The following is a 72089-nucleotide window of genomic DNA, read 5'->3' as shown; positions in this document are numbered from 1 at the left end:
GATTTGATTGGTCTACCTGATCTTTGCGTAGCCTGGACACCAAAATCAGTTAATTCTAGACTTGAAAACAGATCTAAAATGAAGCAAAAAAAAAAAAAAAAAAAAAAAAAAAAAAAAAAAAACGCCTACTCTTGGCTGTCCAGGCAGTTCATTGTCAAAGTACGTAGCAATATGAAACTGCAGCAACTGTGCAAATTCAGAGATGATATGTGCAGGCGCACCATTCCTCTCTTGTCTTCTCAGATTATCGTTATGACGAATGATCATAGCTAATTGATGGGTCAAATCATCCTACAAGTAATTGCAAATTAAAATCCATTATTGAACTATATAGCCAACACAGGGAGAATACCCGTACATGTCTCGCCAAATCTTATTATTTTACCATGCAGAAAATGAAAACAAAAGCAGACACTTGCCTCACTCCTAGAAGAGGTATCCATCATCACAGATGGTCTCACAGGAGGTGGAGGAATAGGAAGAACTTGAAGAATCATCCAATCAGGGCGAGCATATCTTGGACTGAAACCCATCAACTGACAGTCTTCATCACTTATTCTCTTAAGAACACTAAGCACCTGAACATTTTAAAATTATAAGAACTGCTTTAAATAATATTGCATAAAAGACAAAGCTAGAAAGATATTTGCAAAAATGACACCAACCTTTTCAGCAGTAAGCTGCTGCTTTCTCTCAGCAGGCTCAGGAAGCTGTTCCTGCTCATCACTTTTCTTCTTAGTATTCTTGTACTCAGCAATAATTTTCATACCTTCAATAGTGAAGGTTGGCTGTTGCGCACCACAGCCACCACGACTCTTCTTGGCAGGCTCTTCATCATCCTGATCTTGTACATCCATTGAATCACCTCCTTCACATTTTCTTTTGTTTTTACAGGCCTCCAATATTTTCTTCAACCGGTTTTTGGGATTTCTAATTTTCAATGCTTGCTTAAATTTGTGGTCTTCCTGCAATAATGAATAAAGCAGCAACAAACCCATCAGTGGCAATTCAAACTTGAACTTGTAGGAAAACTGATAGCAACGCGATGGTTGATGAAACATGTGTATATTAACCTCCTAGAAGGCAAATAACTTCTTTAAAAAAGAATGCACAACACTAGCTCATACAAGGTTTATAGAGGTAATTAATTTCAAGTCATTGTTGCTTCTTTATGAGGCAAACACTGCCTATCAAGTCGTGAGGAGGATCCTATTATTTGTCAGTGCCTCTTTGTTCAGAGACTCAAAGATTCAATTCTTAATAGTCATATATCCTGTCCTACTCATTGGCAGAAAGCAGTGAGGTGCTTAGACACCTCCTAAAAGACACCTCCTAAAAGTCCTAGCCTAAAACATAGAAGTGGCAATTGAATCCTTTTACTTGTATGACTTTAGGTTAGGAACCTTTGAGTCAGGTATGACGTGTCAACTCTATTCAAGGGATGACTAATTTCCTTCTTTAAGGGCAACTTAAAATGTCTCGCAATCTTAAAAATAGGCTTATTCCTTTAAATTACCATAAATTAAAATAACAAATTTAATTTAAGTCTAAGTTAATGCTTCATAGAGCTATATCTAAAATACAGCTAGCATGATTACATACGAAGTACATAATTGGGAGTAGCCTTGTAAAATCATAGTAACACAAGGTATAATTGAAGTTATATTGACTCTAAATAACCTATGCACATCCGTTCTCTATCCTCCTACAGTGAAATTTGATCTGTAATTCTAAGCCTTAAGACAAAGTTCAGCACTAACAATCACAATCACTAAGAAGCAAATTTTCCGTTTACATTTACAACAAAAGCAATCAAAATGTTCGAATTACTTTAGATAAGCTACTAATTTCAAATCAAGGATTGTTTCACATATCATGACATAAAGCACATAACTACATCAGCTCAATTGACATCTACAATCATACATTGCCAGGGAAATAACCCATGCAAGCATGTAATGTCTGGCAATCTTAAAAAACGGCTTAGTCTTTTAGATTAGACTAAATTAATATAAGAAATTTGATTTTCGTCTAAGTTAAAGCATCTTAGAATCATAAAGCTATATATAAAATACAGCAACCATGATTAAATCATATGTAATTAGTGTAGCCTCATAAAATCATAGAACACAAGGTATAATTGAAGTTAAACTGACACTAAATAACCTATATTCATTCATTCTCTTTCCTCCTATAGTGATATTTGATCTATTATTTCAACCTCGACGAAGTTCACAACTAACAATTAGTCAATGCTTCAAACACGGTCACTAAGAAGCAAATTACATCAGATAAGCTACTAATTTCGAAGCAAGGATTGTTTCACATATTATGACATAAAGTACATTACTACATCAGCTCAATTGACATCTAAAATTTTACATTGCCGGGGAAATTGCCAACGCGAGAGCAAATCAAATAAAGAGTTCACCTCATCGGCAAGAATCTTGGAGCAATTGTAGCAAACACAACGCATAATACTAAGTACAGTCTTCAAAAACCCGATATGAAACATCGGCTTAGCAAGCTCAAGATGTCCAAAATGACCAGGACATTCTGCCATATTAGCTGTACATGTATCACACTTCAACTTCCGATCAATCGTCCCAAGCCTCATATCACTCAAACCCCCCGGTTTCGGCTTCCCTCTCTCCGTCGTCTCACTAAACTCCACTTGCACCACTGACATTTGCCGCTGCACATTACAAAACCTCAATCAATCAATCAAACAAACACCACAATTTCACAAATCCGATCAATCAAAACAAAAACTAGGGTTTCCAAAATCGAAAGAAAAGCAAGAAGATTACAATTTCATCCGGACTCAGAATTCCGAACTGAATCAAATGAACTTTCGTAACCTCTGCTGGTGAATACGGAAATCTAGTATCCATCTTTGCAGATAGTCAATTAATCAATAAAATTTCACTCAAAACAAAATTAGGGTTTCGAAATTGATGAACTTATAATCAAATTTTTTTCCAAATTGAAATTGAAGATGTTCTTCTGCAGTGTAGTAAGTGAGTTAGTTCGAAGATTTTTGTCTTTTTTTTTTTTTCTTTTTTTGTTTTTTGGATTAAGGAGGGAGAAATGGAGAATTTGTGGATCTCTCCGTAACCAATTCTCTCTCTGCGGCGGAAGAGAAGAGAATGAGAAAATAGGTAGATTTGGAGACCCAAGGGGTTTATTTATAGACGAAGAGCCGGATGTTTCGGGTTGTGAATTGACGACAGTGCCCTTGTGAAGATAGGTTCAGAAAAGGGTTGTGTGGTTTTATGACAAGATTGTCCTTGTGTTAGACCGACTTTCTTGGTTTTGTGCCATTTAGGCCCGTTAATGTTACGATTTTTAGTTGGTGAGCCTAATACTTAAGGTTTGAGCCCAGATTAAGCTCTACTTTCTCCGTTTTACAATGATGTTTCTGTTTGGAATCTTTGACTTTTTAAAAATAAGAGAGAATTTTCTAAATTTCTCTCAATCTATAAGAACAAATATAGTCATGTAGAATCTCAATCTGTAAGAACAAATATAGTCATGTGAAATCTAGTTTGATTCGTCTTGATGAGTCATTATTAATATCTGACTTTTATAATTTTTGATAATGTAATATTAAATATATTTGCGGTCAAGGATAGGTAAAAATTTGCATCGATTTACATAAACAGAAATATCATTATAAAACGGACGGAGTAATATTTATTTCACCATTTATTTATTTATTTATTTAACTTAAGGTAAGCAAGTAACTCTAACATTTTATGAAATCAAGTCAAGCTATGCTAAAATGAGAAAAAGGGCTTGTATAAGCATATTCATTAGACATGCTTGTATCCCTTCAAGCCACTAAATGAACTATAGAGTTAAAAGTCCCAGTTAACATGAGAAAATGTACAAATTTCAAAAGCCTAAGTATTCCTTATAATGTCTCCTAAAATGAGACGAGTTGGAGAAGTCTTGTAGCTAGTGAACAGTGCACTTGACCCATAATCACATTAACTACATAGCACTCACCCTGTAACATTCTACACCCCAAACATTGTTCCAGCGAAAAGGGTATATGTGTAGCCCGACATAGACAAGACTTTCTATTGGCTGAAGAAGTTGGCCCACATGAATAGTTTTAAAATTTCGTTTTGAAAATTTTGCAAATGAAAAAAATTTGAATCTAATCGAATTTAATTGTACTTTTTTTGCTGTGAATGATGTTGAGTAATTGTGAGAAGACACTATGAATGATGTTTAGGATTTGCAAGAAGACACAATAGACGACCGACGAGGGTGGCTTTAAAGTGAGGGCCGACGACGGTGGCTTGAAGGTGAGGGGTGACATAGTGGCTTTAAGGTGAGTAAGGTGGTTGAGAGGAAAGGAAGGGCAAACTGTCGACATAATCAGCGAGCGATGTGGTTTAGAGTATGAAACGATGGTCGGGCTAAATCAGAGAGTAATGTGGTGGTGTCGGAAACAATGGAGGGTGAAATCAAAGTCAAACTACGGGTTATGAGTCAGCGTAAGAGACGACGGAAACCATTTGTATTGTTGTAGGATTGAATTAGTTTTGAAAATATTTTGTAATTGATCATATGTGTTAATCTAGGTATCAAAACTTATTGTTTTGGTATTATATTTATTATATTAGTATGAAAAATGAATGTTTTATAGACAAATTAAAATTTATATCAGATTCTTTGTTACGGTATAGTATGGACAGAAATATGACAAAATGTTTTAATTATGAAAACAATGTTTGTTGTTGATTTTTTTTCCCGAAATTTGTAGTTCTGGTTACATCATATGTGATTTTCAACTTGAAAATTTTGAATTCTAAATTTGAAATGAATTGTACTTTTTGCGGTGAATGATATTGGAGGATTTGCGAAAAGAGATTATGGAGGGCTGACGACGGTGGCATTAAGGCGAGGGTCTACGACTGTGGCTTTAAGGTAAGTAAGGTGGCTGAGAGGGAAGGAAGAGCCGATGGTCAACGTAATGAGAGATTGATATGGTTCACAAGTAGTTTCATCTACACTTCTATGTGGGTCAAGCATAGACATTCACTAAAATGATTTTTAATTGGTTGAGCAAGTGGATCCCAATAAATTTGCTTATAATTTTCTGAATTTTAAACTTGAAATTCAAACCTCCCATTAAAAAGATAAGAAAAGAAGTTCAAATCTAAAAATATACTACAAAAAATCGGTGAGAATGGGGTTGGATTTGAGAGTGGTTATTAGAATAGACATCATCGTGGTGCTGTGATAAGCAGGCTGCCAGCAAATTCGACAATCGTGGGATACTAGTATAGTAGTATAACGAAGGCGAAGACGAGGTTGTTTTTGGCTTGAATACAACTCTGCAATGCGATTCCTAGTTCAATTGAGATAGAAAGTGATAGTCTACGTACAAGTGATTAAAATGCTCCATTCAAGACAATGTGAGGGGTCGTATCTGAGAACCATTATCAGAGAAGTTTTAACTCTTGCAAATAGCTTTGATACTTTGATAATACTACGTTTTAGTTTTAATTATGTGTTCAGGGAGGCTAATGAGGCATCTCATGTGATGGCTCACCTTAGTCCTTTAGTTCAGGGAGGCTAATGAGGCATCTCATGCGTGTTAGCTTCCCTAGCATTTACAAAATTCAAAATCTATATCATAACAAAAATTGTATGATTTAATATTAGATTCCTATGATTCAATTTGGTTTTCATGCATGGTTGAAGCCCATTAATTAATTTTGGTAAAAATAATTTGAATAGAAATAGGGCATGTTCTGTTCACCTTATTTCCAGGTCTAATAAGTTCATATAAGTTAAGATAAGTCTAGTTCAGGATAAACAACTTTTAATATGAGTTATCTAAGTTCAAATTACAACTAAAATAATTTTTAATAAATTCAGATAATTTCTGATAAGTTCAAAAAAGTTCAGTTAAGTTCTAATAAGTTTAGAATAGTGAAAATTAGGTGAATTGAACACAAATTTTTTTAAAATTTTTTATTTTTATAGGTGTGTATTTTAGGAATTGAGAAACTTTGAAATGTTTTATATTATCAGCTAATGTCAACAAATGTAGTTCAATGATATGGTCGGTATCAGACAAAAGGTGTTCAAGTTGTACGTGAGCTGTAGTTTGATTTGTCTCTTGAGGAATTCCATTTAAAACCTCGAAATAATCCTTGAAACATGATTATGTGTTGTAGAAGTGTGTGTGTGTTTTTTTTTCACACTCGGTAACAAATTCGTTAAGATGAATACTCGTCCAAATTATAAAAATTATAATTCTAGCTCTGAAATTAATCTCAACATTCTTTGTTACGATATCCATACTCTAATACTCTACCATACTAAGATTATAATTAATGTGTTTGATACGTAAATAACTAATATGATACCAAAATAAATAAAATGACACCCATATCACTAAAATTAATACTTAGATAAGTATTTTTCTAGTTGCTACAAGCATAATAACTAGTAAATACTTTATACTTCTACATATAAATACGAAGTATACAGCAATATCATTTTGAAAGGATTAATCTGCCAATCATCAACCATATGTCCATATATAATCATTCTTAAAAATTACTATTCTATATTCATTCTTTATACATCTCCATACACCTACAAGTGAAATTAATCACCAAAAACTACTTCAAGAACTACATTAAACTCACAATTCCAAGGTGCGGAAGAACTAATAATTCCTCTAAAACAAGTGAATTAAGCTAACTTGAAGGTTATTTAAGAATTTGTCATTCGCTTTTGCCTCAAAGTCATTCCTTCTTCCATAGTCTTACTACTGTAGTTTGAGAAAACCAAACATTCTCTTTTACAAATTACAGCTTACATGAATTCTGGTTGCAAAGCTTTGATTAATAATTTTTCATTACATGAGTATTGACTGCTTGTTTATAATTAATAACTAAGTATGCCTTATTATAATTAACTACTCATTGTAATCAATTTTCATGAAACTAAAGGCGCCAATGATCGATTCTCGCGAAAATTTTCCCACTTACTTATACTTAGGCGGTAAAATACCAAAAGTTTCCCCCTCAATTTTTCCCTCCTATTTTTTCAATGAGTCATGTGTTGTCAGTTTGGTATTAGTTGTCTATATAGGGTCCACATAGACTATGTCTATGTGTATCATCTCCCTCCTTGTATGCCCATCCATCAACTCACTTACACACATATCCATGTCATAGACACACACCCTTGTATGCTCATCCATCAACTCACTTACATATATCTCCATGTCATTCACAATCCACTAAAGTACTTGAGTGTACTCCTTCCGTTGTTAAATACTTGCTCTATTTCTTTATGCATGGAGTATTAGGAGAAATTGAAGAAAATAATAAAATATGGAGGTAGTTAGGTTGGTAGAAGAATTAAAAATTGTTAAAAAACAAAACTAGTGGAGAGTATTGAGGAGAGAGAATATAAGATTAATAAAACGTGATTTCTGTTGGGTCCATTTGTTGAGACAAATGAATTAATTATTGTAAAAACTTTCCAAGGAAATAGAGCAAGTATTTAAAAATATCCGCATAAGGGAAGTGGAGCAAGTATTTAAAAACGGAGGGAATATAACCTTATCATTTGACACAATCTAGGGATCCCTCAAAACCATTATGTCCCTCGGTCCCTCCCATCATTGACTCTCCATGCCAAGCCATCCCTTATAATATAGATTTTGCACCCCCAAACTTCTCAAAGAGAAACTTGGGTCATGTCCCTTATTTGCCTTTAAAATACCCCGACCTTTTAAAGTATCGAGCCTTCAAAATAACATGGATTATAGTACCGTTATTCTTGAGAAGTCGCCATGAGTGTTTCGCTAAGAGAGCATTACAAAAGCACTTCAAATCACATAAACCCATACCACCTTTTGCCTTCAAAAGGCATAATTTTTCACAACATTGCCAATTGAGCATTCATACATCCTCCCTAGAACCCCACCAAAATCTCTTCAGTGTAGAATATGAATTTTATCAACTAATCCTACCAAGATTTTTAAAAACTTATCATATAGGTGGGAATTACTTGTGCCACTGATTTGATAAGGTCTCTTTTCCCAATCTTGGAGAGTAATTTTTCATTTCACCTATTCAACTTCTTCCAAATTCTCTACTTCAGGTAAGCAAACATGTAATCCCCATGATTTTGTAATTATAATAATTATATTTTATTATTAATTATATGATTATTTTACTATAATTTTATAAATATTTCAAAAATAATAAATTAATTTTAAGCTATTTAGCAATTACTAACTATTGACAATAATCAATCTACCCATACAAATTAAGAGCCTAGTCCAAGTTAACTCAAAGCCCAACTTTACCCCTTATTCCTAAACTTTGGTACATATTTGGGCCTAAACAAATTATCCTAATTGCATTTGGATTAGGAAACCCCACAAACCCACTTCTTATTATTTATACCCACTTAAACTTTTTCCCCTTCTCCAAAATCTCTCTCTTTTTTTTTTTTTTTTTTTTTTTTTTTTTGACTAATAGAACAAAGAACTAAACAAACACGGAAAGACAAACTAAAAAGACCAAAACAGGAAATGCCGACGCCTCGCCCGAACTGCTAACCAGTGAGCAGGAGCAACCCAAAACCTAGGAACCTTCTGCAACCTGCAAGCCTGGAAATTATCCAAAACCTGCCTAATATCTTGAAGCAACCAGCAACAGTCTATAGTATCAGATCCCAAACCACACAGACATGTAAACAAAGAAGAACAGTCAGTGTAGACGGAAATACTCAAAAAAAACCCTTGCCAATGCAGCCCGGAGAGCCGAAAGACAAGCTTGCAATTCCGCTTGGAAGGCAGAAGAAGTCCGACACGCACGAGCACCCCCACCCAGAACCATGTATGAACTGAAATCGCGAAGGATCCAACCAGCTCCAGCTGTATTATCCGACTTATCCCAAGCCCCATCAAAAATTAAGCAGACTCCTAGGGACGATTGAGCACTGCCTTTAAGCCAGGCAGAAGAAGAGATCACCCGGTGAAGGGAAGGAGAACGCTGATGAGACGAAGACCAGGAAGAGAAGGAGACTGCCTGTTTACTACTCTGGAACCAATCCTCAGTTAACACAGAGATGGAAGCCGGAGAAAAAACAGCATTACGAAAGACCAGATTATTGCGAGTTAACCAAACTGCCCAAAGGGACGAGATGAAAAAGAGGAGAGAATCCGAATTCCCAGTGGCAGCTAAATCTGAAACCCGTTCCGTAACCCATTGAACAAAAGGAGAAGCAGGCCGAGACGGAACAAAGCCTGGAGGGGCATCAATGACAAACGAACTCGTGAAAGAACAATCACGAAACAAATGTGCCGTAGTTTCGGGTAACTGACGACAGAAGACACAAAGAGGGGAAACGGGAACTCCTCTAATAGCAAGAGTATCAAATAAAGGAAGAGCCCCATGAAGTAACTTCCAAATAAAAATCTTGAACTTCGGGGGAATCGACAGCCCCCAGAAACACCTCCACCACCCTGCTGAAGCCGGTGTGCTAGGAATAGAGGCCAAAAAACGTTGGACCAACATTGCATAAGCCGACTTGGTCGAGAAATGCCCATCCCGACTAAATTTCCAGTAAACGAAATCGTCCATCGGACGCTGAGGGCGCTCCAAAGAAAGGATCCTGAGCGCAGAAGAGCTATCAAAAAACCGATGAATCCTAGAAGGATCCCACGCGTAGGTACGCAGATTAATGATGGAAGAAACATGAGTCAGAGGATCCGACTCAAAAAAACTGTCTCTGAAGTGCACCGGCCCCCCAGGGACCCAATCATCTTCAAGCAGGCGGACCTGCAAACCATTACCCACCTTCCAAGCTAAACCAGCAATCAAACTGGACATCCCAACGGAGAGACTACGACAACCCCAAGAAGCTCGAGGAACATGACCCGCAGTTAGAGAAAAGAGCGTAGGGTACTTGGCAGAGATAACCCGAGAAGCAAGTAACTGAGGGTTCTGCCGAAGGCGCCAACACTGACGAGCCAACAAAGCCGAGTTAAAATGTTCCATACTACGAAGGCCTAGGCCGCCAAAGCCCTTGAGAAATAAAAATCTCAATCTTACGTACAAAAGAAAACCCCCAACATTTTTCCCCCTTTGCTTCTCTGCTTTCACGATCAAACAGAAGAAAAAAAAAAAGAATTGAAGCAGCCTCGCAGCCACCAACGTCCGACGCACTACCACCGGCAACTCCTTGATGCCGTCGCCGTCCACCGCCCAACCAGCCACCGTTTGCTTCTCTCTCTCTCTCTCTCTCTATTTCCTTCTTTCCTTCTCTTTTGAATAAATTTATTCCAAGCTTTAATCTCTATTTAATTTTGGTTTTTGAATTGTTATTATTATTGTTTAATAGTGTTTAATCACTCTAAAAGACTAAATTTTTATGAGTTATATTATGTTTACACCATTGAATAAATTTTCAGATTTGTATAATTAAGAAAATAAGGGTTTAAAACTTGATTTGACATGGTTTTAGGGCTTAATACGTGTTAATCAAGTTACTTGATCATATTATGTTTAAATTGTGTTAAAGTTCAATTATTTTGGTTATAAATAAATTTTCAGATTTCCTAAACTTTTAATTTTGGGTTTTATTTGTTGTAATTTCATATTTTCATGACTCTAATCCCTACAAATAGTTGTTGGGGTTATTTTGTGAGTATAAAACATTGAATTTTGAAGATTAGTTTTGAGAATAAATTTTCAGATTTTAGATTATTGTTTTTTAAGCCTCTAAATGCATTGAATTGGTCGATGTAAAAAATAAATAAATAAATAAATGCATTGAATTGGTGAGCTTTGGTGTTTAAAGCCTACTAACTTAATATATAATGTAGGTAGTTTCAAAGATTACTATAATTTTGAGATTTCATGTGTAAAATAAATTTTCAGATTTTTATAAAACTTTAAACTTGCTGTAATTTCATGTATACGAGTGTATTTTAAGGTTTTTATGAAGAAAATTGAAAGAACTATATAAGCCTTTAATTTTAATTAAAGGGAAGGTTTTAAAGTGTTGTTTAATTGGATTTTGAAGGTTTAAAAGTAAGTTAGTATTGCTGTAAATTTGGTTGTTTGAGTATTGATTGAAACCTTATTGTTTGGTTTAGGAGAGGTCTTTATAGGAGGTGAATTCTAGTTGGTTAAGTGGCCATCCAATTCGTTTACTCAAGGTACGTACGAGTTACGAAACCTTGCCTTTAAATTAGAAGCATATTTAGGAATGAAACGAGAACTTAGTATCATGTATAGAGAAGACTGGGAATAATTGTTTGATTATACATTGTGATTTCCGAATGATGTGCACTATTTTACTTGGCAAATATTATTTATGCATTAACTTTGCAAGGTGCGATTAGAGGCAAAGGTATGTAAGTATGTGGAATGATTTATTTATTACTCATTCATGATTATTGAAATAGGATGAGTAAAGGAAGAATTCAAGTCTTGTAAGACGAGGTTAAGGTTTTGGGATGCCTTATGCACTCAAGGTGTTTATACACCGAGGTAGTTAATGGAATAAATAATAAAAATTGCTTGTTACTAATAAATCAAGAAATGAAATTGGAAACTTGTTTACTTGATTGAAATGATATTAGATTGATTGTATTGTTTGCATATGAGTCATCACCAAGTCTAAACTTGTAAATCACGTAAAATGCAAGATGGATGAGCAATAAAACTCTGGATTGGTGCACATCTGGAGTAATGACAATCAGAGGTTGGGGTACATGGGGTATTAGCCGTGTACTTTTCTCGAGGCCATCTGATCTACGAGTCTCTTATTTCAAATATTTTTGTAAAAACTAGGAGTTAGGTGAGATCTCATACTAACTACGGTCACAGAGTCGCGCCCGTGGTCGTTGGATGTTTATTGATGTTTCCGAAAGGAGACATGGGGTTTTCTTTATTGATGTTCCAAATGGAGCATGGGTTGGACAACCTTGTCTATTGCTTAATCCAATGAATAAATTGAAATGAGTTAGCTACTATTAACTAGTGAAGTCTTAATAAAATTGATAATTGAGTCGTGTGTTGAGTCTATAACTTAATGATGCATGATGATTGATTATTAGTAGCATATCATGGAATTCTTATTCTGTTTTGCAGCTTGTATGTACTCTGATTGCGTGCTTTTGTGTGTGTCTTTCTTTGGTCATGGCCTTTGCCTTTCAATGACCCTGTGATGATCCAATTTTTACACTTGTAATATTGGGGAGCAGATTAACCACAGGTTCTTACACATGCAGCATCCGCATCAGGGTTGTGGGATTTTGAGTGGAGAGTTGGTTAATGTTCGCAGTTTATTTTCTTTTGCAAGTTTGAATTTATTCTAACTCGGTTTATTTCTACACTACTTCTTCTGATTAGAATTTATTTGAACTCTAGTTTTATTTACTTACTACTTTTGATGGGTTTTGAATAAGGGCCTTAATGGTTCCAACTTGTAGCATTTAATTTGGTTATTGGTTTTGAAACTTATTTATAACTGATTTAGTTTTTCTGCTGCTAATACTTTGATAAAGCCTTAACGTTTTAACACGTGGCGGTAACATGCCAATGGTTCTCCTCTATTTTTATTTAAAGTAAGTGGTTTGGAAAAGGGAGAATTATTGGGGTGTTACAAAACACAACTTTCTTTGCGTTTCCGATAATCGTCGGTAAACCCAAATATTTCTCATGTCTATCCACCTCTCGCACCCTAAAGTTTCAAGTATCTCTGTTCTTTGACTAACAGGTACACATTTGCTTAAAGTTACCTTTGTCTTATCAAAAGTAAATTCTAGTCTAATGCTCATTCATAAGTCCAGATCATATCAACAACGGTTGAATATTCCTCCAACGTATTAGTTTTAGGCTTTTAGCAAGTAATATTGTTATCATCAACAAAAAATAAATGTGATACTCTAAGCTAAGGGCACCACTAAATCTTTATTTTGATCCCACTCACTTTTTTTCTCCAAAGTACATGTGATAATAGAAAACAGACACTTGCAAGACAATCCACGATGCGACTCATCCACCACCTCGCAAAATCGAGTTTTTGGATCACCAAGCCTTCCGTAGAAAAAAAATCATTTAACTCTTTCATAAGCTTTAATCATATCCAAGTACTATATATCTTTCCCCTCTTTGTTTTTCTTTTCATGGCATGAAATTTTCTTAAAGCGATGTTGTCTGTTTTAAGTCGATTCAAAACAAAAAAAAAATAAATTGATTACTAATATAATATCACGTGAAAATGGCTTCAGTTTATTAGCCATAGTTTTCGATACAATCCTATGTAAAAAAATAAAATTAAATTCATTTCAGTAAAAATCATTAACTTAGAAGAAACAATACAGTAGAGACTAGATAAAAAAATACATTTTAATAAAAATAATTCAAGGTTAGTAAAAATAATTTCAACTTTTTTTTTCTACGGAAAAGATAATTTTTTTACAGAAAAAATAATTTCAATTCAGTTTAGTACGAATTATAAATAAAAAATAGGTTTTTCTATATAGTAACCCCCTTTTTTTTTCACTTTTCTACGTTGTGCCCCAACATATATTACTTCTATTAACTAATTACTAAAACAGAAATCTGCTGACATCATCCTCTCTCTCAAATGTATATGTGTCACTTTCTCATGAAAATTTTTCCCGCCAAATGCACTTTATAGTTTGTTTTGTTTGTTTGTCTTTTTTTTTTTTTTTTTTTTTTTTTGAGGAATTGATTTTTTTTTATTTTATTTTTTTATTTTTAATCATTTTCATTTCAATAAATAAATAAATAAATAAATTTTATTTTTGGTTGGAATAAATAAATTGATATCTAAATTGGCTTTCATTTTTATAATTTGTTACTCTTGTAATTTATGATGATAGTCGCATACCTTTTATTATTTAACTTATAAGTATATACAAGAAAATAAATAATAGCAATAAGCTATTTCATTTCAATAATTTTTATAATCCTTGCATCGCACGGGTCTAATCTAGTTCTACACTGTAACCCCAATATATTTTTTGTTTCCATACGGTAACCTTGCCGTTAAAAAAATCCGTTAGTGGGGCCCACTCTCCATTATTAATATTTTTTTTATCGATTTGCGCGTTGAAAAATATTCCTTCACTACTACAAAAATGGCCAAAGAGACCCAAATTAAGAGACCGCTTAAGTGCATAACAGGTCTCTTATAGAGGAGAGACCGATTATCTTGGATGACAGGTCTCTCGAAATATCAAAGAGACCCGTCATTAAAGAAAATAGGTCTCTTGGGATTTTTTTAAAAAATCGAGGAATATAGAGAGACCCGTCATTTTAGATGACAGGTCTCACGTAATAACCAAGAAACCGGTCAATTATAATAACCGGTCTCTTGAATGTTTTTTTTTTAAATGTGAGAAATTAGAGAGACCCGTTATTCTAAATAACAGGTCTCTCGAATTTATTTTCCCATATACACGTAGGCAGCCACAAGCCCATTAATTAAGTCCCAAACCCTAGCTAGAACTTTTTCACTTTCTCACTTTGTCCTCCGCCGCTCTTCACCCTCCTCATTTCATTTCTGATTTTCTTTCTCTCTCTTCTCATCTCGATCCATCTTCCTCATTTTTCTGGTTTCTCAAACGAATCTCGCACAAAATAAAATGAAATTTACATCATTTACTTCTTTCTCAATCTTCACTCTATTGTTTCAAAATTTCAAGATCTATATTGCCAAGGTGAGTTTTGTATTATTTTTCGTTATTAAGTGTTAATCTTCACCTTTTTCGGTTTTTCTTGATGAAAAATCTAAATTTCTTATAATTATTGCCTTTTAACATCCTTTTTTTATTGTTAAAAAACAATAATTTGTTCGAATTTTTGTTTAGCCATGAAAGTAGATTGTTTGTTTACTTATAAATGTTTTTGTTTCAAAACCTATTTTCGCCAATTTATTATGATATTTTCATTTAAAAACACCTTTCTTAGTCAGATCTAGTAATTTTCGTCTTTATTAATTTTGCATTTGATTTTCTGTTTTTGTTTCCATTTTCAATTTCGATTTTAGCGCTTTAGATTTAAGTTCTGGTATTTTTTTATTCCTTTGAGAATTTCTTGACGAATTGTTCTTTATTAGGCTGTCTTTGATATTAGTATATTTTTCTTGCTTTGATTTTGTGTTCAATATCAATTTAAACTAATTCTCGTATTTCGTTAGTTAAATTGAACAATTTCTCATATTTTTTTTTATTGTAAACTAATTTTATTTTATATCTCGTTTTAAAATGTTTGTTTTTTCATTTTCAATCTGTTCCTTATTATGTTTTATTTTCAGGATAATAATATTTGCGTTTGTATTTGTGGTTGTAGGTAACGATCTCTCAATTTTCAAGTTTGAACTGAAGAAATCTGCAATAGAAGATCTGGGAATTTTATAGTCATCATTTCCGGAAAATTTTATTTTTATTTGTGTGTTGAATTTTCATTCATATCTGTAAACTGTACATAATTTTTAGAGTGTATGAAATACAAGAATTATTTTTTTACTTCTGATTTAATAATGGAATAAATAAATAAAATTAAATCAGTTATTATTGATGTTAATATCGATGAATTGTACGAGTAATTATAAAAAAAAATATTTTTTTTATTGAAAATGAGACCAAAGAGACCCGTTGAGTTGAAAAGCGGTCTCACTTTTCTCAAGAAAGAGACTGCTTATTTAAGACATGCGGTCTCAGTTTTTTTAAAACAGAGACCGCTTTTCTTATAAAGGCAGTCTCAATTTCCTAAAAATTGAGATCGCTTGTATTTAAGAGGCGGTCTTAGCTTTCTCATTCTAGAGACCGCCTCTAATAAAGCAGTCTCTTTACCAAAGAGACCGCTGTGCTAGAGACCGCCTCTAAGGCAGTCTCTTTGGCTAATTTGGACGGTCTCTTTGGCCAATTTTGTAGTAGTGCTTTAAAGGTTTTGAGGGTTATTTTGGCCCTTGGGGATCCAAATTGAGCTTAGATTTGGCAAAAAAATAACGTAAATGCCTCGTTTTGTGTGTTAAAATATGAACACGTAAATCAAAACATTTCTTAATACGCTAAACGAGGCATTTACATTATTTTTTTGCCAAATCTGAGCTCAATTTGGAATCCTAGCACAAATTAGCCCCCCAAACCTTTGACGGAATATTTTTTAACATGCAAATCGATAAAAAAATACTAATAATGGAGAGTGGGCCCACTAACGAAATTTTTTAACGGCAGGATAACAACCAGGCTACCGTATGAAAGCAAAAAATATATTGGTGTTACAGTGTAGAAAGTGATATATGTTGAGGCACAACGTAGAAAAGTGAAAAAAAACAGGGTTACTATATAGAAAAACCCATAAAAAATAAATTACAATATTTTATTAATTAGTAGGAGTATTATTGTACAAGTATATTAAAATGAATGAAAAAAAAAGGTACGAAAGAAGGCAAAGGCCATGTTTGGTAATTGGCTTTTTGGTTAGCTTTTGGCTTTTGGCTTTTTTAAGTGGTCAAACAGCCAAAAAATGTGTTTGGTAATTGGCTTTTTAGTCAGCGAAAAAGCTGGCTTTTAAGCCAAAATGAAAAAGCTGCTTTGAGTAGCTTTTTTGTTGGCTTTTGGCTTGTTGGCCCACAAATTACCTAATAAACAGCTAACAACCAACAATTAATTTACCAAACACTTTTATAAACAACCAATTTCAAAAGCCATTATAAACAGCCAAACATTCCAGCTAGTTAAACAAGCCAAGTGAACCAACCAACAGCTATTTGCCAATCAAGGCCGAAGCCCAAACCCAAACTACAAACAAATTCTAGAAGTACGTAATCCGCTATTCCGCTGCTGAATTATCAAATGTTTACAGCCCTCAACAGACGACTTTTCAAAATGAAGCAACGATTTCCTTAAAAAAAAAAAAAAAAAAAAAAAAAGAAGCAACGATTTATAAATAAACACCCAATTTCCATGCCATTTCCACCATCTTCCTCCGTCAATGGCGACGATATACAGCTGCAAAGTGTGCTCGACTAATCTAAACCTTTTCACAAACCATCTCTTTCCTCCCGATTTCTACTTCGAATCCGGAAACAAAAACTCCCTCTCTTTCTCATGGATCGATTCGGAAAAATTCACTTTTGAAAAAGAGGACAAAATTAAACCCTTCTTCGAAACCCTAAATTACTGGGGAATTCATAGAAATAGAACCAAAATTAAGTGCAAAAATTGTGCTAAACTTTTGGGCTATGTTTATGATGATGGACCTCCTGTGATTGATACACCTGGTCAATTTCATTTTGGGCCAAGTCAAGTTATTCCCAGAAATCCCAGGTTTCGATTCAAGTCCAAGGCTCTCCTTCTTGTTTCTGATTCTTAATACCAAGTTATCTGTTTTTTTTTTTTTTTTTTTTTTTTTTTTTTTTTTTTTTTTTAAAAAAAAAAAAAATTTTAATTTTTTTATACTCGTATGATTGTAATTTTTGTAAATATATATAAATGGGTAAAGAGATTGTGTTATTACTCATTATTGATGTTTGAGATTCAATTGTTGATTTTTTTTTTTTTGTAACAGTTGTATTTCCGTTCAAAATTTATTGTCATTGTCACGTTAGTAATTCAAATTACGATATTGATATGGCAATTATTTCCGTTCAGTGTTTGGTGTTTTAATTTGGGAATAATTTTTTGTTTCTTTTGTAATTGAATTCATAAACCGTTATACTATATTAGTTCTTTTTTGTTGAATTTGAGAAGCAAACAGATGGTTTGATTACTTAAGATTAAGAAAAATGCAGTTATTCATTTTTAAAAAAAAATTGTTGGGTTTAAAGTCTTTAAACCACAGTACTTGAGCACGGATTGAATTGATTTTGAAATAAGCTTCGAGTTGGACGTCTTGTTTGAATGATAGGTAAAATCATATGTTTATATCTGAAGATGTTGCAAGGAGATTTGTATGCGTTGCAATCTGAGCAAACGTTCTGCAAAGTTGAGTAATTACGAGTAGTAGCTAATACTTCTGGAATACAACTATAGAAATGATTCCTTGTCGGGGGGTTGAGCTCTGTTACAAATTATGAGTATGTCAAGATTTTTCCGGCTATCTTGCACTTTTGGAAGAAATGAATTGTGGCGAACGGAGAAGCATAATTAGGAATTTAATTTTAGACTTCAGTAGAGTTAACTGATTTTTTAGAATGGTTCTATTAATCTAATATTGGATATTGTAGGGATTGAGACACTTGCAGAGTTTAATTTCGAAAGGCAGCTAGCTTGAAGTTTGAGTTGTTTGAATGATACGAGTAGCTTATTAGCTCTTTTTTTTTTCTTCCTAGTTATATGATGCAAAATCACAGAATTATTAGCAAACACATTGCCAACAATCGCCAAAGCAATTTGACAGGATATGACAGGACATAAACTTTGTTTAAGAGAGGAAGAAGAGCAAAAGAAAACGCATGTTGAGTTTATGACAGAATCGATCATAACTCGATATCTTTAACAATTGAATGCTGTGTAATTGGTTCTATTATTCAACACAGTGTTCTATACATAGTCCTACATTGTCCATTCATTGTTTCCAGAAAGGCGAGTTAACAATTAGGCAATGCTTGGATTGAAGGAGATATATTACTAGGGTATAAAAGTCAAACTAAGCAAAATGAATACGAAAATAGGGAAGGAGATAGTGATGGTGTGATTGCAAGAAAAATTATGTAGTGATGAATGGTATGGTGTGAGGTGAAGAAAGAGAAATCAATACTCTCATGTTGGGGGTAATAGTCTTTGTTAATCGGACTCGGCATTTTGGCCGCCGAACGCGCGTCGACACGACGCGTATGGGATTCGGACACGAAATTCGTGTCCAATTCGTCAACTTCTCCTCGGATTCGGCATAAACCCTAATTCCCAAATTAAACAAAAATGAAGAAGTAAAAAGTAATAAAATGAAGGAGTTGTGTCTTCGATAAGTGCAATTACTAGATATATCAAGGATCACTATTATGGAGATAATAAGTTCGTTCTCTTGGGGCGTCATCATCTGTTGCTAGACTATGAGAGATGATCTTTGGGCTAGTCAAATGGTCCAAAGCCCGCTAGAATGGATCCTATGAGGTCACACACAAGGGTATTGGGTTAAGCAAGTTAGAGGCCCATTAATGGGCCTCATGAGCAATTAACTAATCATGAAATGGATTGGGCTAGCATAGTTAGATTGGAATTAAGTTTTGGGCTTTTGACATGGGCTCTTATTTAGAGATGAGATCTATAAATAAGATCCATGCCTAGGGTTGCAAGCAAGCAGTCATAATTCACACACAGTGTATTTTGACATCAAGGCAACCAATCCCAAAGACCCTAATTCCTCTCTCTAACTCACGGCTTTCTCTCTCCTCCCCTCCGGCCGGCCACCTTGGTGGCACGTGTGGTGGTTCATGGTGGTTTGTTGCTCGCACTTCTCTGTAGAAGGTCAATTGAAGAGTTCAATTGCAACTAACTAGCATTAGTGGAGGTCTTAATCTGTGCCCGTGGACCAAGTAGAGGAATCACGCTTGAGGTTCTTTATCTCCCATTATTCTTGCTCGATCGCACGTGGAATCACGCTTCAAAGGTACGATTATATGTTCTTTATGTGTTATGCATTAGATCTTGGGATTAGGTACTGTATGAATATGATTCATGTTTATTTCCGCTGCGTAGTACCTATAATTCCCTACAGTGGTATCAGTTAGCCTATTGCATTTACGCATATTGACTATAATTCTTTGATAGTCCACAATTTTAATTCAATTAAGAGGGAGATTAATTTAATTATGGTTCAATTATTATATTTAATGTGATTAAACTTTTGGAATCGATTAAATGTGATTTAATTATGCTCAAAATAGCCATGAAGAGACCGAATTTTAGCCCCTAGTATGTTCGAAATTTCCGAACACCCTAACCCTAAATTTTCGAATTTTTCGAAATTCCTAACCCTAAAATATGATTTTTGTGCTTGATTTTGATTTAATTCGATTTATTTTATGATTCATAATTTTAATCGGATTAATTTATGCATAAAAGTGTTTTATGTATGATGATCAATTTAATTTTAAAAGTTAGAATTAAATTGGGATTAATTTTATGAAGAACCCTAATTTTAAGATTGAATGTGATTTAATTTTAATCTTATGGACTGATTTAATTTAATTTTAATAAATGTTATTTTAATTAAATTAAAAACAAAAAAAAAAATTATTATTATTTTGGTCGGCAACCGCGGCTGGGTGGCGCAGCCACGGCGGCTGCCGACCAGGTGGTGGTCCAAGAGGGAGGGAAGGGGAGGGCGGAGGTCGGGGTGGCTGTGGGCAGCAACGTGCAAGTGTTGCACGGCTTCTGCCACGGCTGCCAGAGCAGCTGCCCGCTGCTGCCTTGCGGCAGTGGCTACTGTTATGGCAGCCAGCCACCGTGGCTAGCTTCGGCTAGCCAACCACGGTGGCCGGCGGTGGTGGCTTGCGGTTTTTTCAAAAAAAAAAAAAAATTAATTATCTTATTTTAAAAATTATTTCAAGATAATTGTGAATTATTTTGGGATAAAATCAGTTTTATTTTGGATAAGATAAAATATTTTGAAAATATGATCTTTTATTTTAAAAGATAAAATTGGTTTTATTTGGATAAAATCTTTTATTTTAGGATAAAATCAAATATTCAAAAGTTGTTATATTTGATATTATCCATATTTAAAGTTGTTAAATTGGTAATTATCCATAATTAAAGTGGTTAATTTTGGATAAGATTTGTTAGGATATTCTGAGCATATTCCAAAAGGATAATAATTGATTTAAATAATGTGATTATCCCATAATTAATTTTGGATATAATTGATTTAAAATTTTGTGATTGGCTAGTAATTAGGATAGAATTTCCTAACATTGTTAGGATAATCTTTGAGGATAAATATGATTTATCTTTTAAGATTAAAATAAGATTTGATTCTATCTCATGACTAATTTAAAATATACGATATTTTATTGATGGTCATGAATAATATATGATATTATCTAATTACATTAATTAAAAAATATGAGATATTTTTGGTGTCATGTTTCCTTAATTGTGAACATTCGATGTTGTAGTTTAGGAAAGCATGATGAGTGATTTATTATGTGGCAATTTTATAATATATGATGTTATTTATTGCTATATAATGACTAGTATGGCCCAGTAGATTACTAAATACGATCTGCGAATCGTGATGTATTTTTGTAATCTTAATACGGTCTGACAGGGTAAAGTCGTATCCCCTAATAAAAAATAATTACCTAAATCACTAACTAAGGTAGATAGGGAAGTAGGGTCAATCTCCACAGGGAAACAAGTCTTTTTACTCCTAATTAATTATTATAATCTAAATTATTTAAGTAACCAATATTTATAATTGAGCAAGAAACTAAACTACTAAGGTTGAGAATAGGAATAAAACAATATATAAAAGGATCTAGGGCATAGGTTCACCAATAAATAACACTCCAGGGTAAAACATAGTAATCAATCATTGACATTGCATAAATAACATGATTAACAGGCTCTCGCAATTTATTAATCAACATAGATCTAACAGGCTCTCGCAATTTACTAGATCTAAGTTCTTATTGAAATTAGCCTTTAATATCAAATTAACATCTGCTCGATTCATCAATTTAATATTGCTATACTTTTACAAGCCGCAATTGTAAAACATTAAAACAATCCAATAAGAAATTATCATGCAATACCAATAATAAATAATAGTCAATCATCAATGCATCAATTAACCAGATTGTAAAGGGCTCTCGCTACGTATTACAATCACACAATTAATTTACCGGTATTAAATCTCATCTCTCGAATCTTGACTTAACCATTTATAAATTAACTTGCCTATTGAAACTAGACCTAAACATTAATTCTCATCTATCGATTCTTGAATCAATATTGTCAAACTCATGCATAAAAGATAGACCTAATCTAGTCACAGAGCATTAAATCAATCAAAAGGAAATTAATCTAGCATTGATAATCAACAACAATAATTTACCCCTTCATTCATATTATTTATTAGATCCCCATAAACCCTAGAAATTAAACTACTCACACATATTAAAAACTAAACTAATCAAAGTAATAAAATAAATCATAATGAGAGGAATAGAATAAATAACTAAGATTAAGGGAGAAGAAATCGTTACCAAAATAAATCTGGAATTAATGAAAGAAATAAGAACAAAGGTTTAGAGAGAGATTAAGAGAGAGAAAACTAAGTAGAGAGAGAAAGTCTAAGAGAGAAGATAAGTCCCCTAATCGACCTCAAAAAACGTACTTAAAACCTAACTAAAACAACTCCTAATTAGAAACTAATTGCTCGTCAAAAGAGCCTTTCCAGAAACACGCGCCCGATCGGGCGAAGGGCCGCCCGATCGGGCCCGCCTTTTTGCTAGCACACTCTTCTCAGCAGCACCGCCCGATCGTGCTAAGCCTCGCACGATCGGGCGCGCCTTGGGCCACACATCCTTGGCTTGCTGCGCATCTTGCCCGATCGAGCTAAGCTTGCCCGATCGGGCCCTTGCGGCTCCTCGAGGCTTTGGACTTCCGATTGAGCTCGACTCCTCGGCCCAATCCGGATCTCCTCTTCGGGTCTTGAATACTCGGTCCAAACCTCGGTATCCCGATTACCGAGCCCTTAATCACCGACTCTTACCGGTCTTGGGCTCCAAAAGTGGTCGTGTTCTTCTAGCTTCCGTAGTCGATCCAATAAGGCCCGGGAAAATGCTCCAAGAGTGCAATTTCCTGTAAAATACAACTAAAACTACGAAAACACTAGAACACACAAATTAGTAATAAAAGTGGCTCTAAAGAGCCAAAAACACTACTAATTATGACCAAGGGACGGGGGTAAAATACTATATAAAATAGACATATCACGGTCTACGTACCGATAAAGTATTTTTGTAATTTTTTTTCATTTTATTTAAGTAGTAGATAGAATAGAGTAAAATTACAGGTTACAGTTAATCCAAGAAGCCCATGAAGTGAAGGCCCAAAGGAGCAAGGTGGATGAGATCCATGAAGGTTCAAGTGGGAGCTTTTTGCTTTATTAGTTTCTTAGGATTAGGGGCCATGTTATGTCTTGCTTATGCATTCAGTTTATTATGCATGTTAGATTTCATTGATGTTTTGTGATGATGCGCTAGAGTTCACTATTTAATCACAACATAATAAATCTAGGTCCCAGTAATATTGAGGTTGCTTTTCCAATCAAAAACCCGATGAAACCTTCGATATTTAGCCAAAGAAGGGTGTCATATTATATCTTAGGGGAGTGGGGGTAAAACAAATTTTACACTTTTGATTGGTTATACTCAACAAGGTAACCTAAAGAGTTTAGAACCTTGAAGCTGAGGGTAATAATTAAACATGTGATGGTTAATTATTCAACCAAGAATTACAAAGAGTTGTAATCAATAAAGAGTTTACTCACCTTGAAAATGTAATGGTTGATGGTAGGGCCAAAGTCCGGTCAATCATTGCACAAATAAAGGATCTTGGAATCATTTTATTCAATAGGGATCAATTAAAATTGAATAAATGTTTTAAAGTTACCAGTTTTAAAACCGTTTATGGTACTTTAAATTTTTTATTAAACATAATTGAATTTTGCGTTTACTTTTAAGTAACATGTCATTCTAATTTTATTATATATAATCTCCTCGATTGAAAATAAAGTTGAGAAACGTTCTCAAAAGGTTAAAAGATAATCCATAAAACTATATTCCAATTTTGCTAAGATGGTTCTAAAAGGCAAGTTTTAGAAATCCATGTCACATGTCTAAGGTTGGTTTTATTCAAAATGTTTGAGTAAAATGCCAACACATCTTCATTTTGAAAAGCGTTTCAAGGGATATAATGAGATGGGAGGTACAAACCCTCTAAAAGACAAGTATAAAAGTCCAATAACATCTCTTATCTTCAATATGATTGAATATAAGAAAGTGATTGGAAATCTCTATGATCAAAAGTTGATCAATTGACGCTATTCTTCATCCACTTTATATAAGAGTTAAATAGTCGATTAAACTCTAATATGAATGATGCTTGAATAGACTTAGCAAAATCATGAAATGTGCTTAAAGTAGTTAAGAAAAGCATCATTTTGAACCTAAGAGAAGTGTTCTAAGTGGCTCAAATGGGAAAAGTTTAGGAATATATGAGGATTGAATTAAGAAGTTATAGGCCAAGAAATGCAAACAAGTTGCTACTTCTCAAACCTAGAACTACTTACATGCTAAAAGTTGTTATGAACAACAAATGTTTCAAATTAAATGGACCAATTCCAATTGATTAGAAATTACCTCATATAAAAGAATGGAAATGTTCCAATTTAATAAGTATATTATAAAAATTGGTTTAGCATATTGCTACTTCTTGGACATATGATGTCTTGTTTAGATCACTCATTGCACAATATGGTTGAACTAAATGAAGAAGTATGGATAAGGGAGAAATAAATCTACAAGTTTAGAAGCAAATGTTGCTACTTCACAAGTAGAGTCTACGAGTCTGGAAGCAAAAGTTGCAACTTTACAAGTAGAACCTATGTTTCACCTTACCTTGTTATTGGCTAGAATTAAATAAATGTTATTCATTCTTGCCATCATCAAAACAACATTCAATGTTAGTACTGACTAAGCATCGAAGATTCAAAAAACGTGGAATAAATGTTATTTTATGCTTCATTAAGTCATAATGTGTTTTGAGTTGCTAAATAGGTTCAAAGTTCTATATGATAGAAATAATTGAACCATTCTATAAATGAATTGTCTCTAAAATGTCAAATAATTCGAACAAAAATGAACATTGCATGCGAAAGATCTAAAGGGATGGACTTTCAATATCATTAGATTATGAATCCATTGATATATGTAATTATCATTCTAATTTGAAATTTTGACAAAATCACCATTTAGAGAAATGATGATGTGAACTCAAGGTCGAATACATATTGATGTAAGAAAACCAAAGGTTCAAAGACTAGAGACGCACAATAAAACTTCATTTGTGATATGATCACACGTGCTTAGTTGAAGCATAAGAGTGAAAATTTTGAAAAGTTCAAAATGTTCAGTATGAAGTTCAGTATCAACTTGACAAGATAATTATTACATTACAATATGATTGTAATTGTGAAAATTTAAGTCAAGACATATACTTGGCAACACATTCAAAGTATTGCGATATGATCGTAATAATGAGAATTTAAGCCAAGACCTTGATGAACATCCAAGAGTCGACAAACTCCGAAAGAAAACCTTGTGAAGTGTTTATGAAGGGAGCTATCAATCTATATAAGATATATTTTGATAATGGATGTAAATTACCTATCTTCCAACCATTGTTCAAAGGATATACTTTTAAGATAAACTACAAAACTAAACAAACTACATAAGTCAAATCAAATTGTAGCAAAGACTTCATATGTGATATGGATAAGAAAAGTTCTTATTAAGTCTTTCTACAAAGCAAGGAATAAATATTGTATTAAATCGTTTAATGCACGATCAATTCCTATACAGAGCACAGGGTACTACTACACAAATCATACTTAGCACAAAATGTTTGTTGCTCAAGTAGGTGCCCTTATGGAAATTGTTCCAAAAGGTCAAGTGGGAGTAGTATAAATCTCAAAAGAGTTCGAGAAAAGCAACAAACAAACATGGTTCAAACCATGGTTGGTTTACCCTATGCTAAAAGTGCCTCCTCAAAAGGCAAGTGGGAGTATAAGAATCTCGAAAAGTTTGAGATCCTTGAAAGAGTTCAAGAAAAGTGATTTGAAAATCTTGAAGAAATTTGAGAAGTAATCGAATCAAAGCAACAATATGAGCATGATTCACCTCATGTTACAAGTGACAACGCGTGGTCTCATTAAGTGTAATGGGAATAATAACCATGTGTCGAAGGTAGTACATTCCAAGTGCACATCCTCAATTGTCGTTTCTCATTGAAACTAAACAAAGTTGTTGTATAAGTTTCAATTGTTGCATCAAAACCCACAATGATGACTAGCATATGTAAAACTTAGCCAAAGAAATATGATTTCATATTGATTAAGAGTTCTAAAATATTCATTTTGGAACATGATGATTATGCAAGTAACAAAGATGATTTGACAAGTAATGACTCCAAGTGGTTTAAAAACCAGGAAATCTGAAATAGATTCTAAATCTGTAAGCAAGTGTATGACACTTGAATAATTTGCCTAATTGGGTGAGACCCATTATAAGCAAAACAGACAAGAAAGAAAAATGTTTTCTAACTAAAGCAAAGACTTATTAAAGGATTCAACTAATTCATAGTATGACTATGACTACGATGAAAACTTTATATTAGTCATGTTGCAAAGATCTATTAAAGATATTTTAGTGATTACTACCTTATAAGATATGGTAGATGGATTTCAAAACACTTTCTTGAAATTGTTCATGAAAGAAGATTTGTATATGATACAATCAAAAGTTTGAAGATCCAGTAATCCTAGGGATGCATAACATCATGGAGTTAGTGTTCTTAATTTTGTGAGTAAATCAAATCGTTTGATGTTCTCGTAAAATGAAGAAAAGGTCTTGTGTGTACAAGATGTTTAGTGGGAGCTATGAAGTCTTCTTGGTCTAGTATAAAGAGAAATTATTCATTTCTTGAAGGGTCAAGTGATGGCTAATGCATTTTGTATGAAAATCTTGAAGAAGAATGATGAGTACATTTGGGATTCAAAATCTATAGAGATAGGTTTTGATGGATGTTTGAGCTTGGTTAAGAAACTTATATTGATAAGATTCTTATAAAGTTCAACGTTATATTGAAAGGAGTTTCAATCCCATGCAACATGGCACATTGCTTAATGATTTAATACTTTGAGAAAGTTTGATGAAATTAAGGTCTTGAGTGATGATCCTTATGCAGTTTGCAAAGGATGCATCATGCATGTCATGGACTATACTCGTCTATTTGATTCACATGTTTTAAGAACAAGTGATGATAGATTTCAGTCGAAATCCAATGTAACGTTGGAATACAAATTAGAAATTCCAGAGTTCCTTGCGAAAGGGCGAAGGAAAATTCTTAGTGTATGGAGATGAAAATAATTATAAGATTTAGAAATTGCAAAATTCATGTTTATGAGAATGTCTCATGAACTCTACTTAATAAACCCCTTCCATTTCCAAAGCATGGGAAACATGCTAATGAAACTGGATTGAGGCAAATAATGTAATTAGAAGTTGTATTTGTTTTTTGAGAAAAACAAGTTACATATGTAATACATTCATTTGCAGAATTATGTTTATCAATTGAAACAAAGTTTTAATCTTATTTAATCGTGGTTTCAAGATTAAATAAAATGTCCAAAATAATTATGAATTGATGGGCTTATCAGGTTGATGACCTGGTGAATGAAACCCCACAGGTGAACTAAATTCATATATTATTTAAGTTCCTAGTTCGGAATCATTAAACTGGACATAAATGATTTCAATTCGTGGGCTAGCATGTAAGATTGATTGGATAGCGCAGTTTCATGGGCTATAGGAGCATAGTGAGGCTCGGTCAATCACATGGATATACATGAATGATGCATGATCGAACTATAGACCTACTTTGAAGTTCAAGTATAGAGCTTCCGGATATATTAGTGGATTCCTTTGACATGAGTGGAACATTGATTTCATTCAATGGATGTTATGGCTGTGGTACACTCAAACGTCTGCCCGTAACTGGAGATTATAAAGGGTGTTTCCCGGTTATTTCAGAAGTTGAGTGGGAGCTTTGGTTGCCACAAGATTGGATAGAGTCTACCTATTTAATTAGGAATGTGTCTTGGCCCCTTGAAGAGGGAGAATTCAGAAAATGCATGGCCGTGCTCAAATGGATTACATAGTAACCATTTGTTTTGTAATTCTCACTCAGTTTTCAAGAAAAGATTTGTAGACTAATATGATCACGACATGAGATGCAATCATATTATCAAATCGACACACATTGACTTAAGGAATTTGAATATTGCGCACTTGTCTCAGACAAGTGGGAGATTGAAGGAGTTGTGTCTTTGATAAGTGCAATTACTAGATATATCAAGGATCACTATTATGGAGATAATAAGTTCGTTCTCTTGGGGCGTCATCATCTGTTGCTAGACTATGAGAGATGATCTTTGGGCTAGTCAAATGGTCCAAAGCCCGCTAGAATGGATCCTATGAGGTCACACACAAGGGTATTGGGATAAGCAAGTTAGAGGCCCATTAATGGGCCTCATGAGCAATTAACTAATCATGAAATGGATTGGGCTAGCATAGTTAGATTGGAATTAAGTTTTGGGCTTTTGACATGGGCTCTTATTTAGAGATGAGATCTATAAATAAGATCCATGCCTAGGGTTGCAAGCAAGCAGTCATAATTCACACACAGTGTATTTTGACATCAAGGCAACCAATCCCAAAGACCCTAATTCCTCTCTCTAACTCACGGCTTTCTCTCTCCTCCCCTCCGGCCGGCCACCTTGGTGGCACGTGTGGTGGTTCATGGTGGTTTGTTGCTCGCACTTCTCTGTAGAAGGTCAATTGAAGAGTTCAATTGCAACTAACTAGCATTAGTGGAGGTCTTAATCTGTGCCCGTGGACCAAGTAGAGGAATCACGCTTGAGGTTCTTTATCTCCCATTATTCTTGCTCGATCGCACGTGGAATCACGCTTCAAAGGTACGATTATATGTTCTTTATGTGTTATGCATTAGATCTTGGGATTAGGTACTGTATGAATATGATTCATGTTTATTTCCGCTGCGTAGTACCTATAATTCCCTACATAAAACTATAGGGCTTTTACTCGTGGGCCTCTAGCGAGCCAAACGCCATTCTGATTTTGCATCGAGGGTGATGGAGAAAAGAGACTCCATTGAAGTGCAGGGAGTTTTTTAGGTGAAGAAGAAATACGAAGAGTCGAAGACAGAGACAAGAAAAAGAAAAGAAAATGTTTTCACGTGACTTACTCTTTATGATTTAACAGCCTGTATTTTCTTTTTTATTTTCATTAAAGGTTGTTTCTTTTTTTCTATCCTGGCCCACATCAGACATCTTTTTTTCCCTTTATTGTTTTTTTTTTCAAACACAATTCAAACTACTACGTTCTATTGGTTGTAGTTTTAGTCAAGTGGACTTTAAAATTGGGCTTCCTTATGGCTTACTCTCTCTCTATACACACACACACACACACACACACACACACGTGTCCTCGCACCCGTGTCCAAATTTCGGAGTGAGTCCCCGAGTCCAAAAATTTTGGACTTTGCCGAATTGGACACCTTGACGCGTGTCCGTGTCCGACACCCGTACCCGAGTCCTGGTAACATAGGTAATAGTTACACTAGAGGGAGGGTGGGTAACTATTACTTTCATTACGAGAGTAATAATCCCTCCATCTCTCTTTCTCATGGCACAATTACCTTATTTCATTTGTAAACACTATGTCTTCTACAACATCTCTAATTACTTTTGTTTTTTCAAATGGGACTTTTATTACCTCCTTAATGTATTACCTCTAAATCCAAACATTCCCTTAATAGAAGAATAAACCAACATGTTAACTTGTAAAATAGCTTTGCCTAGCCAGGTAGATTAACATAATAACATACATTTCCACTTAAATCTGAGCAATTTTTCAGACAGTACTTCATCGAATAACCTCTTTGGTCCTGCTTTTACCTCTTCTCAATCGAGTAGAACTTGAAATCATTTTGCGAGTTCTTGTTCTTTGTCGGAATGCCTTCTATATGTTAGATCATGAATAACAAACAACATGTTTATAGCTAAAATTATAAACATACAAACATGATTGCGAAAGCGTTAATTTATGAGTATACCGGCCTCCAACCATTGCAAGTTAACTATGAGGAAGACAAAGACCCGAACAACCTCGTCGTGACGCCAAAAACCGTGAATAAACTCTTCTCGACTTTGGTGTTGGACCCTCACTCTCACTTAGATGGTGCTTTTGTGTTTTGAGAGTTGGATGGAGTGATCTTGTTGCTATACAAAGACTCACGTTGAATTACATATATATAGGAAGTTTTGCCATAAAAAACTCCTATTTTACGTGAGTTGGTTATGAGTGGTTTTCTAAGTTAGTGGGATAATGGGTAGTAAGTTTCCTTGATCATGGAAAACTAATTTCCAAGTTAAATGAACCACTTAACTTAATTGATAATTATCTATTTTCAAAATATTCAAAATATATCCAACATTTGCCCACTTTGTCCATTTAAACAGAAAACTCATATATGAATCATAACGACGAATTCCCTAATAACGAGAACTAATCTTCCATGTATCACAATATATTCAGTTTGCCCCCACTCATATAACTTAATGAGTGAACCTAAACTTCACTCTAGGTCAAACAAAATGACATTTCTTATTGAAATAACTAAATTTCTAAAAGTACATATATAAATTCAAATAATGCAAGAAATATAAAAAACTTAATGAAAAAGGTTTCAAACAACAAGTAAATGTTTCACATGATGGAACCAAGTCCCATCTTTTCTACATGACCCTTAAAACCATTAACTGGCATGCCTTTGGTCAAGGGATCAACAATCATCAATCCAGTACTAATGTGCTCTATGATCACTTTCTTTTCTTGAACACGTTCCTTTAAGGCTCTGATACCAAATGTTAGATCATGAATTGAATAACAAACAACATGTTCATAGCTTGAATTATAAACATACAAACATGATTGCAGAAGCATTAATTTATGAGTATACCTCCAGCCATTGCAAGTTAACTACGAGGAAGACAAAGACCCGAACAACCTCGTTGCGACACCAAAAATCTTGAATAAACTCTTCTCAACTTTGGTGCTAGACCCTCACTCTCACTTAGATGGTGTTTTTTGTTTTGAGAGTTGGATGGAGTGACCTTGTTGCTATATAAAGACTCGCGTTGAATTACATATATATAGGAAGTTTTGCTATCAAAAACTCCTATTTTACGTGAGTTGGTTATGAGTGGTTTCCTAAGTTAGCGGGATAATGGGCAATAAGTTTCCTTGATCATAGGAAACTAATTTCCAAGATAAATGGACCACTTAACTTAATTGATAATTATCTATTTTCAAAATAATTCAAAATATATTTAACACTATATATATCATCAATGAATTTGTTGCTATTGCTGTCAATGTTAATGAAAAGTTTGGATGAGTGTATTAGATTGCTTATCTTTTACGGAGTTGAAGGACCGCGGAATATGAGTTAAAACTGATTCAAATTTCTGAAGTCATAGAAATAAAACAAGTATGTTATCTGTGTGTTTGAATAAAGATAGTTTAGAAGTTTAATTATCTGAAAGCAAAAGAGTGGTACTCCATAGAAGATTTACTATATAACTTATCTGTATTGAATTTAAAACTTTGAGCAAATATTTGCAAGCTTTAAAAACAACTATACTACGGGTTTACAATAACCAATTTTTGTAAAAGTTTATAAATCGTGCGTATACAAAGGTTTTTGCAAACGTTTTAATTAAATTTTAATATGTATATTTTACTGCAAATGAGTAATTTTTGTAGTTATGGTTGTACGAAAGCATATCTTCAACAAAATTTTACTCATTCACATGTATATGAGCTTACTTAATAGTTCATTTCACTTAACAAAGCGCCCCTACCCGAGCCTTATTTAATTAAATCCTACCTTAATGGCACAATGCATAATAGTTCATTAGAATTATGAAAAACCTATTTCAATGCATTTATTTAAATCTAGATATACCCATATATATATATATATATATATATATATATATATATATATATATATATATATATATATATTTGAAACAAATCAATTCATTAATAAAAAGCCATCCGACATCTATACATTAACAAATACATAAAATTGAATCAAATGAGGGTTTTCTTCATCAAAGCTACGATCGTTGAAAAAATCTTGCACTGTGGAACATCTCTCGCACACATCGCTGGAATATACAGCCTTTTCGGAGAGGCGGTCTAACGATTCGTTGTAGCCGTAAGGATGATTTTCATCTGATTCGCTTGAATGTATTTGAAAACTTAACAGCCGTTGCGATCCCGAACAAACCCTTACCAAAGAACTGACAATAGGGCAAAAGATGATTACCTTGTTGATAAACCCTAACACACAAACAAACGTTAAACATAAACAAACAACTAAACTAACAAAAACTAACGACTCCACCATAGGGAAACGGTCGTATCTACACTTACTCGTGTAGATTTATTGAAATTTAAATTGCAAAACTAAAGAAAATTTAAGGAAAAAGGTCGAAATAGTCTAATTTTCGAAGAAATTAGACTATTTCCGGCCTAAACGACCAAGATTTTGGAGAAACCCTAAAGAAGAGGAGGAGAGAAGAGAGGAGACGAGAGTTTTAGAAGAGGGGAGGCGAGATTATATATATATATATATATATATATATATATATATATATTACAAAGTACTCTTATACAAGTAGAAATATTTTATATAAATAAAGTAGGGAAAAAAAAAAAACAAACAAAGATACAGTAGTAATCAAGGTAATATTATCATCTTTTCTTTCAAAAAAAAAAAAAAAGTAATATTATAATCTTATCTACCATTCAAACCTTTTTTTTTTTTTCTTTTTTTTTTGAAGTTATCTACCATTCAAACCTTGGGAGTTGAATTAATGGCAGATAAAATGATAATACTACCTTGATTACTTTAAATTCCGGGGGTTGTTAAATATTGCCCTCAAATATCTAACTAACGCCCGCAAAATAAAATAAAATTACGTATTTATCCTTATAATAATGATTATAAAAAATAATTAATTTTACCTCAATTTCACACTTTTACTATACACAAAATTTTTTACCGTTCTCTCTAGTGATCATCGGCCACCAACGCTCATCGAACAACCACCCAAACCACCGTGAGTTTCAAAATCAAACTAATTTTTAAAATTTTGCAAAATCAATTTCGTTAGATCTTATGAACAACGACGAAATACAAGAAACACAACCTTAGACGCTTGTAGAAGGCTCGTCAAACCGTATGAAATCGGTACGTCGCGATAAATTTTTTAAAAATATTCAAAACCCAGGAAACACCTAGTTTTTTAGAATACCCTAGGCTGAAACGCCTAGTTTTTTCGAAACATCCTAGGCTATTCGAAAAAACTAGGCGTTTCAGCCTAGGGTATTCTAAAAAACTAGGCGTTTCACCTCAAACGCCCAGATTTTTCATACAACCACACGGTTGTTCACAAGAACTAGGCGTTTGAGCCTAGGACATACGAAAAATCTAGGCGTTTGCCGCAAATTCAAAAAAAATAAAAAAATAAACATTTTCTCCGTCGGCGATCGACTTTCCTTTGTCCTTACTTGTCATTGTAGATCATAAAACCGGAGGTAAGAGTTGGTGGTTAAAAGAGGAGGAGGTGGTGGTGGTGGTGGGTATAGTAGTATGAAGAGGCGGTAAATTGAGGGGGAATTTTTTTTGATAAAAAAGGGTAAATTTGTAATTTTAGTTTATTTTGCGGGCATTAGTTAGAGATTCGAGGGCGACGTTTACATTAAAAAGTAAAAAAAAAAAAAAAAAAAAAGTCACGTGAATAAGAAGTAAACAACCATTTAAATATTCCAACCCAAGTCAATCGAAGGAAACTATCATTCCTTTTTGCGTTTTTTCTCTCTCCTCCGGTCTTCCATCAGTCTCAGTCAATCGTACTATTCACATCTCCGCCGCAGCGCCGCCGCGATGCCGCCGGCGCAACCTCGCAATCGCGCCTCCTCCGCCGCAGCTCCCTCCTCTTCTTCATCCTCCGTCAAGGTAAATTTCTCTCTCCTCCGAACAATTTTTCTCTCGCTTCAATTTCATCATGATCTAGAAATCATCGAATTATAATTATACAGAAATCTCAATTTCCGATTTTAGGTTAATATAGTGAAAATTTCTTTGTTTGAATATTGGATTATGTTGTATATTTTCAGGCGCCATTAAATTCGGACTCGTTTTTGAATGAATTGACGGCAATGTATGAAAGAAATACTGACAAGGGTTCTGTTTGGGTTACTCTTAAGCGATGTATGTTCCATTTTTCTTCCTAAGTTTTAAAATTTAGTGTAATTTGGTTTGATTTTAATGGTGCATTGTTTGATTATAGCATCTATGAAGTCGAAGGTGCAGAGGAATAAGATGAATACTGCCGGAGAAGCCATTGATTACCGATGCCTTATTCGCGCTACCGATGGCAAGAAAACAATCTCCACCACAGTAAGTTCCTGTTGTTATTGTGTTATTGAATTTGAACTTGAATTTTGAATGAACTGTTTGTTGTTGGAATTGGGACTTTTTGTGTTGGTGGTAATTTGGGAACCATTGTAGGATTAGGGAGCTAGGTATTTTGGAATATGTAGGTTAGGCCGTTAGGCTAAGCTGTGTGTTGGTGGTGGAACTTCACAAAAAAGCTGGATTTAAATAGCTAAGTGACATGGATTTGATTTTGGTCTACAAAAGAGTTTCCAATTTTAGTATAAGAATTAGGAAAACTTTTGGCAGGTTGATTTTTTTTTATTGCATTCAAGTGATACTAGCTGTCAGCAGTTCGTGATCACTGTGATCACCCGTTTCTTCAAGCTAATATAATGCGTTTTTGCCTAGACAACAACACCTTAGAAAACTGATGGCTTTCAAAGGAATTCTTTTGCTGGTAATATTCTCCAAATAACATTTAACTCTAGTGACTCTTTACTTATTGCTTTGACCTCATTTTAATCTGGTGCCATATATGCTCTGATGACAATCAGTTGTCAAAGTTGCTAATGTCATTTGTAACTCTCAGAAATTTGATAATTTAGCTATCTACTTCCTATTGTTGCCCTCAGGTTACCTAACCAATCAGCAATAACAGTCACTGTTTATTCACGGGTGTTGTTTGGAAAGGAAAATAAGGGCCTTTTGTTTTTTATAGAGAAGTGCAATTTGCAGTTTGAGAGTTTTCAAAGTTCTCCTTCACTTCTCGAATGGTGAAGAAATGATATTTTGTTTGATAAATTGATAACTTCTAAGGAGGATAGAACGAGAAAATCATGGTCCAACATGCCCATCAAATTTTAATTTTTGTTATGTTTGCTTTGTTGAGAAGAAGAGTGTAGATCAGTCCTCAATTGAGTCTTGATGAATGGCTTCATCCATGTTGTTTTATTTGCTTATATTGTCTTTAATTAATGATGTCATGGTTGATACCTTTGGTTGATTTGATGTTTTTGAAGGATTTAATTTTGATAATGTGTTATGTTTTCCAAAAAGTTTTCATATGTTTAGTATCAATACCTCAGTACCATTTTTAAAGACAAATTACTAGTAACCAGTGATGCCTTTTCTTTTCACTCTGACTGATGTTTGGTTGCTATTTGCCTATATCAGTTTAGCTGCCTTTTACAATACCCTATACCCCATATCCTGCTAGAGAAACCACTTTTTTCATTTTTCTTGATTCCTTATTGAATGTTTTGTGCTAGGTAGCATTGAGCTATCCTCCTTGACTTAGCTTGACCTTTTGCCTTGACTAAATGTCTGCAAGTTATACTTTGAGTAAAGCTTTAACATGTCATTTTGTGCTGTAGTGTAAGATTAACAATGTGTTATCGGTAACTTTTAATGATCAGTTTAACATTACTCTTTTTAAAACTTATATTATCATTTTACTAATATATAATGTAATACAATAACATTCTCCTACTCATTCCTCATTATGTTTTTTTTCTTTATTTGTATACTACATACTTTCGGTGCCAATAATTAATAGTAAGGTCAAACAATACTTTCAACAATATCATCAAGGCATGTTTAGCACGGTTATATGACTTTCTTAATAGTCACGCGGGAGCTGTATGACACAGCAGGAACAAAGCCGGTGTGTTGTTGTAAAACTTGTAATAGTATAACCTAAGGGGCAATATGGGCAGTCTGACCTAGACCCTGACACAAAGCCAACTAGTTAAGGCACATGTAAATATTCTGTCTACTATTTTGTGTGTTGTATACTTTTATTACATCGTAGAGGATGTTGCCTTTTAGGACACTTGAATTAATGAGAATATTTTCACCTATTTAAATCACATTTTGAAACCTTTTCAGTGCTTTAGAAGATGGTGCTTCTGTTATGGAGGTTTACATTCTTTGTACATTTAAGAAGTGCTCCAATAGATATCCATTCAGTATTCTATCTTATCAAAAGTTTTTTCATCTTTATACTGGGGTCTAAATTGACATAAACCTGATTAAGCAGCTTTTTGAAATGAAGTATTTGATTTCAACTGAGCTTATTTTATGATGGGCCAGTCGGAGAGGCAGAAGATTCCTTTATGAGGCGAGGAAGTCTTGCCTGTGCTTCAACGTCTCTCTGGAAACCTTGATGGGTTAAGCTAGGGTTGTATGGCAGAAGGTGTACTCCTTAGCCTCGTAGGGAAGCAGTTCCCTAAAGAAGTTGCCTGGTTATTATGGAGACAATTATCAATTTATAATGGCTAGACATATATTTGTGGCTTTATCGCATAAGACATGTAGGTATAAAAATGTAAGAGCTATTTCATTCACAATTTAGGTTGGTTACATTGCCAAGAGTTTCTGGTTAGTAGTGTCAAGTGCGGGAATCTTTCATCCTCATTCAATTTTGTCTGCAAATATGTGTGGCTATAGATTTTGTGCCCTTTGGTCTCATAACCTTTGGACTCACCAATTCGCTAATATTCAGAGGTTTTGGCCTGTATGTGCTATTCACAACCCCCACAAGCTCACTGATGATACTTGTAGAGCATACTGTATGTTGTAGTGAGAAATCAGTGTTTGGTGAGGTATCAGACATGACTGTTGTGATTGAGCCTGTTTTCATGGAGCTTATTTGGTTCAATTTCTTGTTGATTGTTGTTGATCACCGATGATGTACGTCTCCTGGATATTTGTGCCACTTTTTCCTCAACTGTTGCATGAGGATTTATGAACTTCTGAATATCCTGGAGTAAGATATATATTTTCTTTGTAGATTTGAAGGATAAGGCATATGGTGTAACACTGAAATATTGCTGGTTTCAAGGTGCACTAATGCTACTGCTTCATGATCCCTAGTCCCCTTCAATTGATTATATTTGCTACATTTCTTTACTTGGCTATTTTGCTAATTTTGTTATGGATCCTGTATCTCTTGCTTAGTTCTATTGGATTATTGCCCTTTTTGGTCTTATTGGTTTCTCTGAATAATCAAAATCTTGTAGTCCTTGTAGTATTTACACTTTGCTATGTGGGTTTGCAGTCATTTGTGCTGTATTTATGCATCAGACTTAGTTGCTAGATGCCTGCACTACATGAAATGTAAACGAAACACGTGTGCCTTTGTTGTGGTGATTGGATATATTATGGAATATTCCCTGCCGGCATGCACTGTGTTTTCATAATGAGCATCTGTTATATACCTCTTACATCTCAAGGAATTGAAGTAAACAATTAGCATTGTTTGTTAAGCAGAACTTAAATTAGATGAAGGTGGGTACAGGGGAATGCCAAAAGCTAGGAATTTATTCAAATGGCCCTTGTTCTGCTATATTGCTGTAACATGATGGTAACCTATGCGTGTTGTGCATTTCTTCTGAATTCATCTGTGGCTTTATACAGCATGAGTTATGGCATTGAACTATTGTTCTGGCCTCTTTGGTGTTGCTTTTGCATCAAGACTAGTTAATTATCAACAACTCACCATATTATAGGCAAGTCCTTGCCTGGTTTTTGTAATACCAGACGCTGCCCTCCTCTTCCCACCCCACCCCACCCCACCCCACCCCAATCAAGGAAAAGTATAACCAGACAAATGAAAGAAAGACTACAAACAGTTTAAAAGAAAAAGGAATAGATAGAAATAGTAAGAAGAGGGTATTGTCTATCATCAAACCTTACTGGATCGCTTTTAGTTGATATTGGGTGTCTTGATTTTTGTAAGTTTAAACCGACAGTATGTTTGTTAATTTTCTCAGCTGCGATCAATGGGGTGTTAGCAGAGATCTGCTCATCAGAATTGAAAACATAGTGAATTTATTTAAGTTCAATTTTTTGTTACTGCCTATAATAACGTTATTTTTATATCGAGCAATTGTACAATTTAATATGAAAGATTGAAAGGGTACAATTTAATATAAGAAGCTGTTCTTATATGAGATCTGCAATTGTACAATTTAATATGAAAGATTGAAAGGGTACTTTTCCTAACTTTTGAATATTGCTGGTGATTTTCACTTTGATTTTTCTTTCAGGTGGGTCCCAAGGAACACCAGCGTTTTCAAGCTTCATATGCTACCATCTTGAAAGCTCATATGACTTCTCTAAAGAAACGGGAAAGGAAGGACAAACGAAAGGCTGCTGATTCAGATAAGAAAGTAGGAAGCTCAAAGAAGGTGGCTTCTTCTAAGTGATTTTTTTGCTCTTTTGGACATGACTGGGTTTTTCTTCCCCTAATATACAGCTCGGAATTTTTTGAGAATGAGAGGGATTGTTTTCAGAAATTTGCTCCACCCCTTAAATTTATGTATACCTTAATTTGGTGAGCCTACGCGAGATTGATTTAAATGACATGGGGTAAAAGTCGAAAATCTTTTTGATTCATATTACAGGGTTGCAATCTAGGTTTAAATTATGGTTTAAATGGTGATAGCAAAGTAGGTCGGCCAAATTTCATGTGATAAATCACTATGCTGCTGTATCATTATGTTTCTTACAATTCATTGCTTCAAAGATCCTGCTCGAAATTTGAAGCTGTAGCAGGCCCTTCCACATCCCTTACTACTATGTAGTCTCTTTTTGAAAAATATCATGTTGACCATCTTCCTTAGCAAGCGTCGCAAATCTTGAGCTAATATCATCTCCACCTTCCTAAGTACCATGATTGACTGTTGCACTAGCACCATAATATTGCTCGGACATGTCATGTGTCGTACCACTTGTTCTTCTTGTTGCATATTTCCAGATTATGAAGTTCTTCATTTAATAGGTTTTTAAACAGGTATCCATGAGCCAAATTATTGTGTTCTTCAAGTTTAAGACTTTAGGTGGCAAAGGATTTTCAACCTTATTCAGGCGATCATTAGTTTGATCAATATTCATTTTTCTCACTGACATGATTGATGCACATTGATCCTTTACATGCTTTAACTTACCACAGTTATATCGTATCATTTTAATTACATCATACTGAATTCTCCATATTTTGCCATTCAACCAAAACTTAGACAATAGAGAATTAGATAAGTCAATCTCCACACTCTGCCTAGTAAATTGCCCTCTCTCTGCAGGAGCATTTGACTTTTCTTCCCTAAGGATGAACTTTCCTAATATTTGGCTTTTTGCCCCAATTTTCTTTAAAAAGTCTTTATCAAAATACTCAATTGACAGATTGAGAATTCTTAGATTATTAATTAAAGCTTCCTTTGAGATGATATTAGCTAGGCTTCCATTTCCTAATCCTAAGGTGGATATCATTAATCAGTGAGAGACCGTGAGTTCACACATAGTCGTAACTTGTAAGCATCCAAGTTAAACCTTGCCTATGAAATATTTGTATCCAATATCACTTAAAGCCAAATTCGAGCTTCTTTCAATTGCCATTTCCTTTTTATTTTTTCTTCAATCCCATATATCCCACAAGCTACCCCAAAATACCTCTAGTAAGGCCCCGTTCTTTAGAGCAAAGCTGCTTTGCTTTGCTCTGCTCTGCTCTGCTAAGCCTTGCTTTGCTAAAATCAAATCTGCTCTGCTTTGTTCTGCTCTGCTCTATTTTCAAATAATAATTAATAATAGCAATAATAATAATTAATATTCAGTAAGAAAATAATAATAATTAATATTGTATTGATGATAATAATATATTAATATATTATTTTGAATAATTATAATAATTATTAATATTAAAAATAATTTTAATAATTATTAATATTAATAATAATTAATATTTATTAATCATAATATTAATTAATAATAATAATAATAATTATCATTATTAATATTTAATAATTCAAACTATTAAGAATTAATATTTAATAATATTATTAATTAATAATTTCTAATAATTATAACAATTCTTTCAAATAAATAAATAATAATAATAACAATTAATAACAATTTCTTTTATAAGCATTTGATATTAGAATCACAATGCGTAGAAACATTTTATGTATGTGGGTATTGATTGTTACTTCATTGATTTGAATTATTTTTCAAATCTTTCCATACAATTTAAGAATTAAATAAAAGAGTGTGTTTTCAAGTAGTAATTTGTATATCATTATTATTTTTAGGGTTAAAAATATATGATTAAGACAAATTTATAAGTAAAATCATTATTACTCATTAAATCATTTTATTTTAAATTTTTTGTGAAATAAATATAAGTAAACCGTTGTCTTTTATCTTTCTACTATTAACATATGTTAAATATGGTATACATATATTTATGTTTTCACTCACCTAAATCAATGGTATATGCACTTAATAATAGTAATAGTAATAGTAATAGTAATAGTAATAGTAATAATAATAATAATAATAATAATAATAATAATAATAATAATAATAATAATAATAATAATAATAATAATAATAATAATAATAATAATAATAATAATAATAATAATAATAATAATAATAATAAAATCATTAATAATAATAACATTAATAATAGTATAAATAATAATAGTAATAATAATAACAACAACATTAATAATAATAATAACATTTATATATAATAGTACTAGATTAGGTCCCATGTCATGCACGGTAATTTTAAATAATTATTATTGAATGAAAATAACATTTAATTAAAAAAACATACATTTGATAACAAAAACAAAAAAAAAATACTATAATGAATTTGTCTAAAATATTAGCCAGATACGTATTTTAATATACACATTTGACAATACCCGATCTATAATATTTGTATATTTAACCAACATATTAGTATCATTTTTTTTTGCTTATTAACCAAATGAATTTCTTAAAGCTATATACTATGTATTTAACCCGTAAATATATTTCTATTTTAATTTTCTTAGAAAGTAAATTGGCGTTGTAAAAAAAAAAGTACATTACACTCAATATGTCACATGTTAAGAATCCGTTTTTTCCCCCTAAAACTTATACTCTGTAGTTGTTAATATATTTGTGGAAGGATTTATCAAATATTTTATTTTAAGTAATTTTTAATATTCTAGTCACTTTCTTGAAGCTTCTAAATATACAACATCATTTATAAAGATATTAAATAAAAAATAAATGCAATTATTGAAGTACATGACACTATGATTGACAAAATTATGTTGAAGCTAAGTTTGAATTTTTTTTCCCTTTTACATAAGTTTATATAGTTGTCAAGAATACATGAAATCTTTTATTTATGTATAATTTATAATAATTTATTTTTATTTAAGATTTGTTTTTAAAAAAAATAAAAAAATAAAAATAAAAACTAAGGGACACACCAGAAAATGACACGTGTCATTGCTGGTGTGTCTTTTAGTATATAATTATTGATTAATAATAATAATAATAATAATAATAATAATAATAATAATGACAACAACATTAATAATAATAACATTAATAATAGTATTAATAATAATAGTAATAATAATAGTAGTAATAATAATAATAACAACAACATTAATAATAATAACATTAATATATAATAATAATAATAATAATAATAATAATAATAATAATAATAATAATAATAATAATAATAATAATAATAATAATAATAATGTTGAAATCTGCTATGTTCTGCTCGGCTCGGCTCTGCTCTGCTGAAATTTAACCTGCTCTGCCCAGAAGCTCAAAAGAACAGGGCCTAAGACTGGTTAATCACCTTGATAAACTTATAGGGTTTAAATTGTAACTTCAATAATAAAAAAAAGCAGAGGACATTTTTGTAAATCACCATCCTTCTTCTTGCGATCACCATCAAAACCGACCACTATCTCCTTCATATTCTTGAAAACCACCACCGGATCTGACCACCTTCTTCCTTCATTTTCTTCCTCCTTTGATCCACAATTGGAAATCAACCACCATCTCCATCTTCTTCCTACAATCTTACCCACCTTCATACCTCCGGCTTTGCGGTTGAATCTAATATATATAAAGGGGAGTTTTTTTTCTGAGTTTTTTGAGAGCCATGTAAGATTTTTTCAGCGCGCCAAGTAGGATAATAATTTTTAGTGGTATCCAATTAAATACGAGATTATTAACTTATTTTAGAATTAAATAATTTAAATGACACGTAAGCAAAAATGGCGAATGAGATTTCCCGTTTAAATTAATTAAATATAAAACATTATCTTTTGATATCAGGAATTTTATTTAAATATATTACAAATTTTAGCGCACATATATATATATGCAAAAATGGAGAAAATTCAAGGTATGGTTATTCCTGAAGGGTAAATGATCTTTCCATCCCTTATTGATTTCTCAATAAAATGCGAGATTTCCCCTACTTGTGAGCTTTCGATCTCCTTTAACGATTAAGCGTGAAGCTACATAATTCATGCCAGGTGTACATAAAATATATCAACTGATTTTAATTGTTTCACACAAATATCAAAGCAATTTAATCACCAATTACCGCACATGTTTATTAAAGATTCTAGGTGATATTATATATTACTTTTCAAAAAAAAAAAAAAAAAAAAAAAATACTTGTGGTAATTTTTTTTTGCAATAAAGGTCAAAGAGTATTATTTGCAAAACATAAAATATTATTTAGTTGCTAGTAAAAATTAACGAAGATAATACACCAAAATTAATGACAATTAAGAGCAAATTTAATTAATATCTTGAGCTAAGGGGAGGCCAAGACCCCGCCAACGCCTAGGGATGGCAAAAGCTGACCCGACCCGACAACCCGTCCCGAAATAAATGGGTTTTGAGATAGAATTTCAACCCGTTTATGCAATTGGGTCAACCCGAACCCGACCTGAAGTTAAACAGGTCGGGTTCAGGTTGGAAATCCCAACCTGAAACCAACCCGCCTAAACCCATTTAATTAATTGGGTCGGTTTCAGGTAGGGTCAACCCGAACCCAACCCGCCTAAACCTGTTTACCACCTTATTTTTACAACCTAATTTTTAAATATGGGCCAATTAAGCCCAAACTATCTAATGAAAAACCCTAAAAAAAATTCATACCTCACGCCGCTACTCTTTCATTTTCATTCAGTATTTACTCATTCTCTTTCTCTCTCCTCTCCCTTCTCTAGTTCTCTCTCTTTACCCTCTTGTTTTTAATTCTTTTCCATTAAAATTGTTGATTGAAGCTTGCTGAATATTCATCTCAACATTCCCAAGGTAATTTACTTGTTAATTTTATTCTTTTTACTTAATTTTTTTTGTGTTTTGATACGTTTTTTTTCGTCAATTTCAATAATTTACATGTTATTATGCGTTTGTTTCTTCTATTTCAATAATTTACTTGTTTTAATCTGATTGAAGTTTGTTTGTTTATGGGTTTATTTGTTTATGATATTTTTCATCACTTTGATTATGCGATTTTATTTGATTTTTTATCATCTATTTATGCGATTTGCTTTGATTTTTTTTATGATTTTTTGAGAATATTTCAGCTTGTTTATGAGTTGATTTTTTCATCATGAGTTGGAAACTTGGAATGGTGTGAATGTTGTTAGCTAATTTTTTGCATTTTTTGTGATTTCTCTCTACAATTGTCTTAATTATTTATTTAATTTATTCTTAATCAACAGATACTTGACAGCCTCATTCCTCCTGAACCCATTGAACATGCGAATCCGAATAAGAAGATGAAGATACTGAATTATGCCAAACGCAGCAGCACATGTTTTGATTTTATTGCCTAATTATTTATTATTTATTTGATAATACCCAACCAATTTATCATATTTAATTTTATTGTTGTAGGATTGTATGAACTATAATGGAATTATAATGGATTTATGTTTGCTTTGAATTTGTATTTTATGTTAGTTGAATGATACATTATAAATACATGTTAAACAAATTACAAGGGTATTTAAAAAAAAAAAGGTTTAGACGGGTCGGGTTCAGGTCGACCCGTTTAAAACCAGGTCGGGTTCAGGTTGATTTATTTGACCTGTTTAAGTAAACAGGTCGAGTTCAGGTTGGGGGGTCCTGACCTGTTTATGTAAACAGGTCGACCTGAACCCGACCCGACCCGACCTGTTTGCCAGCCCTACCAACGCCCCCTGGCTTCGCCCCTGGATATAGAGTTGTGTGTTTGTGTAAGAAAACCAACTCAACCAAAAAACTAAGCATGGTTGAGGTTCATGAATATATTTTATACTAGTTTTGTGCCCGTGCGATGCCCGGGTTGTTTATTGAATTTAAAGATAATTTTTTAATCTATGTCAAATTTTAAAATATACCATTGATACTAAATTAGTTTATTGATGTGCTTTTGTGACGATTTGCTATCTAGTAGGCATGTAATGACTAATACTAATATTTATGGAAATGTTCGATTTAATACATTAAAAAAAATAAACAAATAATAATTTAAATAATTTAAATGTTCAAAGCCCGTTGGGTTGACCAGAACCCAAAACTTTGGGCAAGGGTTGAACATTTCTTGACTCGTAACCTAAAGTAACCCAACCCGAGATGACTCATGACTCAACCCTAATTGACAGGTCTATGTAGTATTAAAATTCTATTAGTTATAAAGTATATTATTTTAACAGATTAGTATATATTATAAATACATGTTTTACACTTTAAACTAATTCTTTTGCTTCAAAAAAAATATTATGACATAAAAAAATTAAATTTATATGATAATTTTTGAGAAATATAATCTAATAATTTTTTTTGAATAAAATTATAATTCCATTTGTATATATGAAATATTGGTCTTTTATCGAAAATAAAATTCTAAACTTAAAATTTTATCCTAATTTTTTTTTATTTTTTTTATTTTTTTTTTTAATTTTTATGAAATCTATTTAAATCGCTACAACGTAGCGCGACACTTGGCGAAAAGTTAGAACGCCACGTGTCGCAACGTCGTGACCTGGCTAAAAGTTTAGCTTTATATATTAGTGAAGTTATATATGATATGATATGATATGATTATGTCAATTTGGTAAAGACTGTGTAATTACATTTGGATAATTTCTTCAAGTCGGGCAAAAAATACAAAATAATACTTGTACAGTACTCCAGTAAAGGATAATGGAAAGCAGACAGAGAGTACTGTACCATTTAACGTCAATTTCTCGAAATATAGAATTTGATTAATTGAATGCAAAAAATTCAGTTCCTTCGTTGAATAAAATTTAAAGCTCTATCTCTCTTCCCCAAACTTCACTCTTCTTCTCCCTGCAAACTCTAAATCACCTCAGATCTTCCATCTTCTTCTTCATGCAATCAACTTAGGGTTTCTGCAAATCCATAAACCTCCAAGCTTTCAACAATGGCGAAACCGAAATACGGTCGTCCTCTACTTCGGAAATCGTCAACGCCATCGTCAACGCTCATATTCGCATTGCTTCTTTTGTTCTCTGTCCTCGTTCTTATCCTTCTTGTTCTTGGAATCGTCTCCATTCCCAGCATTAATCCTTCCGCTTCCCATCAAGTTAATGATCTCAATTCCATCGTTCATAATGCTGTTCACAGGTTTTGATTTCATCAATGTTTGAATTTTGAATTGAAATTCCAATTGTTATTGCTAATTCAATGTGATCGAATTTTTCAAGGGCAGCTGAATTATACTCTTTGATAAACACTCCAAATGTATTTAGATTTTGCGACTGATTATCCAACAACTACTTATAGACTTGTTTTGAAATTGATAATCGAAGAGATAAATTTGGAGTTTTTGGGTTTTGGATTTTACTTTGATTTTTGTTTAATTGATTTTATGTTGTTGGCAGGGTTGATCATGTGAGCAAAGAAAGAGATCAGCAATGGGTTGAATTACTATCTTGGGAGCCTAGAGCTTTTGTTTATCATAATTTCTTGGTATGTGTTCAAAATTATTTACTTCATTTCCAGTTAAAGTTGACTTTTTTTTTTCCCGTTTTCTTTAGAATTGAGCAAAAGTTATGATGGTTAATATATACGAGTACAAGTTATGTTATTGATTTGTTATGTTTTTGTTATTGTAATATAAATATATCCTGCGATTTGCATTTCTTACATGAGCTATGATTGAATTATATCAATGTCTGTTTGCTGGTTACTGAAGGGTTTTGAATGTGTGGAAAATGTGTTTTGTAAGCTGGATCGATGGAGTTTCTATCATCGAGAATTGATGTGGAGAATTATTTAAGTTTTACATCCAAGGTTGTTCCTTGTGTTGGTTTTATTCGAAGCTTAATTTAAAATTATGGATTAACTATTGGTTGAGACATAATGCACCTTGTTTCACTACATTATAATGCATCATTGGAAGGAACATTTGGTGCTTTGTGGCCTTTGTCAAGTTGCATTCATGGAAGGAATTGAATGCATACTGAACTTTCTTATTTTCACAGTCTAATAGATTGAATTCTTTGATTATTAAAACGAAATTGAAAGCTTAATCAAAACTTTGGTCCTTGGCAGTCTAAGGAAGAATGTGAGTACCTTATCAAACTTGCCTCACCTCGCATGGAAAAGTCACAAGTTGTTGATGAGCAAACCGGCAAGAGTAAAGACAGCAGGCACAAATTTCTTTATTCCCTCTCCATTCTCCAGTCTCAACTTGCCGCCATTTTATGATGCCTATCTCATAGTGTTTTCCTTTTTTAAGTTGCTGTCTACTTATTAGATTTTTTGATTTTCTTCTCTTATAGGGTGCGTACTAGTTCAGGAACATTCCTTGCTAGAGGTCGGGATAAGATCATCAGGACCATAGAGCAGAGAATTGCAGATTTCACTTTTCTTCCAGTAGGTATGAAACTTAGAAATTTTGGTGTAATTGTTTGATAAGAACCATAGTTGCTTAATATGCTAATCCCCTGCGACCATGAACCAAAATACAATACATTATAAGGAAAGTGGTACATTTTTAATTTTTGGTCTAATTAAACAAATTAGGTAGTGTGAATTGTCTACCTGTACCCAACCTCGTATTGGCAAATTAAGTAACTCTTCTAAGGCTCCTTTTTGAAGCTTATATTACACTTCCTGTGCTTCATTAAAATTTCAACACTACTTAGGCTATGTTTGGATAACAAAAAATGGAAGGAAAGGAAGGGAAGGGAAAGGGAGGGAGACAAACTTCCTTGTTTGGATAATATGTTGGGGGAGGGAAGGAGAGGGGGAGGGAGGGATCCATTTTCCATCCTCCTTTAATAAAGACCATCCCTTCAAAATTGGAGAGATTTGAAGGGAAAATGGAGCTCATCATTTCCTCCACTTTCCCTTCCTTCCCCTTCCTCCTATTCCCTCCCTTCCATTTCCCTTCTAATTTGTTATCCAAACATAGCATTAACGTCTTGACTCATGCACTATTCAAATACTTTTCTTTGGCTTACTTTATGATTTATAATTAAGGAAATAGTAATGGGGGATCGTTTTAGATTCACCTCGATTTATGAATTTGTGACACTACTTTGACCTATGCACTATTCACATACTTTGCTTTACCTAACTTTTACGATTTATGGTTAAAGAACACTACAGTCATGTGGGGTCTTTTTAGAATTGCCTCAATTTGTGCATTTGAAAGCGTGAAATGTGAGTGTTGCAATTTCATTGAAACGGAGAAAGTATTTTAATTTAACTTTCTTATCCGTTTCGGGACTGGGGGATTGGAATTTGAATCGTTAAGTTTCTATCTTGTTTGAAATGGGAGGGGAAGGAATAAGAAGGAAAAGAAAGGAAGGCGAGAGAAGGGAAAGAACGACCTTCAGTTTCCTTCCAAAGCTCTCCAACAAGGGAGGGATGTAGTTTATTAAAAGGGAAAAGAAAATGGATCCCTCCATTCCTTTCCCATCCCGTGCCCTATATTTTATTAGAATATGGGATAATGTATCCCTCATTATCAGAATTCAAAATCCTTATTTTTGTAAGAATCTACTTGTTGAAACTTGAAAGTAAGCTGGGACCTATGGCATGAAAGTAACAGTTCTCATAGGTTGACTAACAGTTGAAGATACTAAGCTTAGTTGCTTTCTTTTTGAAGCATCCTGGACAGGGTAGATATCTACTAGTGATGAGCAACATTTGGCCTTTGATTTTACTGATTACTCTAAATCTCCTTAGCCACCTTGGTTCCCTTATTTATGGATTGAGGGAACTTTAGGAAGCTTGCCAAGAACCTGTTAACCACTTGACCCTACTGTATATTGCAATTGCATGTACTTTTTTTGAGACTCATGTCATTACTGTTGGTGTATTAAATGAGTCTAAACTAGTCTAAGTGCAACAGCTTCAACTTTAGATCTTTTACTTTTTAAATGAGTCTAAACTAGTCTAAGTGCAACAGCTTCAACCTTCGTGCTTCTAGGTTTGGTGTAATCCATGTAATAGTCCATACCATATCACAGAATTGTGCTTGATTGTCTGTGTTCGTTCTGTACATAAGTTTACCAATCCTCCACTTTTATTCCTTTTGCATATGTGAGGAAGACATTTCCCACTTTTGTCTACCATATCCTTCCCTATCTACCGCTGTTTTTGTAAAAAGGTATAGAAAATCTACTATTTGTGGCAATCGAGAGCCAACTATTACAGCATTATGTGTCTTGATTAGTTATCCTAGTCAATAATATATATTAAATGAATGCCAATTTTTCAACTGAACATGCGCAAATGAAGCATGCATGGTTTTGGTCTGTAAAAGAATGGGTTGCTTTTTGAGAATATATCTGCTGATCCAGGGCATACATAATAGCAAAAGCTTTCTAAATCTACTGTTATGATATTTTTTAATTTATTTTTATTTTTTTTACAATACCCCATCAGCTCTTTATTTTGACTTTGCTAGCTGCAAACTATGATGAATTACATTGTAGTTAGATTTTTGAATATGAATTTTCTTATTGTATTTGCTTTTTTTTAGCAAGTTATGTAGCTTCTTTTTCATCATTTTGCAAGGCATCAAATGATTTAGGATGATGGATGTTAAGCTAGTTTATACTCAATGAACACAAAACAATGATAATTTTCAGGATAGCTAACTTCCTAGAGACCTAAACTATTTCCTTATGGCTTGTCCACTGGCCAATACTTTAATTTTATGAACCATGTCATTTTTTGAGTGGGCGGAGCAGTGGAGGAAGGGATGTGTTAGATACTTATGTGTGACAAATTTGTGCAAACTTCTCTGATCACCAATCAATGATTAAGAACTCAACTTTCAGTTTAACAAATCTTATGCTTTCTAGAGCCAAAGCCAAAGAAAGTAGACAGCGTAATATAGTCCAATTGCAATGAGAAATGGATTCTTAGCAAGCAATTCAAAGGTTAAAGTTATATAGCTCCAGACAATGTCTTTTGGAGACCTCACCTTGAGAGAAATAAAGATGTGGGACTAATCAGTACTGATGCGGGAGCAATTCAATATGGGTTTCTTGAAGATTCTTGGAATATTCAATTGTGAATTATTTGTAAAGAATTTTACGATTATCTTGCAAATCTTGAAGACTCATGGAGTTTTTTATTTTTTTTTTTATTTTAATTTTTTTTTATTTTTAAAATAAAAAACCTACACTATTCTTTAGTTACTATTAATTACTAGAATTTTGGCCTATGGGTTTTACCTTTCACTTGGGTTTTCCTATTTTTAGGCTTTTAGGGTTTTAGTTATTAAGATATTTATTTGTTTAATTTACTTATGTTAAGATAGAATTATTAGTTGATTACAAAAATGACTAGGAGATGAATTAGGATTCCTATTCTATCTTTTCTTAGGATTATGATTATACGTTTTCTATCTTATCTTTATATGGTTTTTCACCCGATAATTATGGGTGCATACCAAATTACCAATATAGTTTTTGGTGTGTGATATGTTTTGGGAATGAATCCTTTGAGCTTTGCTTGTTTGATTGTTAATATAAAAATATTGCGATCATCTTCTAGTAGCGACTAGGAAGAGAATCCGATATGTGAGTAGGGGAAAATGAAGAGTGGGGGGAGTCATTAGCTGGTCGCAAACTTACCCACTCACAAGTTGCAAAGTGAGTGACTAAGAAACTATTTTCTACCTCGTATTTGGCAACTCTTTGCTTTTACGACCAGAAGGGAGGGGTTAGTTTTATGCAAACTTGCTCGCACACAAACTCAGAAACTTAGACAGTTCTTTCTCCTTGACATCTTATTCTAACTGGAACAGGAGCTAACTAGCCTAAGTTAATACATTCCAATTTTATGAAGAATAAATTCTAAGCAAGTAATTAAAATGCATACAAATTAAACTTCTTTCATATGATATTCTATATATAATTTCTCCCTATAACATCTTTTGGAGACCTGGATTTGAAAAGAAAAAGAAGCTGGGCTAGTTGATAGCCATGTATTGTTTATTGTAGCAGTAGCCTGTATTGTCTCCATAAGTGATCCTGAATGATTCCATAAAAAAAATGTTGTGTTGTAGTCAAGAACCTTGTCCATCACAGCTGGACTATATTTGAGGCTCAATGGCTCATAAGCATTCAAGAGGACCACTGTTAGTCAAATTCTAATGGGATTTTCTCTTGAAAAGGCCATACTAGCCCAATGAGTACCAAATCAAGAGTTTGGAACAGGGGGTGGGATGGCTGCTTAGCACATAGCTAAAAACTTTCTTGATCTATGGAGCTACAATTTCTATGTCAGTGCTTTTTGTGCTTTGATACATATTAGTTTTCTGTTGTTTCTTACTTATCTTGAATGTAACACATATAGAAGTGATATTGATACTGTCATTGGTCAATGTCATGTTCCCTTAGTGATAAATTTGGTATGATATATAGGGGTTAAACTATGAGCCTATGACACTCTGAAAGAAATACTTTGTACTTGAGAATATTCTGGCAATGCCTAGATGATCCACATATTTTGTTTAAATTTTATGATTCATACATTTAGCTTCTGACTGTCATTTGCAATCTAGACTAGTAACCTTTAATGTCTGATTGTGTTATCCACAGATCACGGTGAAGGTCTTCAAGTTCTTCACTACGAAGTGGGGCAAAGGTACGAGCCTCACTTTGACTACTTTTTGGAAGACTACAGCACTGCCAATGGAGGTCAACGAATAGCTACTGTTCTCATGTATCTGTAAGTTCTTCCTCTCGATTTTTTTTTTTTTTTTTTTTTTATCATTCTCCTTTTTGTGTTCATGTCTCATCTCAAGATCTCTCACAATTTATGTAAAATGATGTCTTTATCAGTCTCTTTAATATTAATGATTAACTTGTGAATTAAATTCTGCTACACTTTGTAGCTCTGATGTTGAAGAAGGGGGTGAGACAGTATTTCCCTCTGCAAAAGGAAACATCAGTGCTGTACCTTATTGGAATGAGTTATCTAAATGTGGTAAAGAAGGTCTTTCGGTCAAACCAAATAGGGGTGATGCTTTGCTGTTTTGGAGCATGAAGCCTGATGCCTCTCTGGATCCCTTAAGTTTGCATGGTTGGTTATTTTTTTGCTACACAAAACCCCTCTCTGCATACTCCTCTTGCAGCTCTACCTTATGATCTGCTTTGTCCATCTTTGTTTCAGGTGGTTGCCCTGTAATTAAAGGGAATAAGTGGTCAGCCACAAAATGGATTCGTGTCAATGCATACCACTCTTGAATCTTCAACTGATATGTTAAAAGGTAATACACTTTGTTTTACCACCACTTTTATTCTATCCTGATCTCTCTCTCGCACGCATGCACCCATGTTCAGCTATGTGATTATTTTTAGGTCGTTTTCAATGACACTTCTGATGCAAAGTAAATAATATGAACATGGACACAAGTTGTGAATTAGTCTGCTGGGTTTTCCTTTTATAGTTGCCCTGAAATGAAAGGCAATGCTTTGTTTCATATTTCTGGTGTCCAAGTGAATACTATCCTTCATGCAATTCCTGCTGCTTTTTTTTTTCTTTTTTTCTTTTTTTCTGACATTCAATAACAGCCACAGCCCACAGGTTACTTCCCTCGTTAAATCTAAAATTCTAAATAAATGAATACATTGCCTTCTTTGCCTTTTCCATTTATCCTGTTTTGTCCCTAACAACCATGTACTTAAAAGGTTCACTATTCATGCCTGTCGCAGGTCACATTCGATGTCAATTAACTAGTTGCTGTATTATGTGTATCAATTACCCAATAGATTGTTAACTATTGCTGAATCACGAGGCGCCAACCTGGCCATATCAAAGGAAGCTTACAATTTTGATGTTTGAATTGATTTTACACTGTATTTTTCTGTTATTAATTTTTACTCATAGAATAAGTCTTAAAAAATATTGTATAACTATGTAATGTAGAGGATCTGATTCGCGTGTAAAAGTTGTAATTCATAAACATACGGTTATTAACTTATTACGGTCACTTACTTTTGAGCTGAAACGAAACTCCCCACTTCACAAGTTCAAATTCATTTTTTGGAGGAAAAATTGTTAAAAACTACTCGCTTAACAGGTCAATTTGTGAACAATTGCTCGCTAAAAAGTTTTATATATATATATAAAAAAAAAAATTATCCCTTAAATTTATAAAGTTTAGGTAGCACTACTCTTTTTCATTTTTGGGCAACTACATCTAGCAAATGAGGCTCATTTGTTATTTTTCTTCCAAAAAATCATTCTCACCCTCTTATATATTAACCAACCTCCTTTTCTTTGCAAAAATTTAACCCACAAAACCAATCTTTGTGAAAACCAAATCGTTTTTCCTTCTTTAATTGGCGATTTTTTCAAATATTTGATATTTTGGATTGAGTTTTTTCAAAGAAGGGGAAGGTTGATTAATATACACAAGGATGATAATGTTTTTTTGGAGGAAAAATAACAAATGGGCCCCATTTGTCGGATTTAGTTGCTGGAAAATGAAAAATATAGTGCTAAATAAAACTTTTTAGAGAGAAGTTTGTTTACAAATTGACCGATTAAGCTACTACTTCCTAACAGTTTTTCCTTTTTTCTTGGAGATATATATTTTTTTTAAAGAATCTTGGATATATAATTACAAAGGATTTGTTTGCTTTATATGTTTTCAATTTTTTTCCCAATAAACCCTCTCCGTTTCTTCCTTTTCATGAGAGAATTTTCTCCATCTATGCCTGGGATTTTTCTCATTTTGTGGGAGTTTTCAGATGATTCATGTCAATTAAAATGTCTATCCCATTTATCTCTTATTTTATTTAAATCAATTTTATTACCTAAAATTACGTGTCTTTCAAAGTGTAACACTTATTAAACACACGAAGGGAGTAATGTATGTGTTTGTGTTTGTGTTTGTGTGTGTGTGTTTTTTTTTTAATTTTTAATTTGTATTAGGGTATGTAAATATAAAATATCTCATCCAATTACACCCATTTTGCTAACATAGTTCCATTCATTTAACTATGGAGGACAAGTGGGAGAAACCAAAAAAAAAAAAAAAAAAAAAAAAAAAAACCTGAAATGAAGTATTTCTTTTGCGCCTTTCAAAAGGAAGAAAAAAAATTGTTTGTAATATTTAGAAAGTCGTAACAAATTATAAAATTCAATCCGAAGTCATTCCTTTGATGGCAAGTTTGGTTTGGTGATGCAAAATTGACCGACCATCCCATGCCTCCCTTTGGTGATAATTACGTAAAACGTTAAGTAGTTGACATTATATTTTGCATTATGGAAATAAATCAAATCGAATTGACAAAGAGATTGACCTTAAGAACCACCCCTAAGAAAGGTTCACTTTGGAATAAAATTATCTACCCACTAAGGCCACTATATATATTACCCATGTAATTGATGTGCTAATAAATATAATTAACAAATTGTAAAATAAAAGCTAAAATTATTTCAAAAAAAAAAAAAAAATTATAGATAAGATAAAACGAATAAATGCAAATGTGCTATTGGCGCACTTGCATTCATTATACAACCCAATTCGATCTTAATAATTACTTTACCCGTTTCGTATTACTATATTAGATGAAACATTTTATTTAAGCACGTTTATCAATGTAAACTTTCTAATGCAAATATTCTTGATTACATATTAGCAAAATTTATAAAAATTAAATATTTAAAAAATAGATATTGAGACGAATCTAAGAGCAAGTTTAGCCCCAAGTCTTAAGACTTGGATGTGACATCATTTTTGGTGGTCCCCATTGAAAATGATGTCATCAAATTCTTGTTAAGACTCACTAAGACTTACACAAATTTATCACTTTAGCCCTAAGACTTAAATATTTGACATATTATATGTAGAAAAGTGTAAAAAAACAAAGGATAATAAAAATAAAAATGAAGTGGGTGAGGTGAGTCCCAATCTCAAGTCTTAAGTTGAGTCTTGAAATTTCAAGACTCAACTTGAGACTTACTTGTGATTTTTGAAGAAAAATGGGAAAAGTCTTAAGTATAAATCTTAAGACTCAAAATGATGATGTCACCCCAAGACTTGGGGCTAAACTTGCTCTAACAAGACCTCAATCACATAATTACTTTTTCTTAATACGAAATCACAAAATAAAGTCAAAGTAAGTTGTGTAAATAGTACAAAAAGTCAAATTAGGTCATCTAATTTAGAGCAGAGGAAGTATTTACTTATATAAATATGCTATTAACACGTTTATAGATTATGCCATGTGGCCAACGGGGTTAGTTCTACTACGTAATAAACATTCGTTGTCTACTCACTATGCTTGACAAAACCTGAGGAACTAGAAATGGAGGAAAGTTATGCATTTACTAATGCATAACATTGATTAAAATATTATAAAAACACATGGTAGAGAGAGAAAAGAGGAGAGAGATAGGAAGAGAGAGGCATGTAGGTGGACCACACCTATTTTTTGGTCGGATTGTATCACGTGATGGGGGACCACATGCTGATTGTTCCACTGAAAGTTTATATAGTACCATTGAATCCTCAGTGGTACTATTTACGCATAAATTTAGTACAACTGAATGCATATATAATACCATTATGTGCACATATAGTATCACTGTATATTCAATGGTATCATTTGATCATCCAATGATATCAGAATATTTATTCGTTTGTACATATGCATAATTACATGAATACCCTTTGTTATGCATTTTTAAATGCCTAACATTCCTCCCTTTAAAATTCCTCACAAAACCTACCACTTTATTAGAATTTTTCCAACGAATAGTTGAATATTTCTTATTGAAAAAAAAAAAAAAAAATTGAATCGGTGGAATATTTGTAGTACACAATCAAAATTCTAGCAAGTATTTAATGAGGTTTGACATTTTGTATTTGTGCGCGTTTGTATACGAACCAATTCAACATTCTCATGCTTTCTAGCAATTCCAAGTACTTTCTGTTGATTTCATATATAACTATTGTTAAATCATTTTAATATGAAAACTTGATTATATGATCTTAACTATGTGCAAATTAACATCAAAGAGCTAAAAGGTGCAGTACTCGTATTAGCTAATTATAAGTATTCAAGTGCAATAAAATTAAGTCAATTTCATGAATAGTGATAAACTACTAGATGAAGTAGATCATATCATCAGTGCATGCAAATTGGACAAATAAAAGTCAAGTTTATCTCTATGAAATGACAACCATCAATCACAAAAATAATTTAATCATTACACGGTAGTTTGAATATTACCAAGTAGCTCACAAAGTAAACAAGTTTTAAATCCCATTATATAGAAGATTGATTGATTAACTGAGGTGAGCCGAACTCAACTGAACTGAACCGAAATGAAGTGAAATAAATATTTTATAAGAGAAGGAAATTAGGAGCTGAACTGAACTGAATTTCAACGTATAAGAACAGGCCTAAATCCCATCATTCATTGTAGAAGATTAATTTTTCATACTCATGTGCTATTCTTGGTTGATTTTGTTAGTGGAGCATCCCAACCGAAAACTTAAGCTGATGATGAATATATTTTATACTCTATCATATTTGTTTTGATGAGTAATTCTAGATATATAATACTTAGAGATATTAGCTAATTTTCATTGATATATACTCCGTAATATTTAGAGATATTAACAATAATTTAGAAAAAAAATGTATTTTGGCAAACGTGTTGTGAGAAACAAATTGCTATTAGTTGTAAATGATCGATTCCGGTCAAATCGGATTAATTTCAGCTCGAATCTAGATTTAGGTCAGTGTGGTTCAAGTTTGCTCAGGTCAATTCAAGATGGCCAGATGGGTTGTAATGTTGTATATCCATGTATACTGTATACCAATCATAACCCTTGCATGTTTGACCCTTAGCTTGAACTCAATTATTTTTGTTCACATGATTATTATGATATTATCCATGATGTAAGCTTGTACTGTAAGTCTGTAATACATGCAGAAAAAAAAAAAAAAAGTAATAGATCAACTGATTGGAAATACACACAAATTTAACGTGATTCATTAACACGTCCACTATATTAATTAACTGTATAATTAAGCTAGTTTAATTAAGGAGCAACGTATGAGACTCCCATGCTAGGTCACTTATAGCGAAAGAATGATTCAAAGCCATATTCCAAACAATTTTATGAGTTAGTTAATTGCTAATCATGATCTTACTTAAACTTTAATTTCTTTTGCGAATTGATGAGGAGAGTAATTAGGGGTATAATTGTCCGATGCCACCTTCTAGACTCTTCTCTTGCTCCTTTGCAAAGTGTATATATTCTATTACAGATAGTTTAAGCACATAATTTACGGTTGCAGATCTTACCTTTGATTGGTTGTAAGTAGGGTCAACTTGTTAGTTTACCAACCTTCTAAAGATTGAATTATTTTAAGTTGGAAATATCTCAACATGCTAATTAATTATAAAAAAATGATAATATGGAGGCTAGCTTTAAAACCAAAAGTATAACATTCATGCATGCAGACTATCAAACGTGATCTTTTGTTGTTCGACTCTAGGAATTTTTAAGATCTTGTCGGATCCACTAGGGAATCTTAAGATCAATTCCATCTTTGTTCAATGGATTAAGCAAACGAATGGGCATATTTATATGCTAATAGCACTGTAATGTCAGTAAATACGTAACTTTTTTTTTTTTCCTTTTTTGTTTTTTTAGAGAGAGTTTAATTCATAAGTCTAAAAAAGTGTCATCCCAAAACTATATAGCAAATTAGTAATAGGAGTAGTCCTTTAACCTATAAAGAGCTTATTAACTTTTTTTTGTAAAAAAAAAAAAAAAAAGAAAAAAATTGGCGGAGCTAACACACCTCACAAAGTAGTAGCCTAAATTCCTACATTAATAGATTATCCTTTCAAGGTCCATTTCAATTAAGACCTTAATAGTAGAAAGGAAGAGTGCATGCGTACCCCCTCAAAGCCCCTATTGAAATAAGTCCCATCTCGATACTTTACCGCATTGCTAGAGTTGTGTCTAAGCAAGTTCCTCAAAACAAATAAAAATTTATATATTACATTGTATTATTATCATCTAGATTTATAATTTACAAGTTCTTATAATTATAATTGAGAAGGTATTGCGTCAGTCCAGCGAATTTTTGATATCTTTTATTGGATGGATGATATCCTTTATTGGCCGGATGTATATGATATCATGGTTGGATGATATCCTCTATTGACAATATGATATCATGGATGGATGATATCCTCTATTGACTGGATGCTATCATGGTTGGATAAATATCATATAGCCAGTTGAGGATATCATCCAACCATGATATCATATAGCTAATAGAGGATATCACCCAAACAATAAAGGATATCATAGACACAATCATAAATGATATCATATAGCCAATAGAGGATCGGATATCATTAAGCCATGATATCATATAGCCAATAGAGGATATCATCTAGCCATGATATCATCTACATTCAGCAAGTAGAGGATATCATCCAGCCATGATATCATATACATTCAGCCAGTAGAGGATATCATCCAACCAATAGATAATATCTTCCGTCCAATAAAGGATATAATAGACACAATCATAAATAATATCATATAGTCATAAAGGATATCATCCAGCCATAATATCATATAGCCAATAAATGATATCATCCAACCAATAGAGGATATCATCCAACTAATAGAGGATATCATCCAACCAGTAGATAATATGTATAAATGATTGGAGGATATAAATTATTTGATGGAGGATTGTATAACTTGTTTGAGGATATGTATAATTTGTTTGATGATATGTATAGCAATGGCGGAACCTCCATTGAAGAGCTTATACTAAAGGTTATGGGCATAACATAACTTGCTCATTTCTCAACCAAAATACGTACTTTTGTCATTAAAATGCTCACAATTTAACATACAATCATATGGGATAAACAATTTCAACAATTATATATCACATAAGAAAGCCCCATTCGATTTTTAGGGCATTTTTCGAAAAATTCGAGAATTAAACTTTTTATCTCTTTCGCCATGAATGATCTCGCTTCTCTCCTTCGCCATTGATGTTGTCATCGTCATCGTCACCCGACTGGAAGAGAATTAAAGGAGATCCACCATTGATGTCATCATTGTCATCGTCATCTCCTCTGCCGCACGAACTATTTGGCCAGGCTTGACTGACCCAATAGTTTGTGATTATAATTTAGGTATTTATAATTTTTCTAAGTGAATAATACTTTGTACTTCCTCCGTGTTTTTTTTTATTTTTTTTATTTTTTTGATTTTTTGTAGTTGCACAACACATTTTTTCATGGTATTTTTAAAAAATGGGGTTCACTGTTATAATACACTTTGAAATGGGGTGAGAGGTTGTTAAGAGTATAATTTAGTGTGCCATTTGCTTTAAATTAAATAAGATAAATAATATAATTTTTCTTCCAAATAACTTTTCAATTATAGTGTGTTGCAAGTATTGTGACATTTCTATTTTTGGGAAGTGTTGCAATATTAAAAGACGGAGGAAGTATTAGATAGGTTACATAAACTTAAAAAAAAAAAATCGGATGTACTATAACTATTATACATCCGTCATGGAATTGGCTTAAAATTATCAAAAGTTGTACATAAAATAAATAAAAGTATTACGTTGATATAGATATATATACTACATAAGTTACCCCACTACAAATAAAAGTCATATATACTTTATTAAATCATGCTATCAAATCTTAGTGTTGAAAGTAATTACATTACCCTCATAAATCTTATTTTGTTGTCTATTTACATTTAAATCGTATGAGGTTCAAAGTTACCTTAATTAAGACTTAAAGTTACCTTAATTAAGACTTAAAGTTACCCTAATCAATACTTTAAGTTACCTTACATTGATTAAAAATTACCATGATGTATGTTGTTTAATATATATTAATGTTAATGTAAACTGGATGTACACAAAAGTTTTTAAATAGTCCCTCTGTGTTTTAATAAGTGTTATACTAACTAAATGCTGTCGTATTTTAATAAGTGTTACAATTTTTTTTTAGCAAAAAGCTACATTTAAATACACCATCTCTCTCCTTTCATAGTCTCCACCCAAACTCATGGCTATTTTTTTTCATTATTATTTCTTTCCTCTCACATTTATTAATTTTTAATAAAATATTAACCTATCTTACCTCTTATTTTATTTAAGTGAATTATATTGCCTAAAACTATGTACCAATCTAAATGTAACATTTACTTATACACGGAGGAGTCCGATTTTCAAAGAAGTTTTAGTATTATCAATTTGTTACTCCCTTCGTCCCTTAATTAGATTCCTACTTCTCTCTATTATGTGAAGAATAAATGCTAGAAATAGGAATTATTGGCTCTTTAGTCCCTCATTTTACTTTATATTACACTAGCTTTTTTTTTTTTTTTTTTTTTCATAGTATAGATGTATCTAAAATTAATCAAATTGTATCTATAGGATATATATATTAAGTTGGAAAGAAACTTAACAAGGTCTTAGGGCCTATTCGGTTCATCTTATTTTCACTTATTTCATGTGTAATAAGTAGGGATGACAATTATAAATGGATATCCGAAAACCAGAGCCACACGATATAAATAAATGGACGAAAATCCACGTTAAATGGATGAAGGGCAAGTGACGAATGAAATGGGTGATGGATCGAGTCGGATTTGGGTGGGGCTCCATTCCATCCGTCATCCATTTATCATCTGATATATATATGTATATAATTATTGATAATTTTGATGTATTAGTAGTCATCACCCATAAAATAATATATTAATATCAATAATTTTGATCTATACCTAAAATATGAAATTATATAATCACTCGTTAAGCATCCGATCCACCTACTTTACCCGCGGATGACAGATGGATCAGATGCAGGTGATGGGTTTTGCGGGTGGCAGATGGATCGGGTGGAGTAAGCGGGTGGATGCGGGTGAAGCTCTATTCGTCCTAAGTGTGATCCGTTGTCATTCCTAATAATAAATTCAGATAAGTTCATATTGCTCAATTAAGTTCAGATAAGTGCAGTTCAGGAAAAATGAGTTTTGATAAGGGTTATCAATATACAAATTACAACTAAAATAAGTTTTGATATGGTCTAATAAGTTCAGATAAGATAAGGTAAGATAAGTGAAATCTATTAACTATTACTAAAACAAAACTTTACTGATGTCATCACTGTTCATATGTCATTCTCATAATGAAAATTTTCCTGCCTAAATACAAGATGGTGTCATCTTCTTTTTCCTTTTTTTTTTGAGCAATTATATTTAATAATTTTGAAATTTGAATAATAGAAGCTTGTATATTACAACTACAACCTATCAATTTATCCTTAAAAAATGAAATAATTTTAAGTTGTACACTAATAAATAGATTCTTACATTAAAATATGTAATAGGCAAAGTTGAACAGGTATTATATCATAATTTGATGAAAACCTAAAATTCTCAAAATACAGATATTTTTATACAAGGTGCATATTCTTATTTATATTTATCCATCTTTTTTAAAAAATGTACAAATTATAAAAATAAATTTTATATAAATTATGCCATGTACGGATTCTAACCTAGTTCAGGTAAATAAAACACAAGTTAGTGAAAAGTTTAATTTGCTAGGCTAGTTTGTTCATTATCCTTGGGCCATCACTTTGTGCATCATACCACAGATCATGAGTTCAGTGCGTGCATTCAAATAATTGTGAAGAGGATTTTTTTTTTAAATAAAATAATTACAAGAGATTGAAATAGAGGAATTATTAATATATCACTACAAATTTACATTGACAGTAATATTTCACATTTTCACTCCCTTGTACTCCGCATTTTATTATCTTTCACGAATTTAAGTGATGAGAAGAATGTAAGAAAATAAAAGTACAATAAATAAATACATTTGGATGTAAAATGGACATCTCAAAATAGTTACTTCAAAATTGTTCACATAGCTGATGAATTTGGATCGGATCAGATAATCTTCTACACATTTCAGTGGGGCATTGGGGATAAAATCTCAGTGATAATGATTTTAAGCAAGTAGTGTAAGTAACTACAAGAAGCAAAAGATAGAAGTTTCAAGATGCAAGATCTTTGCCAACAAATCAAAATCCTTAATTCTACGTCATTGGTCTAATACTACTAAACTTTACTTCCAATAACGACTAATTAAGCTTACTTTTAATGAATGGAGTTGTTAATTTGTTATCAAAGAAACTAATTTAGCAAATTTAAGTAAGTAATTAGATCATATGATGTAGACTAACCAACAAAACTACATTAGTTAATCGTGATTACAACCATCACAATTTTCTGGAAATTGTTCTCCGGATTACTACAAATCTACTATATGGCTTGCTTTTTCCCTTAGGTTTAAGGCATAGCACAGATAAACATTGAATTTTATGGACATTGTTTGATTGAATTCTGAATTATTATAACTTTGAAGTATGAATTAAGATGTCTTCTTTTCAAATTTGTTTGTCTAATAAAATCGGTCATCTTATTTAAAATTTTCGAAATTTCCCCATTTGACGTATATTAGTTTATATCCAAAAAATGAGGTTCAAAAGGTCATTTTCTTCAGCTAAATTTAATTTTCATATAAGTTTTATGTGGAGTATTTATTTATTTAATCAAGAAATTGATTTCATATGTCTATGATGATCTTATAACTTAAGGCATACACTTGATATCCTTGATGATAATGTAACTTCGGTTTATGATCACATAAAAATTAAAACACATGCATGTTTATTTTTTATATGCCTAAAACCCGCAAAGTCTCATTTAAAATGTAGTCTTATATGCCTTTTGACAACCACAATTTTTTTAAAAATGGGCGGTTGAAATTATTTGTTTTTATTTATTTATTTATAATTAGTAATTTTAATGAAAAAAATTATTTATAAAATTTTTAAATATATATTTATCTTGCAGAAATTATTTTTAAATATCAGAAAATAAAAAAATATATATATTATAATTAAAAAATATTTTTTAATTAAAATTACTAATTAAAAATAAATAAAAAAAATTATCTCAGCCATAATCTATTTTAAAAAATTATGGTTGTCAAATAAAAAAAAAATCTCAACCGTCTATAATTGTTTTTTTTTCACGTTTATTAATGTACTTTATCCACTTTTTTCTCTTATTTCTTAAATTCCGTGAAAAAAAACAAACAAGAAGTATATTATGGGACAGAGGAATATTAAAAAAGATAAAAAGGTTTAATAAAGAGAGAGAAACGAAGAGAAAGATAGGAAGAGTAAAAAAAGATGATGTGGGACCCACTTATACGTTTTAGACATATGTTCACATGTAAAACGGACACAAATTTATAGGGATTACTACCACTTAATATATATTTGAAGGAGTTATGTCTTCGTCGTGTGCAATTACTAGATATATAAATGGATCAAATTATGGAGATAATTAAGTTCGTATATTTGGGTCGTCGTTTTGCCATAACTAGAGGTACTAACGATATTTGGACTAGTAAAATAGCCCAAAGCCCAATTGAACGAATCCTATAAGGTCACACAAAGGGGCTAGATCGAGCATTAGAGGATGAGGCCCATCATGGGCCTCATCACTCTAGGTGGCCGGCCATATGGAGTGGATAAGAGAGTTTTGGGCTTCGTGCCCTAGTCTAATTATAATGAGATTATAAATAGACTAGGTGCCTAGGTTTGCAAGTAAGCAATTAACTGATCAGTGTGATCAAACCCTAATTAGCAAACACGAAACCCAACCCCTCTCATAGTCCTCTCTCTCACGGCTCTCTCCTCCTCCTCGGCGCACAGTGGTGTCACGTGGTGGTGGTGGTTCGTGCGGTTGTCGGTTGTCCATAAAGGTGGTGATCGCGGTTTTCCTCAATCACTCGACCAATCTAGTATTGGTGGACAGCTCGTTCGAATCTCGTGGACTAAGTAGAGGAGCAACGCTTGAGGCTCTATTCTCTCCCTGATTTGCCTGTCGAATAGCTACGTGGAATTCACGCGTCAAAGGTATGATTATGTGTCTTGTGTCTTATGCATGCAATTCTGGATTGGTACTTGATTGAATATGATTCATATTATTTCCGCTGCGTAGTACCTATAAACTCCTACAGTGGTATCAGTTAGCCTCTCGTATGAACGCGCTAGATCATAATAATACGATTATTTGATGTCCATGTTAATTTTATAATCAATTAAGAGGGAGAAATTAATTTAATTATGGTTCAATTATTATATTTAATGTGATTAAACTTTTGGAATTGATTAAATGTGATTTAATTATGCTCAAAATATCCATGAAGAGACCGAAATTTAGCCCTAAATTGTTCAAAATTTTCGAACACCCTAACCCTAATTTCGAATTTTTCGAAAATACTAGCCCTAAAATATGATTTTTGTGCTTGATTTTGATTTAATTCGATTTATTTTATGATTCATAATTTTAATCGGATTGATTTATGCATAAAAATATTTTGTGTATGATCATCGATTTAATTTTAAGAGTTAGAATTAAATTAGGATTAATTTTATGATAAACCCTAATTTTAAAGTTGAATGTGATTTAATTTTAATCTTATGGACTGATTTATTTTAATTATGATAAGCGTTATTTTAATTAAATTAAAACACAAAAAAAAATTATTTTGGTCGGCAACCGCGGCTGGGTGGCGCAGCCACGGCGACTGCCGACTAGGTGGCAGTCCGAGAGGGAAGGAGGGAGGGCAGGCGGTCGATGGTGGATGTGGGCAGCAGCGTGCAAGTGTTGCACGGTTGCTGCCCTTGCGGCAGTGGACGACAGCCAGCCACCGTGGCTAGCTTCGGCTAGCCAACCACGGTGGCCGGCGGTGGTGGCTTGCGGTTTTTCAAAAAAAAAAAAACTGTTTTGAAAAATTATTTCAAGATAATTATGAATTATTTTTGGATAAAATCAGTTTTATTTTGGATAAGTTAAAATATTTTGAAAATATGATATTTTATTTTAAAAGATAAAATCGGTTTATTTGGATAAAATCTTTTATTTTAGGATAAAATCAAATATTCAAAAGTTGTTATATTTGATATTATCCATATTTAAAGTTGTTAGATTGGTAATTATCCTAATTAAAGTGGTTAATTTTGGATAAGATTGACTTGGATATTCTGAGCATATTCCAAAAGGGTAATAATTGATTTAAATAATGTGATTATCCCATAATTAGATTAGGATATAATTGATTTTAAAATTATTTGATTGGCTAATAATTAGGATAGAATCTCCTAAATTTATTAGGATAATCATGGAAGATTAAATATGATTTATCTTTCTAGATTAAAATATGATTTGATTCTATCTCATGACTAAATTAAATATATGATATTTTATAAACGGTCATGAATAATATATGATATTATCTAATTATGATTAAAATATAAGACATTTTAGGAAATGCGTTGACTTTATTATGAACATTCGATGTTGTAGTTTAGCCAAGCATGTTGAGTGATTTATTATATGGCATTTATATAATATATGATATTATGATGCTATATATAGACTAGTATGGCCCATATATTCTTAAATACGATCTGCGCATCGTGAAGTATTTTTGTAATCTAAATACGGTTCGCGTTCCGTGAAGTATTTTTGTAAATTTTATTTAAAGTAAACAGAATAGTTATTTAAATAGTGTTAGTCCAAAAAGCCCATGAAGTGAAGGCCCAAAGGAGCAAGGTAGATGGAGATCCATGACGATTCAAGTGGGAGCATTTTCATTTCTACTTTTTTCTTAGGACTAAGGGGCCATACTATGTCATGCTTTATTTTATTGCATTAGTAGATTATGCATGTTAGATTTTATTTATGTTGATTGATGATGAGCTAGAGTTCACTAAATAATCACAACATAATAAATCTAGGTCCCAGTAATATTGAAGTAGATTTTCCAATTAAAAACCCGATGAAACCTTCGATATTTTATGATGGGACATGCCTCAGCTGGGTGTCATATTATATCTTAGGGGAGTGGGGGTAAATCACGTTTTACACTTTTAATTGGTCATACTCAACAAGGTTACCTAAAGGGTTTAGAACCTTGAAGCTAAGGGTAATAATTAAGCATGTGATGATTAATTATTCAACCAAGAGTTACAAGAGTTGTAATCAGTAAAGAGTTTACTCACCTTGAAAATGTAATGGTTGATGGTAGGGCCTCAGTCCGGTCAATTATTGCACAAATAAAGGATCTTGGAATCACTTAAATTCAATTGGGATCAATTAATTATTGAATAAAGTGTTTTAAAGTTACCTAATGAATGCATTTATGGTACTTTAATTATTAAATTAAACATAATTATCAAACTTTGCCTTATTTTGACATAGATGAGTAGTCGTAGTCACAATGACAACAACGTTTACAATCTTCGGCCATTCCTTGAGAAGGATAGGTTGACAGGGGATAACTTTTCCAACTGCGAAAGAATGCTAAGGCTTGTTCTGAAATTTGAAGGTAGAGAGGATGTCATTGACACCCCATTGCCAGGACCTCTGCCAGAAAATCCAACTGCGGCAGAGATCAAGAAGCACAAGGAAACTCATGACAGAGCTATACCTATCACTTGCTTAATGATTGCTACCATGGAGCCTAGTCTTCAAAAGCGTTTTGAGGACTAGGATGCCTACTCAATCATGCAAGAATTCAAAGCTTTGTTTAAGAAACAAGCTAGAGTTGAAAGGTATGAGCTCCATCGTGAGATTCTGGATTGTAGGATGGAGAAGGGCGCCACAGTTCATGATCATGTTTTCAAAATGACTAGCCTAATTCAAAGTATGGAGAAACTGGGGCACCCATATAGTGATGATTTGGCAACAGACATCATTCTCCATTCATTACCAGAAAGTTTCAACCAGTTTATCATGAATTTTAACATGACTGCCACTGCAAAGACTATGAATCAATTGCATGCAATGTTGGTTAGTGCTGAGAAACAAATCCCTAAGGAACCTAAGAAGGAAGTTTTTATGATTCAAAAGGGAAAGGGGTTCAAGAAGAAAGGGCAAAAGGCTAGTGCCAAGAGCAAGGGCAAGTAAGTTGCCAAGGCTCCTGAAAAGCCTAAGACGACTCCAAAGCCCAAGGCTGCAAGTGAAAGTGAATGCTTTTACTGCAAGAAGAAGGGGCATTAGAAGCGAAATTGCCAGAAATACCTCGACTTCCTCAAGAAGAATGGAGCATCAACCTCAGGTATTATGTTATAAACATTTTAACTTTCACTTAGGTATGTGATACCAAGTTGCAGTGCTTAAAATTATAAATATTGCGCAGGAACTGCAAATAAGTGAAGCTAGCAAGGAAATAGAGCTTGAAGGTGCACTACAAGTGTTTGAATGGCCAGAGATAGCTTCATAGTTTTAAATTTTTGATTAGTTTATCATGATTTTAGAACAATTTCCAGTTTTGATGAGACAATATTTCGGTTTTCTTGTTTTGAATACTGAATTTGGTTTACTTGGCTAGGACAAGTGTTGATCCATGACCAAGGTAATAAATTGTTTTCATTTTGCTAGATATGAGTTAATTTTGTTTTATGACATTGATATAAGTAGATCACAAAAGTAAATTTAGATGATTCAAAGTACACTTACTTATAACAAGTAAGGCTAGGTCACATTAACCATTTGCACATCCAAAGTTATGGATGGACTCTTATTCTTATATGATTATGAATCACTTGAGAATTAGAAGTCATGCTTGATAAGTTAGGATGACCAAGTTGCCTTTTAGTAGAAAGGGTAAAAGAAGCTAAAATGACCTTTTGGAACTCATACATATGATGTATGTGAACCAATAAGTTCAAAATTAGCAAAGAGATTTAAATATTTCATTGCTTTTACTAACGATTTAAGTAAATATATCGGTAATTACTTAATGAAGTAAAGCATGGAAACATTGAAATGTTCAAAATTCAAAAATGAAATGTAAAATCAGTTTGAGATGAACAAATTATCACCACAATATGATTGTTGTGATAAATATTTAACTCAAAAGGAATGATCATCTAAAGGGAATTGTTGAATTAATTCACAATCCAGAAACATTACAATTAAAGTGTATGTTTGTAGACACCTAAAAATGTCTCCCCAAAACCAAACCTGATGATGAACAACATTTCACCGCCATTATTGGTCGGGTTGAGTATTTAATCTTGGAGTGCTTGAATCCATATTTCCATTTCATAAACCAACCCAATTCCTATCCCATTTCCCCAAACCATAACTTATTTTTCTCTTTTTGTGCCTTTAAACCCAAAATAATTCATTTCGTGTCCTTTAAAATCATTCATTTCGTGTCCTTTTTATAAAACGTTTAATCCAGTTTTAATTTGGTCTATAATCTAGGTCCAATGATTTAATATTTGGATGGAGATTTAAAAGAGCTTTCCAACGATATATTATAAGCCCAAATCCGAGTTATAACGAATAAGTTGTGACCAAAATATTAAACTGAGCCCAAACCGAACCTAAGCCCACCTTACCTACGACCCAATGATCATGTGGAGGGTCCAAATTATTTAATCCAATTCCTAAACCAATTAGAATTAATTTGAATCTTCTATAAGTTTCTAAAAGATCTTAATTATCCGTTTTGAAAAGATAAGATTAAAGAGTTTGAAATTGAATAAAACTTTTCTTTTTGAAAATCCTATTTCTGAATTGAAAGACGTTCAAAGATAGACAGATATTATTTTCGTGCCTCATAGTTTTTATCCAAATTTTATATGGTTGGATAGACCTTGATATTATCTTTCCAATGATATATTATAATATCAATTCCGAGCCATAACGGAAAAGATATGAATAAAATGTCAAACTCTATCCAAAACTGATACCGTCTCACTATTTCGGCCATATATTTTATTCTATAAAATATTTTAATCTGATTCTGATTGGATTAGAAAGTAGACTTCAAGATCTTTCCAAAGATATATTATTTATCTCATTCCGATTTCTAGATCAAAAGATATGATAAAAACAAAAACCGCAAAAATTGCTGTCTATCGCAAGAGTTTATCCGATTCGAATTCTTATCTTGTTTTTTGACCCTTCTTTTTTTCTCTATAAATAGAGGTCATATCACCCCTTTTCCAATCATCAACAAGCTTGATCATCAAATCCTTCTCTCTTTTTCTCTTTTACACCAAAAATCATTCTCTTCTCTCTCTCCCATATTCTAAGCCTTAAACCTATATTCCTAATTACTCCATTCTTCCCTTAAGCACTCCAATGAGTCTATACTAAACCCGAGGTTCCGTCCTTAAACCAAGGCGTGAAAGGTATAAGTAACTGAGGGTTTAGACCAAATCAAATCTACATTTATTTAATTTAATTTAATTTGCTTTATATTTTTATTGAAGTTACTAACAATTTATTCATGATGTAGCAATTTAAAGGAACGCGCGGAATGTGAGTAATTAATTAATTTAATTACTCTTATTTTATTTTAATATTGCTAGCATCATGATTAGGTTATTTTATATTTGATTTGAATAATGATATTATTGTTAAATTGCTTCCAATATTAATGTTTATTCTATTATTATTTATTGATCACCATATTGCATGTTAAAGGGAATATGTAATTGAAAATCACGCCTAATAAGATAATTTGGACAACCGGTTTAGGTTCCTTTTAATCTTGTTGTTAATTGAAGTGATCACGAATATTTTAGAATTATGTGTTGCATTAATATTAAACCAATTTAGCATAATAATAGTTTGGAGCAAATTGAATCTTTGTTTGTATGCCTTTGAGATCGCAGAAATCACTTTTCACTATAAGAATCGAGTAGAGGCCAATACGGGCGAATGTGACTCCATAACTCACTTCGTACCATCATCCACAATCCTCCTTTTGTGGTTCCAAACCATATGGAGTTAGTATCTCATGGATTATGAATGGGGTGTAACCTTCATGCGTCAATCGTTGTTGCCTATCGTTGTCCCTTAATCGTGGTTGCTATGATCCGTGAACGGTTTACAAGTTCCTTAAAAACTTATTGGCGGCTCCCTACTTTCCTTGTACCTAATCGTATTATGTCAATTCTCACTTCCTATGGGTGCCAAGCATATTCACACATGCTTTAACGTAGGCTGCACTTCGAATGACACCCACAATGTTTATGAAGAAGGAATCAAACTTTGCTTGCCATTGTTCGATCCAAGATTTAATGATTTACAAATATTGTTTTGAGGATATGAATTAGAACAACAACAATTTCGAATATACTAAACAGGAAACTTAACCAAAGCAGAAGAAAAGATGTCATAAGAGTTATGATTTGGAAATGTTCCAAAAGTCATCTTTTCTAAACAGGATTAAGGGTTATGAAATCAATGTAAAATGTTTACAAAGATGAAATAATACACCCCAAATCAGAAAAATAGTTCTTCATGGGTTTTCTCATGAAAACTAAGAGGTATTATTCCTAAAATCGCGTAGAAACAAAGTATTTGTTGCCGCGATAATGTCTTTATAGAAAGAATGTCTTCCTACAAAGCCAAGTGGGAGTAAAGTTAGATCTCGATGAGATTCGAGATGAGCAACAAATGGATGTGGATAACACTACATCAGAGACGAAGGCACATGAAATCAGCTAATTTGACAAACCATGTGTCGAAGCAAGCTAATTCCACTAGCGAGGCTTCTATCGTCTCACTTGAATGAAAAACTTCAAAGAGTTGAAGAGAGTAATTCTATTGTCGCTCATACCTATCGTAGGTTACTTGGGATCAAAACAAACAGGTTGTTGAAATTCTGAGAAAAGGTGGATTCTAAAATTTTCTTATTAGAACGGTTAGAATCCATGCCCTACAAGCAAGCTTTAGATAAGTGCCAACTTAGGAAATGGCTTAAAGCCATGAAATCCAGTATGGACTCCATGTTTGTAAAATGTGTTAGTTCATAATAGTCTTACAAATAGGGTCAAACTTATTAGTTGGGTAAGCTTATTCGGATTATTCTAGTTATGGATATCAAAATCACCTTCATGAAACGTTCTTGGTGAAACTTCATAAATTCATTTATGGATTGAAGTAAGCATCAGGGAGTTGGAACATTTGTTTTGATTAGGCAATCAAACAGTTTGATTTCCTTAGTAGAACGAAAAGGGAATCTTGTAGAGAAAAGAAGTTTAGTGGGAGTAATTGGTCTTCTTAGTCTAGTATGTAGTTGACATACAGTTCATATGAAATGATATATCAATGCTTGAGTAAGTCAAACAATGGTTAGAAAGATTGTTTCCATATGATAGACTTAGGAGATGTTGAGTACATATTGGGAACTAAGATCCATGAAGTGAATCTTGAAGAATGATTGGAATGAATCAAGAGACTTATGTTGATAAGGATTTTGACAAGTTCATGAAGCAAGACGCTAAGAGAGGATGTCCTCCCATATTTCATGGTATTACACTCAGTAAAACTCAGTGCCTTCAAAAGCTAATAGAGTTGAGTTGTATGGATAATGTACCTCATGCTTTTGCAAAAGGGTCCATTACTTGTGCCATGAAATGTACAAAGCAAGATGTTGCATATGACTTGTTCATGTGTAGCAGGTTTCAAGCAAATTCAGGATAAGCATACGGAGAATTACCAAGAACAGATCCTTGAGTACTTGAGAAGCATTAAGAGGAATTCTTCTAGCTATTGTGTTAAATGGTAATTTAAGCAAGTTGTCAAAAGGTTACACGAATGCAAGTTTTTCAAACAGGCAATATGATTCTAGATGGTGATTTAAATGCATATTTGTGTCTGGATGGAAAAGGACAGTGAGCTTGAAGAGTTCAAAGCAGAGCACTGTTGCATACTCAATGTCAGAATATGTGTATTAAACTATAGTAAGATAGTTAGAGAGGAAGTTCGGATTAAAAATGTCATGTGACTAACAGGTCACCTTTGCCCAAGAACAAAGGAGTCAGAGTCACATCACAAATCCAAACAAAAGGATATGAGATATCACCTCAATTATGAGATCATTGACCAGCGGAAGGTCATGTTTAGCAAAGTTTTATTATGAGTGAGAAATCACTAAACCCCTTCCATGGACTAAGGTATGTGAGTCATATTAAAGTCTTAGGATTGAAGCAAGTTATGTAATTTAAGTTGTATATGTTTTGAGAAAACATATTACATGAGAAATGCATCAATTTGCAGAATTATGTTTAAAATAGAAATTATTATTTCTCTTATTTAATTATGGTTTTGGAAATTAAATAAAATGTCCGAAATAATTATGAATTGATGGGCTCATCAGGTTGATGACCTGGTGCATTGAAACCCCACAGGTGAACAAAATTCATATAATATTTAAGTTCCTAGTTCGAGATCATTAAAGTGGACATATATGATTTCAATAAATGGACTAGCATGTAA

General features: G+C 32.8%; 3 protein-coding genes and 2 long non-coding RNA genes across 5 annotated transcripts in view; 4 read left to right on the top strand and 1 right to left on the bottom strand.

Annotated features, from left to right (window-relative positions):
- The window catches only part of LOC145642471 (DNA-directed RNA polymerase II subunit RPB1-like), a 9488-nt gene extending 6336 nt beyond the window's left edge, over window positions 1-3152 (bottom strand). The window contains exons 1-6 of the mRNA XM_081693668.1: window positions 2811-3152; window positions 2432-2695; window positions 666-965; window positions 420-578; window positions 130-291; window positions 1-32 (exon numbers count right to left, since the gene is read on the bottom strand). The exon at window positions 1-32 is cut by the window's left edge and continues 189 nt beyond it. Coding sequence (XP_081549794.1) covers window positions 1-32; window positions 130-291; window positions 420-578; window positions 666-965; window positions 2432-2695; window positions 2811-2894 — 1001 coding nt within the window. The 5' untranslated portion in view covers window positions 2895-3152. The remainder of the gene's footprint in view (window positions 33-129; window positions 292-419; window positions 579-665; window positions 966-2431; window positions 2696-2810) is intronic.
- An 11459-nt stretch (window positions 3153-14611) lies between these two features.
- On the top strand, window positions 14612-15559 carry LOC145569856 (uncharacterized). The gene is made up of 2 exons (XR_014096352.1): window positions 14612-14752; window positions 15384-15559. It is a non-coding gene; the product is annotated as an uncharacterized LOC145569856 (long non-coding RNA).
- Window positions 15560-33756: 18197 nt separating this feature from the next.
- Window positions 33757-38763, top strand: LOC145569701 (signal recognition particle 14 kDa protein-like). Its single transcript, XM_081628873.1, has 4 exons — window positions 33757-33940; window positions 34102-34195; window positions 34275-34384; window positions 38413-38763. The coding sequence occupies exons 1-4, from the start codon at window positions 33869-33871 to the stop codon at window positions 38569-38571; spliced, it is 435 nt and encodes a 144-aa protein (XP_081484999.1). The 5' UTR covers window positions 33757-33868; the 3' UTR covers window positions 38572-38763.
- Window positions 38764-43332: 4569 nt separating this feature from the next.
- LOC145569595 (uncharacterized) lies at window positions 43333-44135 on the top strand. Its single transcript, XR_014096220.1, has 2 exons — window positions 43333-43498; window positions 43912-44135. It is a non-coding gene; the product is annotated as an uncharacterized LOC145569595 (long non-coding RNA).
- Window positions 44136-45392: 1257 nt separating this feature from the next.
- Window positions 45393-52679, top strand: LOC145569468 (putative prolyl 4-hydroxylase 10). Its single transcript, XM_081628842.1, has 8 exons — window positions 45393-45820; window positions 46078-46165; window positions 46751-46848; window positions 46981-47078; window positions 51265-51394; window positions 51561-51748; window positions 51839-51935; window positions 52381-52679. The coding sequence occupies exons 1-7, from the start codon at window positions 45618-45620 to the stop codon at window positions 51910-51912; spliced, it is 879 nt and encodes a 292-aa protein (XP_081484968.1). The 5' UTR covers window positions 45393-45617; the 3' UTR covers window positions 51913-51935; window positions 52381-52679.
- The last annotated feature ends 19410 nt before the right edge of the window (window positions 52680-72089 follow it).

This window comes from Chenopodium album, chromosome 1, assembly GCF_948465745.1.
Source record: "Chenopodium album chromosome 1, dcCheAlbu1.1, whole genome shotgun sequence".
Taxonomy (NCBI): Eukaryota; Viridiplantae; Streptophyta; class Magnoliopsida; order Caryophyllales; family Amaranthaceae; genus Chenopodium; species Chenopodium album.
The sequence above is the reverse complement of the archived record's forward strand: the minus strand, read 5'-3'. Positions and strand labels throughout refer to the sequence as shown.

Coding starts and splice junctions, on each gene's coding strand:
- LOC145569701 (XM_081628873.1), top strand. CDS start 33,869: ATGCCGCCGGCGCAACCTCGCAATCGCGCCTCCTCCGCCGCAGCTCCC. Junction 33,941..34,101: donor CTTCTTCATCCTCCGTCAAG/GTAAATTTCTCT, acceptor GTATATTTTCAG/GCGCCATTAAATTCGGACTC. Junction 34,196..34,274: donor TTGGGTTACTCTTAAGCGAT/GTATGTTCCATT, acceptor GTTTGATTATAG/CATCTATGAAGTCGAAGGTG.
- LOC145569468 (XM_081628842.1), top strand. CDS start 45,618: ATGGCGAAACCGAAATACGGTCGTCCTCTACTTCGGAAATCGTCAACG. Junction 45,821..46,077: donor GTTCATAATGCTGTTCACAG/GTTTTGATTTCA, acceptor TGTTGTTGGCAG/GGTTGATCATGTGAGCAAAG. Junction 46,849..46,980: donor GGCAAGAGTAAAGACAGCAG/GCACAAATTTCT, acceptor CTTCTCTTATAG/GGTGCGTACTAGTTCAGGAA.